At 36.6% G+C, this 71,287-nt stretch overlaps 5 protein-coding genes and 1 pseudogene across 12 annotated transcripts; 2 read left to right on the plus strand and 4 right to left on the minus strand.

Moving 5' to 3' along the window:
* Window positions 1-3,736: 3,736 nt before the first annotated feature.
* Window positions 3,737-6,758, minus strand: LOC122046074 (cyanidin 3-O-glucoside 7-O-glucosyltransferase (acyl-glucose)-like). Its single transcript, XM_042606581.1, has 13 exons — window positions 6,493-6,758; window positions 6,162-6,225; window positions 5,936-5,994; window positions 5,785-5,860; window positions 5,634-5,705; window positions 5,484-5,571; window positions 5,119-5,377; window positions 4,923-5,038; window positions 4,623-4,843; window positions 4,509-4,537; window positions 4,310-4,412; window positions 4,147-4,237; window positions 3,737-4,067 (listed from the first exon to the last, which is right to left on the minus strand). The coding sequence occupies exons 1-13, from the start codon at window positions 6,706-6,708 to the stop codon at window positions 3,857-3,859; spliced, it is 1,605 nt and encodes a 534-aa protein (XP_042462515.1). The 5' UTR covers window positions 6,709-6,758; the 3' UTR covers window positions 3,737-3,856.
* A 1,702-nt stretch (window positions 6,759-8,460) lies between these two features.
* LOC122046075 lies at window positions 8,461-12,440 on the minus strand (annotated as a pseudogene).
* A 226-nt stretch (window positions 12,441-12,666) lies between these two features.
* LOC122046076 (lysine-specific demethylase JMJ25-like) lies at window positions 12,667-21,951 on the plus strand. Of its 2 annotated transcripts, none has more exons than XM_042606582.1 (14): window positions 12,667-12,982; window positions 13,397-13,915; window positions 14,013-14,155; window positions 14,240-14,339; window positions 14,453-14,585; window positions 14,697-14,751; window positions 14,852-15,581; window positions 16,405-16,731; window positions 19,579-19,983; window positions 20,061-20,130; window positions 20,276-20,361; window positions 20,896-21,015; window positions 21,108-21,178; window positions 21,694-21,951. In XM_042606582.1, exons 2-14 carry the CDS (start codon window positions 13,418-13,420, stop codon window positions 21,791-21,793), a joined length of 2,838 nt encoding a protein of 945 aa, XP_042462516.1. In that variant the 5' UTR covers window positions 12,667-12,982; window positions 13,397-13,417; the 3' UTR covers window positions 21,794-21,951. The 2 variants fall into 2 exon arrangements, with proteins under 2 accessions (XP_042462516.1, XP_042462517.1); XM_042606583.1 differs by having other exon boundaries at window positions 13,402-13,915.
* LOC122046077 lies at window positions 21,694-28,032 on the plus strand. 2 transcript variants are annotated; one of them, XM_042606585.1, is made up of 11 exons: window positions 21,694-21,826; window positions 22,168-22,474; window positions 23,812-24,292; window positions 25,163-25,313; window positions 25,535-25,642; window positions 25,725-26,145; window positions 26,425-26,670; window positions 26,738-26,807; window positions 27,103-27,266; window positions 27,375-27,453; window positions 27,622-28,032. In XM_042606585.1, the coding sequence occupies exons 1-11, from the start codon at window positions 21,822-21,824 to the stop codon at window positions 27,774-27,776; spliced, it is 2,187 nt and encodes a 728-aa protein (XP_042462519.1). In that variant the 5' UTR covers window positions 21,694-21,821; the 3' UTR covers window positions 27,777-28,032. The 2 variants fall into 2 exon arrangements, with proteins under 2 accessions (XP_042462519.1, XP_042462518.1); XM_042606584.1 differs by having other exon boundaries at window positions 27,372-27,453; window positions 27,622-27,944.
* A 495-nt stretch (window positions 28,033-28,527) lies between these two features.
* Window positions 28,528-30,283, minus strand: LOC122046078 (flocculation protein FLO11-like). The gene is made up of 2 exons (XM_042606586.1): window positions 28,955-30,283; window positions 28,528-28,872 (listed from the first exon to the last, which is right to left on the minus strand). The coding sequence occupies exons 1-2, from the start codon at window positions 30,194-30,196 to the stop codon at window positions 28,699-28,701; spliced, it is 1,416 nt and encodes a 471-aa protein (XP_042462520.1). The 5' UTR covers window positions 30,197-30,283; the 3' UTR covers window positions 28,528-28,698.
* A 10,326-nt stretch (window positions 30,284-40,609) lies between these two features.
* Window positions 40,610-43,584, minus strand: LOC122046079. Of its 6 annotated transcripts, XM_042606588.1 has the most exons (5): window positions 43,011-43,584; window positions 42,202-42,297; window positions 41,326-41,432; window positions 41,079-41,183; window positions 40,610-40,895 (listed from the first exon to the last, which is right to left on the minus strand). In XM_042606588.1, exons 2-5 carry the CDS (start codon window positions 42,271-42,273, stop codon window positions 40,814-40,816), a joined length of 366 nt encoding a protein of 121 aa, XP_042462522.1. In that variant the 5' UTR covers window positions 42,274-42,297; window positions 43,011-43,584; the 3' UTR covers window positions 40,610-40,813. The 6 variants fall into 6 exon arrangements, 3 of the variants coding, with proteins under 3 accessions (XP_042462522.1, XP_042462521.1, XP_042462523.1); XM_042606587.1 differs by having other exon boundaries at window positions 42,202-43,584; XM_042606589.1 differs by having other exon boundaries at window positions 42,092-43,584.
* Window positions 43,585-71,287: the final 27,703 nt, after the last annotated feature.

The following is a 71,287-nucleotide window of genomic DNA, read 5'->3' on the forward strand; positions in this document are numbered from 1 at the left end:
GTTTAGTTACCTTGTCATTTGCTTCGCACCTTTGGACTTGCTCCGGGCTCCATTTGCTTTTCTTGAGGACTTTGCCCTTGGAGTTTGTTGGAGCTTCGAAGCATTCCATAAGAGCAAACCATTGCTCTATCTCCACTATCAAGAAATTCTCGATCCTTGATTTCCAAAGATCGAAGCTTGTAGATGTGTATGGTGGAGCCACCCTTGTGTCAAATCCAAGTCCATCTTGGAATTGCATCTTGAAGTTGAGCTTCTTGAATTCTTTGACTTTGATAATTTTGCTCCAACTTCTTCACCCTCTAACTTTGCTTATTTTGTTTGCCCCTTCCGGCGATGACTCTGGTGAAGAGCGACCTCACTCTGATACCACTTGTTGGGACCAAAATATAGCTAGAGGGGGGGTGAATAGCTCGGCGCGTGCTAGGTGCTTGACGTTGCTTGTTTCTTCAAAGATGTGCAGCAGAAATATAAGAAACAACTACAACAACGCTAACAAATGGATTTTACTTGGTATCCACCTCACAAGAGGTGACTAATCCAAGGATCCACACACTCACACACCCTACACTATAAATAACACTCCTTTATGGTAACTACCAAAGACGGAGAAACCCTGCAGTCTCTCAATACAAGAAGAAAGCAAAGGGAAACACAAATACAAGAAATCTTACAGGTTTTACAACCGAAAACCCTAACCCTAGCTTCTCCTTCTTGTTGTGTTCTCGCCTCTTGACTTGGATGTCTCTCCAAGATCCTTCAAGAACTGGCGATCTGAACCTCAAGAGATGCTGTAGAGTCGCTGGTGAAGATCTGAGATGAATCGGTGAAGTTCTACCGAAGAAGACGCACGCCAACGACCTTTATCTGCACCAACGGTCGGATCCCGATCGATTGAATTGCTCCCAATCGATCGGGGAGACTTTTGATCGATCAGCTGATCGATCCAGAGCGCCTCTGTGCTCTTAGGAATTGCCTGGATTGATCCGCTGATCGATTCAGGGCTTATCGCGCAACATCGCTATCTCTCAATCGATCCACTGATCGATTGGGAGCTCTGGATCGATCCACTGATCGATCCAGAGGCGTTCTGTGCGCTCTGCGACTTGCCCACTCGAGGCTTGTCGCGGGGACCTTCCCAATCGATCGGCCGATCGATTGGGCATCAGCCAATCGATCGGTTGATCGATCCAGATGTTGGTTTTTGCCCAAAACCAAGTCCCAAGCCCCCAAACCAACATCCGGTCTATCCATGACCTGTTGGTTCATCATGCCTAGCATCCGATCACCCTTGACCTGCTAGAACTTCCTCACCAAGTGTCTGGTCAATCCCTTTGACCCACTTGGACTTTTCTCCTTTTGCCAAGTATCCGGTCAATCCCTTTGACCTACTTGGACTTTTCTCCTTTTGCCAAGTATCCGGTCAATCCCTTTGACCTACTTGGATTTTTCTCCTCGTGCCAAGTATCCGGTCAATTCCTTTGACCTACTTGGACTTTCTAACACCAGATGTCTGATCAACCTTGATTCATCTGGATTTCTCCCGTGCTTGGCTTCACTCACCAGGACTTTCACCTAGCTTCACTCAGTAGGATTTCCTCACTGCCTAGCTTCACTCACTAGGTCTTTCACCTGGCTTCACTCACCAGGATTTTCCTTCTGTCTGACTTCACTCACTAGGACTTTCAAGCTGCCTAGCTTCACTCACTAGGTCTTTCATCTGGCTTCACTCACCAGGATTTTCCTTCTGACTGACTTCACTCACCAGGACTTTCAAGCTGCTTAGCTTCACTCACTAGGTCTTTCACCTGGCTTCACTCACTAGGATTTTCCTTCTGCCTAACATCCCAGTTAGGACTTCCCAGTCAAGTATATGGTCAACCTTGACCTACTTGACTCTTCTTCAACCAACCTGATCAGAGGGGAATTGCACCAAACAATCTCCCCAAATGAACAACTGCACATGCACTTGTCCATATTATCGAAGTCTTGTATTGTTAAACATCGAAACCCAAACAAAGACTCAAGCTTGGTCAACCAGGTCAACCTTGACCTGAGGGATATTGCACCAACACATACATGGAGAGATGATAATAAGATTTAATAACTACCAACTTTCTACCTTACAAAATACAAATGAGGAGGAAGAAGAAAACTTTAACTTGATGAATATTGAAAATATATCTACTAACAAAGAACAAGAAGCTCAATGATTTAGATAAATACATATATAACCTAACTGACCTCACAACCTATTAAATTAATGGAATTTTAACATCTTGAAAAACAACAACAAACACTAAATCAAGACTGAGAATTTTATTATGATGATGAGCAAAATATCATTGTCAAAAAATAACTCCAACAAATAAATCTTATGAATATGCCAGAATCCACTGTGACCTCTAGGACATTCTTAAATGTACCTCGTGTAGCAGTATAATATCATGAAAATTTCACGGAACAAGAGATTATGGTCAAAGTCATCCACCTAAAATAGGAATTGCTCCATACACAAACAACAATCTATTACTTAGAACTATAGGAAAAAAAATCATTAGAAATTATTTATTTTATAAAACTTTTAGAGCTATTAAATATAACTGAATGTGATGACTCCCAAGTGTATAACACATATTTAGAACAATGCATTGTATCAATTTAAAGAGATTATCAAATTAAACATTGAATCAAGAGAAACACACAAGAGAAAATTATTATTATTTAGGAGATATACCTAGAGTAGCATGAGAAGCTTATTAAAAATAAATTTTATGAAGAAATTGCTAAAATGGCAGTCCAAAAAGATAACATCCTAAAGTTTTACTATACAATCTATAAATTATTAATAACAAAAGATGCTAATACCTATATAGATGAAAATTCATTTTCTTTTATTACGTATTTACATCATTTTCTTTTAATGCAAAAAAGAGAGGGAATTTAAATTTAAAAATTTACTTTTTATTAAAAATACAGCACACCAAATCGCGCAAATTAGCAAAATGACACCCTTTAAAAAAAAATAAAAAAGACTTTCAATCGAAATTTTATTCCTAGAATACTTTTATCCAACACTATCATATTAGCTATCCGAAGCTACCTAATACTTATCATTAATGTTTATAGGTGATTTTAGAATTTAAAATTTTATGATTTAGGGGTTGGGATTTAACTATAATTATTTAAAAATAATTTTAATAATTTTTATTTAAGTTGTTGAAGAAAATTTTGATATAATAGTATTTTGCATAGTAATTTTGATTAAAATAAATAATTGATCCTAAATTTTGAATTTTTATTGAAGATCAGATCTTGTCCATAATTTCTGATCCTCTCTTAGTCTCTTCTATAATTTGTATGTCGAATCGTGATCAAAATCAGATCAAAATTAATTATGATCTCTCCTAGATCCATCTTCCTATTTAGATTATAGTTTAAATAAAGACAGATGACTGGAGATTGCTGGCGATGGGCAAACTATTCCTTAGTCGGCGTCATACAATCCGCTCAACCGCCGACCATCTGTTTAAACTCAAATTATAAAAAAACCAAGATACGAACGAAAGGATCTGAACTCTTTTGTATTCTCGGATCATAATTGTTTAAACTTTATAAAAATATTTTAAAATAATTATATCAGCTATTTAATATCTTCTACCACCGTTATAACAACTACAATAGCATTGGAGGTATAAAATCACGTTATAACAGCTTCAACATCATGTGACAAAGAGTATTTTTGAAATAAAATTTCTGATGGAAAGCTCTTTTAATGTCATAAAATCTTGTTAGATAAAATGTTCGTGCAGAATCATTCAAACAACTTCCTTAAGATCCGTAACAAAACGAGCTTAATCTACTGAGAAGCATGTGCTTTCCAATTCATTCTCGGGTCGGTCTTGTTCAAGAATTTGGAGTACCAAAGAGCCGAGAGTTTCGGTCGCCTCGCAAGGGTGCCCCCTACAAAGTCCACATGATAAAGGCCGTATCGAAGCTGATACCCTGCCAAAAACTCGAACACATCCATAAAAGACCACACGAAGTACCCCTTCACGTTCGCTCCATTCCTACAAACACCATTCACAAACACTATCCACTATTAGTCGACTAGGAAATGTTAACTCATTCGGAAACATAAATGTAAACCTGATCGCATCGCGCAGGCTCCCAATGTAAGCGCTCAAGTAGTCGATCCTTTCGACGTCGTGAATTGTCTCATTTGTTAAGAGAGCATAGCCTGTCGACATTCGAGCACCACTGTCATTTGCTTTGAAACAGACTAGATTAAACGATCAAGTTGTAATCTAACCGTTTTCTTCGATGTAGACCGGAGGATTCCCATAAGCATCCCTGATGTACTCCAAGCAGTGTTGTAGACCTGCAGAGTCTACCGGCATGCCAATAGGAAGTATCTGGTTCCAACAAATTCGAAGTTTTACAAATATCAGCCACACCTACACAGACCGATGCTCAAAACATTGAAACAGCTATCACACTTTAACGCATACCTGACTGATCGGCGGCAAATCTTTTGAAACTGCATTGTGGCATTGGAGTGACAAGAATTGGTTAGCATATGATTGGTAGAGTTAGGCCACTTAAGAAGGAAGAACGAACTTTACATGAAAATTTGGCGAGGAAATCCGCACTGAAGTCGCGTAGAGGAGTCTCGAAAGCCTTCGAGTTATCCTGAACCCACATTGAGCTATAATGGTTTATGCCAATGAAGTCGAATGAACCTTTCACTAGCTTCGATTGTTCTTTGGTAAAGGAAGGGAGTCTCGAACCGACGATCTTCTTCATCACCTTCGGGTAGTCTCCGAACACTAAGGGATTCAATATACTGTATATACGTATGTGATGTATTGCATAAATAGTCGATGCACAATGTAAGTTGGTTTAACTTGAGTCGATGTACTTACCATCCTAAGAGGAAATCCAATGTTCTTTGAGTCGCTTGAACATCCAATGTAGAGTTCGTATAGGGATAGCACCAATAAGTGTACAAGTTCAACCCTATAACCCCATTTTGTCTGGCCTAAATTTTTGCCGTGCACAATTAGCAAAAGAGAAGATGATAGATTAGTTCGAAGACGATGAGCAAGGATGTTGCCTCACTTGGTATTTGGTTTTGTAAAGCTTGACGACCGAAGCATGTGCCAACAAGAGGTTGTGAAGCGCAATGTATGGTTCGGTGGTGGAATTACCAACGGTGCAATTGAATAGGCCGAAAGGGTTGGAACATCTATTGGGGGGAAGCACTGCATTGTCGTACGCTGCCATTGCTATTATGTTTGGTTCAACGATAGTGGTCCATTGAGATACTCTATCCCCGAATTCGCGAAAGCATACATTGGCATAAGCCGTGAAGTCCTCCCTAATTTAGAACACACTTTAGGGATTAGAAACAAAATTGTCATTTGGTTTAGGATTTAGCATTGAGTTGAACAATGAAATATCTTTTCTTTTAACATATAACTTACAGTATTTTAGGACTTAGCCATCCTGCATACTCATCTTCGAGCACTTGAGGCAGATCGAGATGGTAGAGTGTGATGTGCGGTTTGATGCCTGATAAGCGAAAAACCATAAGAAACTCGATCATAGTCGTCGTAGCTAGCAATCGAACTAACCATATTTCAGAAGCTCATTGATGAGATTGTTGTAATATTCCACCCCCTTTGGATTAACCATTCCTCTTCCATCTGATTCAAAGTAAAAAAAACATATTATTGTTGGAAAACATAATTAATATATATTTTTAATTTTAAAAAATATACACACTTGGTAGAAGCCTTGGCCAAGAGATGGAGAATCTGTAGGAGTCAAGTCCCATATCAGCAGCCAACTTGGCATCTTCCTATAAAAATTTAAAAATTCAAACGTTGCGGTAACAAAGTAGGGTTATCGATACTCGATTGAGCTTCGTTCGTACCTTATATCTATGATACCCGTCGCATGCTACATCCCCGGTGCTTTTGTCGAACATTTTTCCTGTAAAATATCGAAAACAAACAAGGCATATAATAGACAGTTTTCATCACTCAAGATTCTCTATTCTAAAGCTCTTGCCTATCTAAAAATTTACAACATTTTCTTTAAAATAAATTAATTTTAAAAAATAATTAAAAAATTCAATAAACCAAAGTGTTCTTACTCACCTGAATGAGTGAACGTATCCCATACACTTGGATTTCTACCATCCTCTGCTACTGCACCTTCCATCTGTATTTGTGTGTGTATATATATATATATATATATATATATATATATATATATAACATAAAAATAAATTAAAATTATTAAAAAATGATAATAATATTCACGGACGCATTCAAAGCATAGCTATAATAATTATAAATGACCATTTTTTTTCATACACTGTTTTCCCCTTTTAGTAAACTAAACTAAACTAAATGATCAGAAACTGAATTGGCCTAAGAAGTTCTCTTGCCAATAAAAAAAAGCTGTGATTTCGATCGAGTTCCTGACCTGATAAGCAGAGGTTCCTGCTCCGAAGATGAAGTCGGCCGGGAAGTCCTCCCTGGTGAACTCTGGCTCGGGCACCTGCCCTGAACAAAAGCAACCTTGCTCGCTAATTCCCAAGAGCAAGAGCAGAGACAAAGTGGCGAGGAAATTGGCATGTTGTTTCAGCGAGTGGAAACAAGGAACGAAGTAACTCGATAAGCTTTCTTCCTTCCTCATCATCTTCCTCTCGAAATCTGTCTACTGTTTCCTTTCGATGATCGGTTAGATGCGTCTATATATAGACAGACGAGAAGCTTCACTAGACAATGAAAAGGTATAGTGAAAATTTTCATTCAAGTCCTTGTATTTTATTTTAACTATTTTCTTAAGAAAACATGTGTCGACTTTTAGGATAATTGTTGAAAAAAAGGGTTTTGTCCCGTTCGTCGAATGGAGTGATGACGTTAATGACAACAACTTTAATAAAAAAATTACGCAATTAAATAATCAAAGAGGACGCAAAAATTAAATTATGAAAGGCAGACTTAGTAATTATCAAACGATTTGGTGGCCCTTGCAATTTTTTAATGTGCGTATGGACGTATGGTCGTCATCAGCTTTGGATGGACAAACCAAAGATCTAAAGGTCAATTTCCTTAAGATTTTCCTTATCAACCGAACACTTGCAACCACAACGATTGGACCTTAATACGTCTAAAAATTGAAAATTTTATTCCGATGACAAATGAAATTTTTTCATAAGACTCACTTAATTACTTCTATGATTAAGTTATTCGGAAAATTAAATGTTTAAATTATCAAAAAAATATTATTCGACTCATGCTTTCGGATTTACAAGTGATCGGTCTGTGGAGCTAGACCGTCCACCTCCCCGACTAGAATATATTATTTAATTTAAATCTCCAGAGTCATGATGCAACAATATGATGCAACAATAAGATACCCATGTAATTTTTCAAACTCTAGCTAATTGAACTAAACCTTGACACCAGCATTATTAAAAAAAAAGTGTTATTCAATTTCCTCACAATAATTTCTCGTGTCGTTTTTCGTGGTGATCGTGACTAGCGAGATTTTGATTCTACTATGTATTTATTTAATAATTCTTTTGTCTTTTAACTTATGGAATATATAAGTTCAACATTTTATGGTGGCTAAGTCAAAACCCGAACAAACTCAAACCGAGAAAACTCCGCAAGTGACCGAGCAATCGATTGACCGACTCATCGAATGTTGTCCCTATATGGGCAATGGGTGGAAAATGTGCAACTTGTTGTCACATGAAACCGATTGAGGTAAGCAGTGAGATCATATGATAACTCAATTGCAAGGTGACAAAGTTGAATTTAAAAGAAGAAAGGTTTTCGACGTAAGCGGGTAAGTATAGTTTGGATATGTGATGGAAGAGATTTTTATATCAAGAAGCAAGAATTTTTTTTTTTTAATAATTTAAGTGCAACTAATTTTGAAGAAAAATAACTCCCCCCTAGTTGGCCTACTAGGTGAATATGAAGTTGTGCTTATGCACAAACACTTATTTAGTTAGTTCCAACTCGTAAAATGGCAAGCATTATTAGGTCGATGGGACTGTGTGAAAGACCAAATGGATCGAACAAATTGAAATGGAACATCTTGATTTGGCAACTTGAATGCCCAATTTTGAACTTACCTATTGTCATTAATAATTTTAGACATTTGAATAGCTACGAAAAGAAAATGTAAGGTTTTTTTTTGTGGGGAACTAAGGAAGGAAAAGATAACCTTACATTACAAAGCATTAAACATTTGAAGGGGGGGAGTCAAAATGCGTCTACAGGAAAGATGAGGCCAGTCGATGGAAGATGAGGTTGTCGGACCATAGCTGATAGAATGAATGCGCATCATCGGATTAATGGCAGGAAAGAAAAGGAGAAAATCAAGTGGAATGGACATTTTGCCAAATATAATGAAACAGAGTGAAACTTACTTTTGAGTATGTATGGGGCATTGTGAATCGTCTACCTTTCTTTCCTGCTGCAAGAATTAGACAGGCATGACCTATTGCAGCTCCCACAGCTACTGTCTCATTCTGTAATGGCAACAAAATAACTTAGTGGCAAATAATAAAAGAACAGACTATTTGTGCTATTGGAGATGATGCATCAAGCACTGCTGATCAAATTGCCATGACCGATTGACGATGGGTAAACACCTTGATGGAAAGGCATGGACAATAAAAATACCTCATTTTACATGCATCATGACATCATAAATAGCAAAACCCTCTGTTTCCAATTCTACCTGCAAAAATTGAAGATATTGAACACTTTTTTTTTAAGGTATTGAAGCTGTTCATACACTTAATTAAAATTAGCCAATCAGAATATCAAACTTTTCTCCTTTCTAATGGTTAAAACATACCCTCTTTACATAGGAACACAGCAATCACAACCAACCAAACCTGAATCTGATTGCAACTACTAAGTGCCGCAAACAAACAATGGAAGAAAAATAATGAATTTGAATTTATAATCGATGTTAGTAATTGTCCTACACTAAGTGTTGGTGTCTTTAATTTGATATGGGTCGTTATTTTGGTAAGAGTTTAATGGGATTAGTCTTTCCTAATTGGCATTTTATTTTGTTTTCTAATTTGGTTAAAATTGATTCTATAAAAGAGTGTGTGTGAGGTTGTTTTCTCTGTGTGAAGTAGTCTTCCCCTTTGCATCAATTTCGACCCAAGTTTTTTTGTCAGTTTTGAGGGTTCAATTTTAGTGTTCCATCACCAAGTCTCTAGTATATTTCCATAGACAACTTTAGACAATCCACTCATATATCTAAACTTTGTGGCAAACAAGTAGTTCATCAAACAATCAAACATTATATTTTCTGCAGAAAACCAAGGCTTAATGCAAAAGGAGATTAGAAACACCAAACTCAGAGCTAGCATAGAGAAACTTATTCTTAAGGACCGTGTACGGAGGAATAGCCAATATAACTTTCAGTAATTGAGTCTGAAGCAAAAGAATAAACTGAAATACCATTTTTCTGTTGAGCATTGGTTTCAATTTCTAATTCTATAAATACAAGGGAAACGAAATTTCCCATGTTTATTTGCTTTTCAAAATGCTGGCGGAGTTTCATGATCATCAAAATACCCACATCATTACCAGAATGATGATGTGGCAAGCATGCGATCTCATTTCATTGGAGTTGCCACCTCATCATTCTGTTAAGTATTAACAGTCTAAGTGGCTGGGGGTAATGTGAAAATTTCTCAAACTCTGAAAAGCGCTTTGAAGATTTTAGAGGCATTTAAAAAAAAACAGTAAAACATGAGGGGAAAAATGGAACCTTCCCATAATGAAAACAAATCAAACTAAGAGCATCTATGGGTCTATCTTATGTAAAACATAAACAGCTAAATGACCTCAATTTTAAGCATGTCACTTCTCCCTGATTTAGGTAAAAGGAAAAGAAATGGAAAAATGGTTTCGCACAGTTTCATCATCATCACGTGTTGTTCCAGTCGATTGATGTAGATAAAAATAGGTTTTTTGAATCAATCCGTTGCAAGTAAAGCAATTGAGCAGTCACAAGCTCTGTAACAACTAGCATCAACTGTTCATAGAAGGGTAACTGTTAGTTCAACAGGAATCATGTCTAACATACACACGAGAAGAGAAAGAGAAGATAGAAACTAGAAGAAATGGAATGACAAAGATGTTGTAGCACATCCATCATCTGTAACACAGCAGTTTCTGTTGCATTTCAATATTCTCATTGTAATTATCAAGCTTCTTCATTAGTATACTTATATCACAAAATAATCCGAAGAGAATAACTAAAACTTGTGCCTTTTCTACTACAATTCATAAATCTAAAACCAAATTACAAAAATTAAACAATCTAATTACAATTATGATATATCTTATAATTGAGTTCTTCATCGTAATAGTCAAGAGCCTAAATTTGAGATTAAACACACAGAAACAACAATACCGATATCACTCTAATAAAACTACAAGAAGTTTTCTCTTATATCCCTTTACTCTATCTCTTCTATCGCTTCATGAGATATACCACAACCAATTAGAATCCTCCGATGTTTTTTGACGTTATATCTCCCAGTTTTACACATGGTGGTAATCTATCATTCTGATTCGGGTATGACTATTTGACACAACAATGGATCTAAGTGTTTGCCATCTCATTTTCTATAAGTTTTTGTCCACTAGTCAACAAGGCTGTTGATATTCAACTCGGAGTGTTAATGTCTAATTTCAAACAATGGTACAGGTGGGTAGACAACAAGTATTAGAGGTAGATATAGCCGTGAAATTCATAATATTTTTCCTGCTTACACTTAGTACATTAAACTCACCATACTCATTAGCAATACCATTTTATAGGCCACCTTCAGTCCATGGAAATTGTAATTTTTGAGAATTTTTCTTTCTATTTGAACTTTGTAAAAGAAACAGTAATATTGGCAAGAAAGATCTCAATAAACTTCTCAGTGGAAAAACATTTCAGACAGTAAAACCCATTAGGTGATGATATGAATATAGCTATCGATCTCATGGAACCGAAACTTATATTCAGACTTAATGGCATGCCAATGTAGACAATTCGTCCATGAAGAAGTAATGAAGGCAAACCTGGGGAGGCCTCCTTGGTTGGCGCTCATTATAAGAAACAGAACGTTCTACCTAATCAAAGTTCACAATAAAAAAATAGATAAATGAAAGAAAAACTATAGCATATAGGAAAACATAAACTTAGATTTTCTAAGTAACAATATAAAATGGAAATAAAACAACCTCGCATTAAGAAAAATATGAGAAAAACAGTAGCCTAGTGTTGTACATGAAAGTCATTATGCATTTCCATTGACAAATAAACAATATACCAAAAACTTGTAAACAATTCTAATTTACAAACCAATGCTCTCAACTAACATTAAGACACTAAATTTTATACAAAAGAATAAAAAGGCCTTTTATTTTCCCTTATATTGGCAGTTAATTCACACACTAGAAGGATACAGATTTTTTGTTGCAAGAGGTGGCATTGCAACTAACTTTTCCCCTTGCCATAACCATTTCCAATCTCAGTTCAATCCCCTTTCTGATTCCACCGAACCAATTGCTACAATTATTGAATAAATAAAAAAAAACAAAACTTTTTTGAAGATTTTTTTTCTTACTAAGATACCCCATTTTCATCTTATCAGATAAAGCCTTTCCTTTTTCTGAGGAGAAAATCCTTTCAAGTTAAGCGCTTTTGTCATCACCTACAAGTTAATCTCTACTCAGTATCAGATGCCGGCTCAAAACCCCTCTTTTGGTTAATATTTTGGAAGCATGTCAGCAAACTACAATTTAAGCGAATTATAAGATCTAGAAATTCGGACCTCCCATAAGATTCAATTCTGATCCCAGCACAGATACCCCTTTTTTGACACAAATCCATCGGTATACGAATTAATATTTTGAAATTATGCTAGAAAACAACAATTTAACTAACAGTAGGAGAGAATAACAGAATTATACGATCTAGCGATCACCTGCGCTGGACTATCCATTAGCGTCGGTGAGGCGAAGAGGTCGAGGTAGGGCGGCGGGTCGCGGTTGCCCGACGACGCCAAAGCCAGGGGGTCGGTAACTGCGGCGGCCGCGGCAGCCAACTAGGAGAGTAAGGGGTCGCGGTTATTGATGGGAGGCATCGGAGGAGCTGACCCCGCTGCCCTTATCTCGAGAGCAGCAGCGGCTTCTGCCGACGAGGAGGAGGAGGAAGAAGAAGGGAAGGATGAAGAAGGAGAAGAAGAAGAAGACAAATTGAAGGGAACGAACGCCATGGGCATTCGAGGCGACAGGAAATGAAAGCTCAGAGCGCCGCACGCCATCGCCGCCTTCGTCGCCCTTCTTCGCTTCCACTTCCACAGTTCTACTTCGTCGACTGCAGCAGGCCCGTTCGAAGGCGCCTGGAAAAACAATAATATATATTATTCCTCAAAAAATATATATTATTTTTTATAAAATAATCTCTTTTTTTTTCCATAATCGAAAATATAATTAAAAAATAATGATTTTTTTTAGATTAATTTGACATTTTACTCGATAATTTTCATAGCATAAGATAAATAAATATATACGACACGATGCCACATGGATAAATAAGATGTGAAATGTGCGGAGGGTTGTTCGGGGATTTTATGCGCACGCCTGCTGCCTCTTCTTTCTTCTTTCTCTGCTGCATCTGCTGCTGCCGCTGCATCAATCCATTCCCCACAGCGACATCCTTTTCAATTTTTGGGCTTTGACCCCTCAAACTTCACCAAATTCTCCGGGGGCTCCTCTCCTCTCACTCTGATCCAAACTACGCAGGTCGCTCTCTTCGTCTTCTACCCCACTCCTATTCCCTTCTATTTATACCCTCCCGATGTCGTCATTCCTCTTCTCGCCATCGCTCGCCCGAGGAGGTCGACGAGGCCCGCGGTCCAGATCCAAAGGCGAGTTTCGAATCCTTTCATTTTCTTTAAAATTTTAATTTTTTTATGTTTGCTTATCGGCTTGCGGGTTGATTCCCATGGATCTATATTCGTCTTCACCTGTTGCTGTAAAATTTGCTTTAAATTTAGGGTTTTGTTGCTTTGATCTACATCTGATTTGTCTTTTTGTTTTTTTTGGGGGGTAAATTTTGATTTTGATTTTGTCTGAAGATTTGCGATCGGAATTAAGTGAAATATTAGTCATGATTGTTGTTTGATTCTATGGATCTATCTCCTTGTTCTGTTTGTTGCCTTTGTTTCCGTGCTACTTTTTGGGATTTGTTGCATTGATCTAGATTGGAAGTTTCTTTTCAGAAGGGAAATTTTGTTCTAATTGGAATTAGTAAAATTTTTAGTTTTGGGGTTGAATTGTAGGTTAGAGGGTGCGCCGGAGGCATGGATGACTATGTGGGGATACCTGAGGACTTAAGGTGCAAGAGATCGGACGGGAAGCAGTGGAGGTGCAGCGCGCTGTCGATGCCAGATAAGACTGTCTGTGAGAAGCACTACATCCAGGCGAAGAGGCGGGCAGCAAACTCGGCACAGCGAGCTAGTGAGCGGAAAGCAAGGAGGAAGTCAATGGACGACGGTGATATCTACTTGGAGAGCAGAAGTAAGGAGGTTGAGAGGTCCAGGTCTGTGTCTCCAATGAATAATGTAGGTGGCGCAGAGTGGGCGTCCAGGGGCAGGTACAAGGAGAAGGTGTCTAGAAGTCAGGGACAGGGCTTGTACTCGCGCGAGATGGCTAGGGGGGTTTCAGCCCATGGTGATTTTGGCAGACCTACTCAGGACGCTGAGCAAGATGCAGATTACATGGAGGAGGATCAAATTAGATCAGGATACAAAACTCCACCATTTGGCAGGGAAGCAAAGAATTATGGAAGTGGTCCAGCCGTGAGTCTAATGTTCTGTTTTTTTTTCATGAATATAAATGTTTCTTTGCAATTATCTTTGCTTTTAAGAATTATGGATCTTCTATCTGGTCTTATAGGATTATTCAGGCAAAACTTCGGGTTCATCTGATGAGGTGGAAGGATTAACTTGTCATCACTGTCAGAGGAATGATCTAGCAAGTGTTGTATGGTGTATTAGTTGTGACAGCAGAGGCTATTGTAGCAATTGCATATCAAGATGGTATTGGCGTATCTACCATATGCTAAGATTTGAGTTCCTTATTGACAGAAAGTTAAATGCTTGATGATGTATGGCATCTGTTAGGTATGCTGACATTCCAGTGGAGGATATCCGTCAGGTTTGCCCAGCTTGTCGTGGTATTTGCAACTGTAGAATATGCTTGCAAGCTGACAACTTAGTTAAGGTAGTGCTCACTTTTTCTTCTCTCATATTAACAATTGCAGTCATATATATCCTTCAGCTCTTTTTCTCATTGATGTATGTGTTTTTGTTAACTCATGCTTTTCTTTGTTTTAGGCTAAGATACATGAGATGCCTGCCATAGATAAATTGAGATATCTTCATAGCCTTTTGAAATTCATCCTCCCTATCCTGAAGAATATATATAGGGATCAATGCTTCGAAATTGGAGTTGAAACAAGGGCGTATGGTATTTCATCTTGTTGTTCTTTTTTTTTTAATGCACCGATCTAGAGTTTTCACTACTGTTTGCCTTTTTCCTTTTATGTTTCTCATATTTATGTTAGTTATCATGTCCCAGGGCCTAAATCTGATATTCCTAGGGCAAAGATAGATGCTGATGAACAGATGTGCTGGTACTTCCCCATCTGATGCATAATTTTCCCCCCTAAGTGATTACACTTACTCAGTTATGTTACTATAGGCATTAAGCAATGTTATCATTACTATGTACAGTGACTTGTGCAAGGTGCCAATACTTGATTATCATCGGCATTGCACCAAGTGCTCATATGATTTATGCCTCAACTGCTGTCGTGATATTCGACGGGCATCTTCAGTTAATCTGCCCATCGATGGTTGGTCATCTGATAGAAGCAAAGATGTCACTGCTGAAACCGCATGTCCAGAATCATCTGGAAAAACTGAGACTGATGAATGCTCAATTAACTTTGCCCATCAATTTCCCAAGTGGAAAGCAAACAGAGATGGCACAATCCCATGTTGCCCTGTTGAGGCAGGTGGTTGTGGCTCCTCAGAATTAGTTTTAAGACGGCTTTTCAAAATAAATTGGGTTGCAAAACTGGTTAAAAGTGCTGAGGAAATGGTCAATGGATGCATAACTCGAGATCCAGATACTTTGCCAGTCTGCCCTTGTCAAAATAATATTGTTTCTGAATTGAATGGGTTAAGTGCATTCACTTGTCGCCAATGCTCCAATAGAGATAGTAGCATTGATAATTTCTTGTACTCTCCAGTAGCACAAGACATAAAACTTAATGGTATAAGTCATTTTCATCAGCATTGGTCTAGGGGTGAACCAGTTGTTGTAAGACACACATTTGAGTGCCCATTGGCTTCAAGTTGGGATCCAACTATTATCTGGAGAGGCATTCAAGAAATGATAGACAAGAAAACTGACGATAGTATAAAGGTGAAAGCCTTCAGCTGTAATGATCAGTCAGAGGTATGCTACTTCTTGGCGATTTTTTATTTGATGTGAAATAATGCTGGTCACAAGGTTATTATGACAACTTTAATGTCATTGAGGCATGTTATTACCATTATATTTCACTCTTTTGGAACTTTGATAATTATTGTGATACTTTATTTTTGATGTTAAGTGTCACTTTATTCCGATAATCTTTTGACTATGGGAAATCATTTTCTCTTAGAACCGGTCATTATCACAGGTATTTTTCATCCATCATATTTTTATTTATACTTTGATTTGTATTTTATATTTTTGAAATACAGCCAGTATCAGGCTTCGTAAGGGAGGTTTTTATGTTGGAAAATTTTGGGAAAGTCAGTGACCAACCACTTACTGCCACCCATCTTGTTTCTTGGAGAGAATCAGAAGGATGAATTTAAACGTTGTATTATAGACCAACACTGCTTTTCCCTTGACTTCCATCTGATTTTGGAGGAAATGAAAGGGATCGGACATAATTAAATTCCTTCTTTCTTCCTTCTTGGCAAACAACAGAAATTGACAAATTTATTCCTTTACCTCTCTTTTTCCTCCTTTTTTGTCTTAGTAAATAATTCCATAAATAAACATCATCTACAGTTGATTATATTTTACTTTTAATGGATTAATAGTAGTCTAAAATCTTCAAGTCAAGGATCATCAGATACGGTCCTTGTTATGAACTGATTATATCTAATCAAGGTTGTTTGTTCATTGTAATCAGCAAATGATTGAATTTTCTAATATCTCAGTTTAAGAAACTGTCTTACAGTCATCATGGTGCCATTGGTTTGACCTACAAACTATACTTTGGCAGGTTGAACTTCAACTAGGTCAGTTCATTAAAGGATATTCAGAGTGTACATGCGAAGATGGCTTGCCAGCAATGTTAAGAATAAAGGATTGGCCAACTCCAAGTGTAGTGGACGAGTTTATATTATGTCAAAGACCAGAATTTCTTGTTAATTTCCCTTTGATTGAATTTCTTCATTACAAGTGGGGTATTCTGAATCTTGTTTCCAAGTTGCCACATGATACAATGCAAAATGAAATAGGCCCTAGACTTGTTATTTCTTATGGCACGCACAAAGAGCTCAGTAAAGGTGCTCCTGTTGCCAACCTTCAAGTTAATATGGGTGATATGGTAGGTTAGTCAATTTGCCATTGTCAATTCCTGTCAGTCAGTTTCTTTTTTGGAGATTGTGACGTAATGCAGTCTGGGAATGCTGTCTTGTTCTTTGTTATTATTGATTATATGCCCAGCCCACATGTTAGAGCCTGTTCAACAGATTATTTTTACATCTAATGCTGTGTTACATATAAATTCTTAGAGTTGCAACGGTCTTTTCAATTCCTTGTGATTTGCAAAGGTGTTGTTATCAAGGAACTATGCCTTGCCAAGTATGTTGAATGGAAATTGATATGTGATGCTTACTTGTTCTTTGGGATTTGCTAGTTATCCATATTGATTATAAAACAACATGAAAAACCCAGGGGTGACCAGCCCAGTCCCACGGAATTTTCCACTGGTCAGGATAAATCGGGAAGCTCTCGCGGCGGGCGGCCCAGAAGTCTAAAGGGTTGCGTGCCCCATTTGGAGGAAAAATTCCTGCAAACTCGCCATAGCTGGGGATCGAACTGCGGATGCCTGGGTGACAACTTGGATACCCTACTGCTACACCATAGCCTTAGGGGCCATCCATATTAATTATAACACATTGCTTGAGGTGATAATTTAAAGCATGTGGTAATCATGCTAGCTAGTTTTGTTGGTGCAATTGTCCATGGGTCAAAGTTGACTAGTTTAGCTCAAGCTTAAGTTTTGATATTTGACAATATATGGAGATTGCAGATGCAATTGTCCATTAGGGAGAATGTTGATGCAAGTCTCCTCTGGTCAAAGGTTGACCAGTTTGAAGTGAGAGAGTAGTCAAGTAGGTCAAGGTTGACCGGATATTTAAATAGGAAAGTGCTAACTGGAGATTAGACAAGGACAAAACTAACGGGATGGTTGGCAGAAGAAGAACTAAGTGGGTCAATGTTAACCGGATACTTGATGTGAAAAGTCCCGGTGAATGAAGCTGGGCACTGAGGAAGTCCTGGTGAGTGAAGTCAAGCCGTCCTAGTGAAGCTGGACAATGAGGAATTCCTGGTAAGTAAAGTCAGGTAGTTAGAAAGCTCTGGTGAGTGAAGCCGGGAAGTGAGGAAAGTCCTGGTGAGTGAAGCCGGGCGAGGAAAGTCATGGTGAGTGAAGCCCGGCAGATGGAAAGTCTTGGTGAGTGAAGTCAGGCAATTGGAAAGCCCCGGTGAGTGAAGCCGAGCAGTAGAAAGTTTCGATGAGTGAAGTCGGACAATGAGAAAATCCTAGTGAATGAAGTTAGGTTGTGAAAAGTCCTCGTGAGTGAAGCTAGACATTGGAAAATCCAGGTGGATCAAAGATTGATTAGACACTTGGTGGAGAAGTCTTAGCAGTTCAAGAGTAACCGGATGCTAGGCAATGAGGAGTCCCAATAGATCACGGTTGACCGGATGTTGGGCAGAGAACCCTAGAACTCGGGTTTAGGAGCTAGGGTTGCCAACAATTGATTTGGCAAAGCTTAAGTGATTAAGCTCCAGCTTAATTGCTTAATGCTCAAAATCGCGATTACAGAAGCGACTTGAATCGCTTAAGCTAAGCGATTTAGGATGGCTTAAGCAATCATCCTGATCGCTTAAGGCCTTTTTATAAGGAAACAAAAGGGTGATAAGCGATTAAGCAGGTAGCTTAATCACTTATGGCCTTTCTCGCGATCAAGTAGAAGGGAGCATAATCAATCAGGCTAATTAATTCCGCCCCTCTTAAGCGATTGGGGTAATCACTTAGGTTAAAAAATAATGCGGTTTTGAGCAAGATGCAGAGGTAGTAATTGCTTAAGGAGAATCTTAAGCGATTCAAGGCGGTCGAAGAGCCCTAGAAAAGGGTTGACGCAAGCACTGTTTCTTATCTCTCTTGCTCACAGTTTCTTAACGACACTCGGCCAGTTCTTGGAGACTTAGAGTGAAGTGCTATTGCATTTCCAAGTTGATCAAGAGGTGTCTCCAAGCCAGAAGAGAGCAAGCTAGGATTTCATTGTTGTAAGCTTGTAAGATTTCATTTGTATTAGCTTCTCATCTTCTTGTATTTCTTCGTGTGTGAGTTTGTACGAGGCTTCTCCGCCTTCGGATTGTTTCCAAGAAGGAGCTCTTTCATAGTGTATGTGTTAGAAAGGGACGGATCTTTGGATTAGTCACCTAAAGGAGGTGGATGTCAAGTAAACACAAGGAGTTAGCATTGATTCTAAGTTTCCATGTGCAATCAAGAAGATCAAGAAATTGAAGTGATTAGTGAACTATCCCCCCTCTAGCTCAACCAGTCCTAACAAGTTTAAGATCATAGAGTGGACGAGACATTGCTTTTAAACATCTTCCTCTCTTGTTTAGGTTTAGACTTTAATAATTGCGTGCTTTAGCATCATGGTAAGGTTAAAAACCTCTCAGCTTAGTTTATATCTAGTTTGGTTCTGCTCAAGATTCCACATTAGATCATGCTTTATTTCAGTTTTAGACTTTTAAGGAGTCATTTCATTATCCACATGCATATGTTCTTGGATTACTATTGTATGATATTTGTCTCAAATGAGAAGTTCAGCTGTTGGATTTCATATAACCGAGTTTAAATTCAATTGTCTGATTTTCCAAAACACATGGAGGCAGATAAAGCAATCAACTACTGGGAACTTACTGACTTAAGTTTATGAACATGATGGTGGCACTGACATTTCAGAAACTCAATTCTAATATGATAATACAAAAATGGAACTTCAATTATTTAATTCACATCTTCACAGGCAGTATTGATAATTTTTTCCTTAAACAATGAATCTTTGCAGGCAGTATTATAGACTTTATTTACTATCTCAGTAATGTGGTTGTCATTTTAATGATACAGTCTGATGCCTTTGTCCTTGTTTAGGTTTCCCTATTAATGCACACACCAGAGGCAGCTATGATGAGATCTGAATTTGATAGGAACTTCAATAAGTTTAAACCTGAAAATCCGCTCGAGGATGACTACCTTACATATTCTAATATGCCTTCCAATGGGATTACACGGCAACCTGCTCTTGAATCTCAAGAACATTGTAAAGAAAATGAGTTTTCCTCGGGTCTCAAAGTGACCGAGGATAATCCTATGGATTTTCATGAATTCAATAGCAACGGTTCAAGTGGCCATGAAAAGAGGGATTCTTCTTGTCCCGACCCTTCTGAAAGAACATGCCCTGGAGTTGTATGGGATGTTTTCCGCCGACAAGACATTCCTAAGCTCAATGAGTTCTTGAAGACACATTGGAAACACCTCACAGATACTACAGATTCAGTAAACCAACATTTTGCAACTACTTTGTGTCGCTTATCTACCATTTTATGTAATTTTTACATGTCTGAGTTTGGCAGGTCTTGCCTGTTTATGATCAAGCAGTGTATCTAAGTAAAGATCAGAAGCAAATGCTAAAGGAAGAATTTAGTAAGTTTATGTGCTTGTTAGCTTCTCTTTATTCTATGCTCAAGATGTGTGACTAAGTTTCTCATCTTGATGATGACTCCGAGATTCATTTTGCTATCGTAGTGGACTTCTCTTTATTCAGTAAATTTGCTCATCTGCTTGACAGGAATCGAGCCATGGTCTTTCGTGCAACATGTCGGTGAGGCTGTTTTTATTCCTTCTGGATGCGCTTTTCAGCTTAGGTATCTCCAGGTGAGATTCAGTTTCAGATAAAGTCAAAGCATCTCAAGTGCCAAATAATTTCTACAAATCTAGGTACAACAAATAATTTCTAGTTATTGATGAGGTACAATAACGAGTTGGAACAAACACCTACACAGAATCATAGGGGTGAAAGTAGTAACTTCTGATTATGAACTGATTTGTTTTACCTGAGTATTTTCATGCTATTGGTGGACTTAGGATATGTAAAGAGAATTTTTATTTTTTGTGGTTATGTTGGCCTTTTTAGTACCTTTTGTTAGGTCTCCAACAATATTGCTTAGGAGTTTGCTCGTGAAATTTATATGGTGCGTTAGCTTGGCGCTATTTGTCATGACCTGCCACTCAAATCGGAGAACTGATACATTAACTTGTGAAGCTCAATCTGATATTTTTCACCAAGTGGCACTAAACTTGGCTCCACACTACCAGCCTTACCTTTATCTCCATTTTAATGACATTTTCTAAGAAAGATTGTTTTCTCAGGAAACAAAATTAGCATTTTACTTTCTTTCAATCTTGCAGTCATCAGTGCAGCTGGTCCTCAACTTCTTATCTCCAGAGAGCTTAAGGGTGTCATCTCTTATGGCCGAAGAGATTCGCTGCCTTCCGAATAATCATGAAGCAAAGATTAAGATGCTGGAGGTGCTCATATATTATTATGTGACTTTTCTTGTAAATTCTTTTCCATGTCTTTAGTTTGTCTCAAATCTAAGTTTTTTTTTTTTTCCCTTCAGGTGGGAAAGATGGCCTTGTATGCCGCTAGTTCAGCCGTCAAAGAAATTCAAAAAATAACACTTGATCCCAAGTAAGCACAACTCATTACCTTTCGATTTAGTGTCCACTTTTATGCAGTGTGTAACTTTAGGGGAAGAGAGCCCAGGTAGAGGGAAAGGGCAGATAGAAACTAGTCAATTTCCTTGTCTATTTTGGTGAAAGAATAAAAAAGAAATGAACGTAAAAGTAGTCATTAGTTTCTCTAAATCAGATTAATCAGAGGGAAAATAATTTTAAGAATTTCTTAAGTAATAAACACAAGTTAAAACGAACTGGTGCAACTGTTCAAGTTAAGAAAAAGAATATAATTAATTGGAAAATAGATGTTACGATTCAATTATTTTCTCTTTTTCATTTTCTAATGAAATGATTGATGTTTATGATATGTATAAATTTCATTTTCGTCCATTAATTTCGGACAGAAATAAATAAGTGAAGGATGAAATAAATTTATAATCTCTCTTTCCTCTCCTATTCCCATGCAAGGAAACACCACAGTAGGAAATCCTGTTTGTTTTCATCAATGACATAAATCCTTTCTTGCAGGTTTAGTTCAGACATCAAATTTGAGAACCAAAACCTGACTGCATTAGTCTCTGAAAACTTGGAAAAGGTCATAAAGCGAAGACGACCCATTTGCGGTTGAATCGTCTCGTCGGGTCGAGCCTCATTCGATGATGTAAAGATTGTTTTGTGATTAATTTTATGTACATAATTGGTAATTTCAAAAATTGTTCCTTCAGTAAATGTTCGAAGTGAAGCCAAATATCTAATTATGTTTAGAGATGCCCTTTCATCACTTAACCGATTTGTCTGTTTTGTGATATCGTTTTGGATTAGCATGCTGAGGTTTAGTTTGTCAGCCTGATTGATGGCTTAATTGGCTTATTAAGCTTGTTTGGCCTAAATGACACTCAAATCAAACTTGGCGGGACATTAAAATACAAATAAATATGAATTTATATAAAAATATATATATATTTTATATATATAAATAACAATTTCCAATTCACACTTCAGGCCTTTGCCGTACTCGCCGTGTCTCCAAAAGTGGAAGCGGCTTCTTCTACTTCTCCAATATCGAGCACCAACTCTCAACCCTGGGCTCGGCGATCCGCTCTCTCTCCTCCGAGCCATGTCTGCTTCCTCCCATCCCCTTGCCCTCACGGCGAAACGAGGAGCTCCGGAGCCACCGGCCGCTGTCGCGGTGCCGATGGAGGACACCGTGCAAGCCCTAATAGACTACCTCGTCCAGCCTCTCCTCCCCGCGAGGGCTTTCCCGCAGGCCTCGCCCTCGCAGGAGAAGCAAGAATCCGTCGCCAGACAAGTACGCCATTCCCCCTCCCTATTTTCACATCTTTACACTATTCAACGAAGATCTTGAATTGTGCCTATTTTGTTTATTGGGGGTTTTGGAAGAGCGAGGCAGCATGACCATGTTGGGGTTGCTGGAGAACATCCTCACTATGGCAACCTGATGTCTCGAAGTACTAGATGAAAGTATGAGTAGGAGGACAGTATTACAGGATAGGGCATTTGGATGACAATCCAACAAAATATGACCTGTTAGTGTTGGTGGTATTTGGCAAGATTAGAAAAAGTTAAATGATTTACTAAAATTATTCAAAGCGAAAGAGTGTTTTTTTTTTCTTGTCGAACATAGCTGACTTCTCAAAATTAATGAAACAGAATTATAAGGAAGAAACATACTGGCTGATCTTTCAGTTTAGTAGATTTGTGTCCTTTTTGGGAACTGAATGTGTATAGATGACTGAAAAGTTTGGTGAATAGTGAGTATACCTGCAAATGCAAAGTGCTTAGCAAGGTACAAAAACATAAATAAGTTTACACATATCAATTGCTAACAAGGCAAATTTAACATGGTTTGGAATCCTTGTTCCTACATCACGGTCTATGGTTGGAATTTGGAAAGCACACTATCTTTCTTTTTTGTGGTTAACTATGGGAGGTGGATAAACCTCTTACAACATGAATAGTTACATCATGCAAGGTGTATATTAAACCCTTTGTACAAACATCAAAATCTAAGATCAAACCTGATCACTTAGGGCATGATTGCGCCAACACTTACTCCTTTCAATATGCTACCGATTGAACTTTCTACTTAGTTGAGATATTAGCAAAATTCCAGTTTTGTTTGAGAATTTTTTTATATGAAAAAGGATCTTGTTCACTTTTCAATGAAAACTGGTCTATTTTTTACTTTTTATTTTTTTCGCCTTTTTTTTTTATTGTTGGTCAATTATCGAGGCTTTAAACATAGAAGACTGATATATTTGTTTCAAGATATTGAAAGTTCTAGTAAATTTCATACTAGAGAATTTTATGTGCATCATATCTATAGATAAAATCTCTTCATTTCACAATCATATTTCACTAAAAAGGATAAACAGGTTGAGCAGTATTCTTTTAATATTCATTGACTACCCATCTGTATGTGAAGAAACTCACGCGAAAAATTTACCATCTAAGTAACAATGTTTTGTGGACCGTCTGATTTTAACAAATATTTTGCATATGGAACATTTTTTTGAGTCGTCTCATCAGTTTCCTATCTTATTATACCTAGTTATTAGTTAGTACCATAGCTTGCCACCTTAAAGTTGTCTTGATTACTTTGCTCTTTTGTACATAATAATGCAGATGCACTCTGTTGTCCTTCTCTACAACTATTACCATAGGAAGCAATTTCCGCATCTTGTGTTTCTTGATTTTAGATCATTCTGCAAACAAGCAACTATAAGCAAACCAAGTCTTCTTAGTTTTATGAAATTCATGCACAAAAATGTGGAATATTCACTAGATTTGGACAAAGAGCTCTCTATCATGGAAAAGGAGATTATGAGTGCATGCAATATTGCCACAACTTTAGATGCATTGAAGAATTCTACAAGTATGAATGGATGGCCAGTTTCAAAGGTTGCTGTACTTCTTGTAGATGTTGACCAAGAAAAATGCTATCTTGAGTGTAGTTCTATAACTCAGAGAATATGGTCTTTGCCAGAACAAAAATTAGACGAACCAATTGCTAGTGTTATCAAATCTTTTTCTTATTCCTATCCCAACAAATCATTGAAAAGCTCACTTCAGCAGCTTGCAATATCTGCTGTGCAGCAAAAAACAGGTGTTAGTGTTTCCTTAATTCTCTCTTAGATTGTAACATTATCTATTCTCTTTTAATTGCATTAAAGACCTAGAATTCAGAATATGTCGATAAATAGTTTTTTTTCCAGGCTATTGAATTTTACATCTTGTTATACTTGTATAATTCTCCATATTTTGCACAAGATATGAAGTTGCTCGATTTGACGTCTTATCGTATATTCTTCTCATGCAAAAGATATGAAGTTGATCGTGAGATTTTTATAGGAACGTATAAAACTTGTTCTTTATTTCAAGAATTTTCTATATTTCTGCAAGGGTATGAAGTTGATTGTGTGCCTTCATTTGTGACTCTGTTCCTTAATGTGATGCTCTTCATTTATCGAAATGCCTAGAGGGCTAATAAGGCCTATTTTGAAGTGATCAATCACCTTCCTCTCCAGACACATAATGGATGGATAGATCATGCTTCTTGACACTAGATCACTATTAATTTGTTGATCACGGCTGCCAATACTAGTCCAGTACTAATTTTGATGATATTCAATATTATTCAATTTAGATTGAATTGGCATGAAAAGTTTTTCTGACTATTTACATTGATGTTTGAGCTTGCCCTTATGTTTCAAATCACTTAGCCTAGTTTTTTTTCACTTTCAAACAAAAAAGGAGTGATCTATGTTGGCTGTTATTATTATCTTACTATCTTCATTCAACTTGGCTGATTTAACAAATTTCTTGCAGCATTTGCTAATTTGTATGGATAACTTTTATGTCCATCTGATATCTCTACTATACTATTGTTGCCTCAACTGTCAAAGAAATTTAATTACAACGTTTGTAATTTATTTACAGTGTCATTTTGAAAGTAATTTTTCCTACTATGGAACAGGTAATTGCTCCTCAAAATTCTGTGTTCTGGAAGATCATAGGGTATACTCATTTAATGATGAAAAGACAGCAACTATGCTGTATATAATGAAATCTCTGGACACTGTTAATGGTGCACTCATTGGATTTTCTATTAAAGAAGTACTAAGCAGGTCTGTTACCACAATAACAATGAAAGTTTATATCTATTGATAGTTTGGTTTTGTGTTTTTTTTCCCTTTTTCACTAGAAAAAAAATGTCATTTTGAATGTTCTGAATCTAGCTTTAATTGTTTTTAATGGTATTTTCGAACCCTAAGAACGATATTGTTTGAGTTGATTGAACTACTTTTTGTTATCCAATTTTTATGATAGTATCAACTGCATTTTACAGTTTGAGAGGGCCTCTCGTCAAAGCTGGCTTAACTCCTGAAGTCACTAAAGTGGTTGAGTACTACCATTTGTTGCCATATGTTGATATATTGTCTGATTGGCTGTCGAGGTAAGTAAATGTGTATATTCAGGCCATCATGAACATGGAATTGTTGCTTAACTTTTCCTATAATATCGTGTTTTTATAACAGAGTAGCACCACATTCTCCTTATTTGAATTCCCCGCCAAGGCATCCAATAGACGTGCATAATTTATCGGAGGTAGGTGGACAATCTACTATGGTAGATCATGGGCTAAACAAGTCTTACATGTTGCCGACATTGAGAGATGAGGCTGTAGAAGACAATTCTACCATAAATGTGAACACCAACGAGATAGGAAAACCAGATGTGAACAGCGCTACAATTAGCAAATCACTAAATGAACCATCATTTGCTGTTTCCAATTGTTGCAAGATCAAGAACAACACATCTTCTGATCAGTTGCAACAATCATCATTGAGAAAGGAGGCTGCTGGAAGCAGGAAAAGTGTTATTGCAAGCCCATGTTTGAATAAGTGCGGAAGTGATATCTACTGTTCTTCAGATGGCGGTAATGGTTGCACTGACAAGGTATTATACATGAATTATCTATTTTCATTTTTTTATTAAAATTGGTTTCTACATCTTCAATTTGAAACTCAAGCAAGTGTTTCTTTCGAATGAATACTGTCATCGAGTGCTGTTATACCAACATAGCAAAGTTGGTTATTACTCCAGTTGTAAAATTTGTAACAACTGACACAGGTATTAACTTTTTGTCGGATGGATATTGATACGAAGTAGAACTGCATCTGACATTTTAGAACTCATATTATCTTCCTATTGTTGGAATTTTCCTCTCATTTATAGGTAGATAGAACGGATATAATAAAGAGACGGCGTCCAGAAGAAGTCAATGCAGGAGAGATCGTTGGCAGGAAAGACACTTCGAGACCTTGTCAAGATGCCATCGATTCCTATCATCTGCCTCTTGAGCTAGTTGGAGAAAACCTTACATCTGAAAATATTGATGAACTTGATCTTGCTGTGCCTTCCAAGAAACATGAAGTGGTGCTTGCTTCCTTGAGAATTCTTCAGAAGAGACGAGATGATTTGGTAGAGGCGTTTTGGTATTCTTATGTTTTTTCCCCCAATTTTTATTAATAAATTCCCTTGTTGATAGGTTCGAAGACACCGACATTTGGGTGATGAACTTGCTCAAGACGAGATGAAAATACAAGCAATTCTATCAGGTAATTCTTTTTTTGTATCAGATATACCCATCGTGTGAGCAAATTATGTTAACCATTTCCATCAATTGAAAAATGTATCGGTCAGCAAATTCATTGAGCGACTGGAACTGGATTATTCTTTTTAAAACTCTAACCATAAACTCTCTGATTCATATCATGTTTGTGTCATTTGCTGATACAAATTTATGCCACAACCATTTACTCTGCCATCGGTGTTTATCGCAAAGTTGTTAAAAAATGCAAGCAGTTGTTGCATAGATAGTACTCTAATGTGCGTTTAATCTTTTTCTCGAAGGGAAATTGGATGTTGAATCAGGGATTCAAACCTGTAATGCTTTATCCTCGAGCCAAACGCATACATGCACATCTAGGTCCTTACCTTCTGAGATTCAGAGCCAACAAGAGATCAGAGTTAGGAGATTTTCGGAAGCAATTCTCAGATCGAATAGTCCTTGCCAGGCAAGAAGAAAATAACAAAAGCTTTGCATAATATCGAGCTTTGCTTATGTATTTTATTATGTTTTTGTAATGTATTGTTGAAGAAACAACATTTTTCAACTTTAGCAGGAATTGGACAACATTTGTGTCCAGAATGGCTGGATAATACCTAGATACTGTGTGTTCCCATCCATTGCCAATGCCAATGGTAAAATTAAGCCTCTTTGATCTGTTCTCTTCCGTTGCAGAATTTACTACTCTCCTGTCGATTTTCTTTCTATGTTTCCTGTTGTGCAGCTCTTTGTTTGAAGCATTGCTTCATTTCTGGTTGTAGACAGTCATCGCTCATGAGCAACTTTTGTTTCTCTTTTCGCAGAATGTTTTCAGGCTAGTGTATCAGTCAGAGGGATTGACTTCGAAGCTAGTGTCGTCGGCAACTTTAGGAGCACTCCTTGTGAAGCACGATTATCTGCAGCTACTAACATGATAAACAAACTTCATGCTATGTCAGATCAGCAAGCCCTGGCATGAATACAATAGTTTGGTTTGTTTTCCTCATCTCTTTCGGCAGACCGAAGACTGTTCCATTATACTTCCCCTATCTTGTTCTTAACATTGTTGCCCCTGAAGTACCACCTTGGATGCATCACTAACATTTCTTATCAGGTTTAGTAGAAGTGTGGGACTTTTTTTTTTGGAGTTCTGTGTGATAGCTGTTCCTCAGCATGTTCCTCACCTCGTCACATATTCCATTATCAAGTTCCGAGTATTTATAGCGGTTTTAAAATTTTACAAGGCATCATGGAAAAAAAAAAGAAATGAAATCTTCATTTCACATGATCAGTTAAGCACAGGAGATGAACAATATCTTGACTCAATGCACATGCTTTTTGTTCGATCGATAAAAGTATAGTTCAAACTAAGTTTTAATGCACATTTATATAGACAACTGACATCATTTGGGCTGCCATGTAATGTTATAAGTTGAGTTGATGCTGTGCCTAAGTTAATAGTCATGATTCAAAGAAAAAAAAACCTGTATTAGTTAGTGGCTAGCTAAATCTATTACCATGTAAGCAGATAAAATTGTATGAAATCTAGCTCATGATATCCTATGATAAAATTGTGTCCCCCCATTATAAATCGTCAGAACAATCTTTCAATCACATGATGTTTGAAACATATAGCCACTGTTTCACTTGATAATAATGAAGTCAATAGCAATCAGGTGAAAAAGTTTAGCATAGCAAACACAATAATGAGAAACAACAAGGACAACGAATGCAGAATGTTTCAAATTTCAAATTGGTTGTATACCATAACACCATTTGCAAGGATCAGAGGCAATTATTCCAAAACCATGTCACTGATAGAAACACAAAGAAGAAAATTTTACAACTTTATAAGTCTCACAGTATGAAAGAAGCAGGGGGGCAAAGGTCCATCTGGATCCCTATTCAGCAAATTTATTCAGGCGATGGATTGTGCTTCTTGCAACCCTGTTACCAGGATCAATTTTCAGAACCATCCTCAAGTCCTCAGCACCAAGCTTGTATTTTTCCATGCTCTCGTATAAAAGTGCGCGTTGCACTAGCATTGAGATGTTTTCAGAATCTTTCTCCAAGACCTGAATGGGGAGGTAATATTTAGATATCTTAGCTATGAATGATAAAGATCTTTCAAAAAACAATATAGCATTAAGTAGACACCTTTGAGCAATCAGCCACCGCCTTCTTATACTCGCCGACTTCTTTGTAGCATGAAGCTCTGCAAGACAACACCTCCGCCATTGAATTGTTATCCCCAGACTTCTCCGAAAGCACGACGGCCCATGAAAGCCACTTAATCGCGTCGGCATACTGCCCCTGTTTGTAATTATCCTGTCCTTTGGACTTTGCAGCAGGAGCAGTGACACCTGAGGGTGGTGGTGGCAGCCCTTCAAGCTCTGTTGTCGGTCCACCATTGTCATGACCCCCGAATTCAGAACCCATGTCCCAATCAGTCATCTCGGAGAATTGCTGACTTACAGGTGCCTCAGAAGCTGGGGCACTTGCTGCAGATGAAGAAAAGAATGAATCCAATGGATCCATGCTATCCTTAGGGGGATTCAGTGGTGGTGGTTGCAGGGGAGATGAAAAACTACCACTGCTATTTCCACTGTTACCTATCTTTGTTGAATTGGCATTCTGAAATGCACCAAAAGAGAAGTCGCCGCTGTTCATACCGGAAGAGTTCACCGATTGGGCTGGTGATTTCACAAAGGAGTTTGATCCAAAGCCGCCCAATGAACCAAAAGGATCTGGTTTAGGCATTCCCCCCATTGATTTCATCGGCTGCCCACCAGTACTCATTGGAGCACCAATCTTTGGACCAGGCTGGCTAAAAGAGGAGAGATTTCCAACTTGATCGGCAGATCCCCAGCCGTTGGGCCTTATCGGGGCACTACTTGCCGCAGATGTGGCGTTAGCAGTCGGTCTGGGGAGTGAATCAGACAAATTACCCATTCCGAAGGCATTCTTCGGCGGCGCTGACTTCAAAGGAACATTTCCAGATCCGCCACGACCCTGGCCGAGGGCGGATCCAACGAGATCGCCAAAAAGATTAGAGTCCGACTTGGGGATCCCGATCCCAGCAGCCGGCGTCGTAGACCCCCAACTCTTACCAAAGATATCGCCGACCATGGAAGCGGGGCCGTTGAGATTGCCAGATCTGGTGGCTGAGGGCGCCGCGGCAGGCGTCCACGAGGGCCGAGAGGGCTGGTGCGACCAAGAAGGCGCCGGCGCGGGGGACGGCGCACCGTAGGAAGCGGTGGGCTTCTGGTCTTTAAGGGGGCGGGAGGCGGAGCCGCGGCCGGATCCAGCGATGCCGAAGTCGAACTGGTAGGAGTCGAAGGAGGCGCCGGAGGCCGATGATCGGGCGCCGCGGTTGGAGCTGCTGCCAGATGAGTTCATGGTGGCGACGCCGGCGAGAATCGGAGGTATCTCAACGGAGATGGAAAAGGGAAAAGAAAGACGAGAAGAAGGGAAGGTTCGAGATCAGAGGCGACTTTTAAGGCGGTGACTCCGGTCCGGTCTAATTCGATTTGACTCGGTCCGGTTTTTTTCCCCAATCATTTAAAGACTTCCAAACGTCTTCCAAACATCTTTAACTATAATAACGGTATGAAAGAACAAATAGTTGGACTTTGGAACATACACGACTAATCTTGAGCACCTCAACGGCCTTCTGTATCTCCATCATCATACTGCTATCAACACTCCTAGCATTCTATCCGCAGATCAGGCTCGCCTTCTTCACCGGCCTCTTGCGCTGCCAATTGTGTCGCGAAGCTTTCCAAATTTGTGAAAGCCGCGAAGCTCTTCACTTCCTCCAATTCTCCCTTGACATTGGAGAAACAGATTCAGGACTTCCTCTTGAGCTTTTACTAATTCTGGTAGAGCATAAGGAGAAATACATATACACGGAGACTCTCAAGATCCCTGAGAGTTGCTCGAAATCCTCCTCGAAACTCATGAGCGAATACTTGTCTGCATCATCAAGGGAAGAACATGTATCATTTTGTGAACTGCCGATCTACCACCAGATAGCTCGTGTAACGGGTCAGAGGAGTACTCAAAATTGTCATGTAGCAACTCAACGAGTTTCGGGTATCATTCTCGACACCAGAGTCAATGGCCACAACATTGAATTCACCCATTTCCTTCAATCTTTTGCTCAGTTCATTAACTTCATCGAAGCTCTGATAAGAAGGCTCAGAAATTTCAGGGCCTAATATTCCACTTGTTGACTTAGATCTTCTTTCTCGCTGTCAAAACTTTGTTATCGTGATCGAGTGAGAGGTTCGTCTAAGTGCAAGAGAGAACGCAAGAGACGAAGGAACATCCAAGCAAGGGATTTGGTTTGTGAAATCTGGAGGGTTTTTTGTTCGTAATTGCTCTTCCGACAATAAGTAAAAAGAACCACGATTTGTGAGAGATCACTGTAAGTTTTTATGGGCATTCAGTTAACAATGTTTGATGCTGGAAAAAAAAACTTTACCCCTGCATTGAATTTGCGCTTGGGCCTTTTTTTTTTTGAGGCCGAAGGAATTGCCGATGGAGTTTGCAATCTGTCATTGCAGGGCCTGTCACTGGGCACAGTCGCGTTATGCGGCCATCGCTGAACCCCGAATGCAGCAGACAGTACCCACGGAGTTTGCCTCCGTTTCTGGCCGGTGGACGATTAGAGGTCAGTCCTCTGATCTTGGCCGATGGGCGAAGGGGGTGAGGGGGACGGAGTGGATTTGGGTGACGACGGAAGAATAAAAGAACGAAGAGTTAGGTTTCGTTGTTGGCACGTTTTTTTTTTAACGTAGGTTGAAAAAAATGTTATTTTTATTTTGGCAGAATAATATATGCAAAGAAAAAAAATGTGTTAGCGTTTTTTTTTCTTTCAATTATTGCATGTTGTTAGAGTAAGTCTTCGTATTTTTAATTAATTTAATCACTGCACGTTAAATTAATTGAAATTGGGTTTAATGACTCACTTGCTTCCAGGAATTGGGGTGAGATCAAATTTGATGAAATGATCATATTTATTTTATTGGATCAAATTTAATCATGTATTAGATTTATTTTCATGGATCAAGCTTAATTTAATATGTATAAGTTTGATCGATAAATCTGAGATATTGATTTAAATGAGTTTAAATTAAATAATAATAGAACATATGTATAAAAAAAAAATCCTTGTCCAATTAGTAATGAGGATAATAGATAAAGTTCAGGATTCGATTTTCCAATCGATCGATCCAATGAGTCAATTAATGTAGACCCCTGAAAATTAAGAAAATTTATTTTTGTTGATTAATAATGTTGATTTTATACCTGTATAAATTGAACTAAGTCGGTTTTGTACTGATTAGTTAGCTTTGTACTGACTTATTTAATTTCAATTTATAGATGACACATATGATTACCACATTAACTTGTTGTGAAGTGCGATGAAACCAGCTGACGGGCGAAATTCAGAATATTGAATATAACCCAGTTTATAGAGTCAGCGGACACATTGAACGACTTGATAGATTATTTTGAAAACTCGAGAGGAAAGAGTTTCCAGTACTAGACAATTATAGAATCTAGGCTTTGATGCGTTCATTGGCAGAGTATCCCAAGATGGTAGCAGACTATGTATAAGAGCGCTGATCCTATCCGGAATCTGAGCCAGACGAAGGCCGGCTGAGGTGTTGTGGGTGTTGACGGAGAGGCGACTATGACACCTGCCCAAGAGAACGGACCCCCACGTGGTGTTGACGGATGACGGTAACTAAGCCGGTGGTACTTAAGCCCTGCGTGCACTCAAACAAGCACACAGAACGTTAGAGACCAGACACCAAGAAAAAAGCCCCCGGTGCAGGCCCTCCGACTCTCAAGTCAGGTGCTTTTTCCCAAAAGAATAGTGTACGAAGGAAAAAGAACTGTAGAAGACAAGTGCGAATGTGCGAGAGAGCGTACCTGCTCAAGGGAGAGGACCTCCCTTTTTATATGATCATGCGTACCTCTGGAGAATGACCGATATCAGAGATTGTCAGGTGTCAAGACCTGTCGGGTGATGGAGGATGCGTGGCACCCTCCCATGGACTGGAAGAAGGTTCATTCGCAGATAATCATAGACCATTGGAATATTCCCTAACATACAGCAGTTATTCTCTGACAGACGGTTAGGATTCCCTGACCTTGTTGTCTCCTAGTGCCTTTTGTCTCACCGGGGTTTGACTAGGGGCAACTTGGGATGATCTTTCAGATATAACACCGAGTTAACCTACTGAGAGCACCAGGCCTATGTAGACCGAGCTGCGAAAACCTGACCAGTCGGGGCAGGTCAGGCATTATCCAGGTTGCACATCATGTCTCGGATCTGGGATCCTGATCTATAAGCACCCGACCGGAAATCATGCGGTTGATGACGTCAGACGGTCCCACTTCTTCTTTCCCTAACTGTTGACTTCCACGTCCTGTTGAATGATGACTGTCACGCCCCCTTGACTTCTGACCGACACGCCCCCTTGACTTCTGACTACCACGCTCGCTTGACTTTTGACTGCCACGTCCCTTTGATTTCTGACTACCATGCCCCCTTGACTTTTGACCGCTTGACCTTATCGGACCCTACCGTTATGCACTGTATCAGACGTCATCTTGAGAGTTATGTATGGAACTACTTCACCATGAGGACCCTGAAGAGTCTGAAGAGGACCCTGAAGAGTTTGAGGAAAATCCAGAAGAGGATTCGATTATGGATCCAATAGAGAATCCTAAAATTGATCTACCTAAAATTGTTTTCACCAAGTCCTAGATGAATGAGATTTTATGGACCATTGCACTAGGTTAGTCTTAATAGGAGTGGTATTAGTCTATCTAGTTCATTAAAGTTATTTTGGTAATCAGTAGTAAGAATGTTATATGAGTTTGTTATATGTTAACAATATACAATATGTTTATGTTAATGATATGTTCATTCATATATTTGTTTTATGATAATTACTCCACATGATGCATAATAATACGATCAATGTAATATACTCTTTGATTAGTTCATTATGAGTATAATAATAAATGATTAGTTTATTTATTAATATTAAATGAATAATGATTAAGTTCATTAGACGATAGAATATATAATCTATCAATGCCAATCAAATTGGTAGGTACAAATGATGAGTGGAAACATAGTTATCACTTGATTTTGTAAATCAAATTAGATTTATATTGAGTTAATAAGATATTCATACATACAACATACATTGAATATCTAAATAATTTGTTTATTTATGGTAAATTAACCAATGTTGGTGTAATCGACTTCCAAGGTTTTAATGTCAGACAAATATGTTTAAGTATGCTTAAATATGTTTAAGTATGGAGTTTGATCTAGGAAAGTCCTAGTTGTAGGCTAGGTAAGGGAAGTCCTAGTTGGAGACTAGGCAAGGAGAGAAATCTCGGTATATCGTGGAAGCCAGGTGGATAAGTCTGGAGGACCTAATCCCTGGGTAGCAGAATACTGAGTCCTAGTTGTAGGCTAGGTAAGGGAAATCTCGGTATGTCATGGAAGCCAGGTGGATAGGTCTGGAGGACTTGATCCCTGGGTAGCCGAATACTGAGTCTTGGTGAGTGAAGCCAAGTGAAGAAAATCCTAGGGGATGATAATCTTAGGTAACGAGAAGTCTTGGAGGAATGAACTCCAAGCAAGGTTGATCGGATGGTTTCCGATCGACCGCGCGCGGTCGATCGGACCAGCGGATCTCGGTAAATCTAGGTTTAGGTTTACCATTGTTTTTTGTATTACTATTATTGCTGTTAGCTAATATGGTATTGCAGGAAAAGTATTAGTGGATCAGGGGATCAGACACTGAGCAGACAAAAGACCAAACATGTCTGGATGATCATGTTTGGCAGGTAAGTTGAGGTATGCAACTGGAAGAACGACAATGAGGTCGGGTTTCTAAGGGAACAACCTAAGGTCGCTGATCCAACTAAAAAACCGGGAAGGTTTCCAAGTTGAGATTAAGACAGTCCTAACTGTCATACTCATGCATTATATATTACTGTGCTAACCTTTGTGTTGCAGGGATACTTTGCTTAATATTGTGTTGCAGGTTTGGTCGGATCGGTCGACCGAACCAAGATGACTCAGCACAGATCAGTTTAATCAGCAACGATCAGATGTAGAAGGAAAATACACTGATCGATCGACCGAACCATCAATATTAAAGGCACAGTAAATGTAGATCACGAGAAATCTCGACAAACAGGGAAGGAGCCTGTTCGATCGACCGAACAGAGGGATCGGTTGATCGAACCATTGAAGTCCAGTTAATGCAGAATATCGAGCCAGCATTAGACTCCAGCTGGAAGGGATCGGAGCTGGTTCGATCGACCGAACAGAGGGATCGGTCGACCGAACATCCATCATACCTATAAATTGAGGCTCGAAGTCAGAGGCCATGAACAACTTTCTGATAAAAAATTCCTGTTCTGCAAGCGACTCGTTCTCATCTGTGCAGCAAGTTACATCATCCGGATGTGCCGACCTAAGCTGTATCTTCATTTTAGTTGTCGGTAAAATTTATTTTAAGCTTGCATTTGTAATTCATTTAAGCAAGGTAGTAGGGTGTTACTATCTTGCTCCATTGTACGATTTGCTTCTTTCTGAAGAATTTCGGAAAGAAGAGTTATAGTAGTTTGCTCACTGGTGCGGTCAAGGACCGCGAGCCTTCGAGTAGGAGTCGAGCTAGGCTCCGAACGAAGTAAACAAACTGTCTCTATTTACTTTCCGTTGTGCATGACTTTGATTTGAAAGAAAAGAATAGTTTTAAAAAGCGCGATATTCACCCCCCCTCTATCGCTCCAAACGATCTATCAATTGGTATCAGAGTCTCGTTAGCTCTGAAATAACTTAACCATTTTTCAAAGCATTTTAAAATTTTTTTCTTTTCTTTAAGTATATTCTTTTTTCTTCTTATCTTTATCTTTCAAGCACTACTAATCCCAAGGCGAAAGTCTTGGAAATATTTTTCTTTTAAATCTTTTCTTGCAAGAATGTCGATATCATATCAAGAAGGACGAAGTATCTACGACCCTCCACCGTACGATCAAGTCTACTTCAATTCCTGGAGGCAAATGATGGAATGCTTCGTTGGAAGCAACAATTTCGACAACCAGATTGCACTAAGAAAACCTTCTCGAAACTCAGAATCGAACACAAAGGTAATGAATATGTTGATAGATATTTTGCGTAATGAAGTCTTGTGTCAATTAGAAGGTTACAAGAATGCATTCGAGATGTGGACCAAATTGATCAAGCTTCACGAGACTCCGTCGAGGCTAGAAGATGAAGACGAAAGTGAGTTCAAATCCGAGTCTGAATCTGCAGAGCTATCCTCAGAGCCAGATCTAGAAGAACAAGACCAAATCAACTTCATCGTACTAGTGGCTGAGGAGGAGGCTAATCGATCTGAACTCGAGTCAGAACAAGTGTCCAAACTTGAACCTAAGCTCAACCAAATGTTCAAGCCTAAATCCGAAGTGGCAATGATCAAGGGGGAGAATCCTAATGAGGATTCAAATGGTAATATTTTAAATTCTAAATTTAAAGAACACATAACATGTTTTAGTTGCAGAGAAAAAGGACATTACAAAAATAAATGCCCGATGAACCAATCCGCACAACCGGAGGCAAAGGAGGAGCCTAAGCCTAGAGTCCAGAAAAGGAAGGACCACATCGAATGTTTCAAGTGCAAAAAGATGGGACACTACAAATCTCAATGCCCGAAGAGAAGACCCAAGGATTCAGGGGGAGCTAGTATGGTAAATAAATTTAAATTATATGAAAATTTGCATGTTTTAGATCCTTCTTGTTTGAATTGTAATATGAAATTAAAAATGCATGAAAATCCAACATTAAAATTACTTAACAAAAATAATCTAGCTAATAAAAACTTAATTAATTCAAATATAACTAAAATTGACCAAATCAACCAAAAACTTAATCAAGACCCGATTCAGTTAATCAAAGTTTATTTATTCAAGATAATTTGAATTTAAATCAAAATAATAATTATCTAGAATTAAATAACAATAAACATAATTTAACAAAAAAATTTAAATAAAAATAAGAAACTAAACTATAAATCAAAGTTTAGAAAATTAGAAAAACAAAATAATGTTTTGAAAAAAAAAATAATGTTTTGAAAAACAAAATTAATATATTAGAAAACATTATTAATAATCTAGATTTAAGTTATAAATCAAAACTAAATCTAAAACAAAATCTCCACAAACCTAATTATAATCATGTACCTTTTAATTATGGAACATCATAATAATAATAATAATAATAATAATAATAATAATAATAATAATAAGAATAACAATAATAATAATAATAATAATAATAACAATAATAATAACAATAATAAAAATAATAATAATAACAATAATAAAAAAAACAACAACAACATCAACAATAATAATAACAATAACAATAACAATAACTTAATAAAAATAATAATATACAATAACAACATCAACAACACAAACAATTTGTATTATGCTTGACTTGTTTGAATTGTCATGATCATGCATACTTAACTGTTATATAACATGTTACTCATCTTTTCTTAATTTAGAACGGTTAGATGAAAAAGGTTTACCAAACCCTAACAACATAGCATCGGAATGGATTGGGATGATAGTACGTCAAGGAAACTTTGTCGAAGGCATGTCTAGGCTGAATATGGAATTCTACCTGGTGCACTAGACTTAGTGGATCTGACCGAAGCTACCCCAGTCAAACATGGGCTAGTTAGACCAAAATTTAGTATTAAGTTTTTTGGGCAGGAACAGTTTGGAAAGTCTTCAGCAAGTGGTCTAATGATATTCAAGTAGGCCATATGCTTCGCCATTGAACTGAAACTTATCCTTAGGATGCCTGCTTGATTAACCCAAAGCTAAGTTTGAATCTAACATGGGTTCAATAACCTCTTTCAATAAATTCAAATTAATTCAAACTTAACTCAATTAATTCAAACTTAACTCAAACCTAATTAAATTCAAACTTAATTCAAATATAATTAAATTCAAACTTAAATTCAAATCTAATTCAAACCTAATTAAATTCAAACTTAATTCAAATCTAACTCAAACCTAATTAAATTCAAATTCAAACTAAATCAATTCAAACTTAACTCAATTAAATTTAAACTTAATTAATTCAAATTCAAACTTAATTAATTCAAATTCAAACTTAATTCAAATCTAACTCAAACCTAATTAAATTCAAATTCAAACTAAATCAATTCAAACTTAACTCAATTAAATTCAAACTTAATTAATTCAAATTCAAATTCAAACTTAACTCAATTATTTTAAAATTTAATTAAAAATATTTTAAAACTTAATCAAAATTATTTTAAAACTTAATCAAAATTATTTTAAAACTTAATCAAAATTATTTTAAAATTTAATTAAAAGTATTTTAAAACTTAATTAAAATTATTTTAAAACTTAATCAAAATTATTTTAAAACTTAATCAAAATTATTTAAAACAACTTTAAAATAAAACTAAATTAATTAACCCTAATCAATGACTAATAGACATAATCTTTAATGACTATAATCAATAAATTAATTTATCTTTAATATTAAATCAATGATTAATAACACTAACTTAATTAAATTAACTTAACTTAATTCTTATTGAATTTCAACTTTAAATCTTAACCTTAATCATCAAAAGTACTTTAAACTTAAACAAAATTTAATTATGAAATTTATAATCAAAATTTTAATCCCTAATTAATAATAGTACTAAATTCAGTTGAAACTAGCCTTTAAATTATGTTTAAATCAATCAATAATTTAGCAATTATTAAAAACAATTCTTAACCAAATCCACTTAATAACTTCACAATTTCTAAACTAAACATTAATTCAATTAATTCACAAAATAAATGTTACCATCTATTTAACTTACAATAATCAAAGTTTAACTAAAATTTAATTTAAATTGCAACAAACTCAAAATCAATAAAGTCATCTTATACAATTATAGGATTACTATACTTGAAAACTTAGAATGGGTGAGATGCTAAGAAAATTAAAATTTAAATCATTTTTAAATTATTTTGAAAACTTATAAATCTATTTTCTTAAGAAAATATTTTTCAAATCTTGATTGATGATTGATTGGGTGTATATAAATTATTATTGTTCATCGCCTAAGTCTTTAGAACCTTAAGTCAATCATCATCCTTAGATACACATAGAAATGACTTCCTTGTGGGTAATAAGGATATCTAAAAGGAGTGTCTGATTAAGGGGGAGAGACTTGACTGAAGGAAATTTTTTTTTTTCAAAATCTTGCTTTTGAAACATTAAAAAATTGCTTGATAAAACTTCTTTACAAATATTTTTGAAAATTATCTTTAAAATCTCTTAATCAAATACTTTTTGAAAATTATATTTACATACTTATTTAAAGAAATCTGGTTTTGAAATTAACTTAAAAATATTTTTGAAAAATTGTTTACAAAACTCAAAATACTATCTTTTAAACATAGCTCAAGCATTATCTTTTCAAAATCATATTCTTCAAACTTTTTGACAACTTTATGAAAAATCATAATTTCTAAAATACTTTGAATATTCCTTGAAAATAAAATTTTACTTAGAGAATTCCTTTGAGAATTTCCTTGAAAATTACTTAAAAATATTTTTTGACCTCAGCTTTAACAAGGATGCTTGATGAAAACTCTTTTCAAATATTTTTGAAAAATATTCTTGAAAGAAATTCTAAGAAATTTTTGCAAGCATTAAAACTTCTATATCATGGTTTTGCAAAAATGCTTTAAGTCTTGAAATACTTTTTGAGAGATTTTACTTAGTGCATTCTTTAAAATTATTTTGAAAAAGATACTGCAAATTTACTCAATTTTTTAATGGAATAAGGCTTTTTCAAAATCTCTATAACTCGTTTTTGAACACTCTATTATACATCAAATGGGTGAGGGAATACCTTAGGCATATCTTGAAAATATTTACAAGTATTCCATCATTGTTGGTGCAAAACTTAGGGATCCTTAGCAATTAAAGCCATTTATGGAGAGTTCTTTTTGTTGTATGACAAAAGGGGGAGAAGAAGGGTTTAAGTTAGAAATCTAAATCTTTTTGAATTGACCTAACTTAAACATATTTGTCAAACATCAAAAAGGGAGAGATTGTTGGTGCAATCGACCTCCAAGGTTTTAATGTCAGACAAATATGTTTAAGTATGCTTAAGTATGTTTAAGTATGGAGTTTGATCTAGGAAAGTCCTAGTTGTAGGCTAGGCAACACTACAACAAAAATAGCTTTTCGCAGTGCGTAAATTTGCTTTCCGCAGCGCGCATTGCGTGCTGCACAATTAAAAGCTGTTAAAAGTCCTAAATTATTGACAGCATGCTTTGCGCGCTGCGGATAATACTATCCGCGGCGTACTTTGCGCGCCGCGGATAATACTTTCCGCGGCATGCTTTGCGCGCTGCAGATAACATTATCCGCAGGGCACAAAGCATGCTACAAATAATAGTTTCCGCGGCGTGCTTTGCGCGCTGCGGATAATATTATCCGTAGCGCGCAAAGCACGCCGTGGAAAGTATTTTTATACGCTAAGGATAATAATCTACAGCTTATAAATGTACGTTGTTGATAGTCTTAACTATATTAAAAAAATATTAATTTGATGAAAATAATAAACCAAAATTTTACAACAAATTTAGTGCAAATAAATCCACAAAATTAACAAAAGTCATAATTTTTCATTATACCAAAAAAATTTAAAGATCTTAAACAAGATACAAAATCTCTATCAAACTAGTTATTATATAACAACAATTAAACTTACAATCCACACAAATTAGTATATTATGTATCAATCACACAATACTATAAATTTCGATAACCATGCAACCGTGCTTCTTATTGCATCATCAAGAAACTGCATTTCATCATTTGGTCGAATTAGGTCTACCTTTTCCACCAAAACTTTATCAACCCAAACTTTCCAACATGATCCACCAAGAATAACGTGATACACTTTTGTGTTTGGATTTGTGGATGCAATTTGACCTTCTGCAACAACTAATTCATTAGCAGACCAATAAAGCAGCTTACATTTAGTATTAGCACAGATATCTCCACGACTCACATTTCTCAAATTTGACTGTAAATAAACGATACAAAGTTATTAATTCAATCATATATATTTTTATAACAATTTTGTGATTCAGAAATACATAATTTTATGATAATCACCTGAAAAACATGACCAAAATCACCACTTTTTTTTGCACCAATATTGATATCGCTATTGCTACCAAATTCATTCCCAATACTGCTGCAAATATCACCACTAGTAATCTAATTTTATAACCAAATCATGTCAAGGCTAATACAATATTAGAAATTTGATCTATTAAGAATTTGAACATTTCTTAATGCAAATTAAGCCTTCAACAAGATAGCTAATACCATTCATGGTTTAGTCAAAAGCCAAGGATACCCAATTCTTTCGAAGAATATTTTATCATAAACAACATAATCAATCCATCTAGTAACGTTGTCTTCATTAACCATTACAAGCATCTCTATGCTTACTTCTAGGACAACCTGCACATAATAAAGCAAACAAAATGTCATCAAAATCTTGTAGCAGGAAACATGATTTACACTAGTCGGTAACGAATAGTGGATACAAATTGAAGATGACCACATAGAAAACATAAATCCTTAATTATGATTATATAAAGCATCAAGATTTTGCAAATACAAACTTCATTCTCCTATTAGGAGACCGACTCTGTGCACCATTACTCCAAATATCTCTAATGCCAGCATGCATCTATGTTTTTATGTTCCATGCATCAAAAGAAATGAAATGTTTTACAATCAGTATTAGTAGAAGTAGAATATATGCATATGATAGAATATTTCATGAAGCAAATCATTATAATAAGAACCACATCATAAGATGCATTTGCCTGTGATGCATCAAATAGGTTCAACTCTTCATGTGAAAAGTCATCATCAGATAAACATATCACAACAAAAGATAATGAAAGATGAAACTATCAAATGCTCCACATATTTTATGTCAAGTACAAACTTGAATATTATATAACAACTACCAAGAAATTCTAACGCAAAATATTAAGAAAATATTCTTACAGACAAAAAACAAACCTTCATTAGATTTAATGTGGCATCAATAATTAGACAATGTAAAAAATATTTAAAAAATGTGAATGACATTCAAATTAATGTAACACCATTTTCATGAATCCATTCAGAATATCTTGGAACAATCATTGCACCGGGTCAAAGTGCCCTTGGAATATCAAGGCCAAAGGTGGAGTATATAATGAAGCAAGATTGGTACAATTTGATGTTGACACAGCGCTCTCGCTTGATTCCCAAATAGTAGAATGTCTTGATATGCCGAAGGGAACATTTGAACTTGGTCAAGAGTTGAGATCTGTGGTGTTTTGTATTAAATAAAATTCAATGGCAATAAAGGAACCATCAAATAATTGAACTTTGAAATGTATTAGTACGCAACAATAGATAGAATTATGAAAATTAAGTTAATAGAAGTACAGAAATTTTGAAAATGTTAAGGCAATTAAGAATATTTTCCTCATTGAAGAAATAGAAATTTCAAAGAAAAAAAAGTGATCGCAAACTATATCCAATAAAAACACACTCTAATTTTCATAGGTTTAGTCGAAGACCACCTAGTAATTCCATTGATCCATCAAGTTAAGAAAGATGACTCCACCCCACCACTTTCATTGCTGACATAGAAGAGTTATACAGCTTCATCAAGATTCTAACCTATAGCCTGTAAAATACATCTGCAATTAAGGACTTACTATTACAGCACGAGTAAGTGAAAATCTCCATTTGGTGAGTACATAGATCTATCAGGATTTCAAGATTTAGATGCTAGCGGTAGATAAATTTATAGATCTAACAAAATTCTTAGGGCCTAAATAAGAGGTATGGTGGAAGCAAATCCCCATACTAATTACTCCAAAGCACCTCTTTTGTCCAAAGTCAAACGAGAGGTGAAGGCTACACTTACTGGAAAAACGTTCATCAAACAAAAGCAAGATATCTAACTTTACAATCACTGACCACACACACACACACACAAATCTGAAATCAATAAAGGAAGGAATAGGTCACCGTAGTTGAGATGATCCTTTATGGCGATGACATCGCCTTCTGCCTCTAATCGATGGAATCAGGCAGATCGTCCCCTTCTCTCAGCCGGTACTAATTGCTGATGTTCTGAGAGGTGGATCTGAAGTCCGTGAAGAACCTGACAAGTACTCCTCGTTGGTGAGGTCAGCGAACTAGTTCATCGTGAGGCAGTAGGTGTGCTCCCCGTGGTCGGCCATCGAATTGTGCTCTTCGACAATCCGGAGGTTCTCCTTGAAGACCTTGAGTTGATATTCGTCTAGATATTGGTCATTTTCGGCAGGGCGATGCTTGGCCCTCCACTCCAGGTAGAGCATTCTCACTTCCTCGTCGATACAGACAGGGATGACCCTATCTTGCTTGGAGAGGGTGAGGAAGTCCTGACAGGAAACAAAGGAGATGACAACAAGGGCGGAGGACGAGAAGAGAATGAGGAGGACAATGACGAAGGTGGAAACCATGAGCTAAAAAGAGGGAAGAGAGAGGGCTCACGAGGGGCGGCGAGGGTTTCGGCGATGGAGAAGGGTTTTCGATCGGGTGAGATGATACAGGGAATGATTCGGGGCGGGCGAGATAAAAAATATGTCTAAAATTTTTAATAGTGTATTTCGGTGCACCGTTAAAATTTTAATTTTTAAAATTATATAATATTTTTAACAGTGTATTTTATATGCTGTTAAAATTTTAATTTTTTAAATTTATAATATTTTTAACAACGCGTTAAAAGTGTGCTGTTAATATTAATTTTAATAGCATACAATGTTTTGCACGCTGTTATTTGTATAAGTATAATACTATCTACAGCGTACTTAATTGGGTGTGTCGTAAAAAGTATTATTAACAGCGTACCCTAAAAGTGCGCCGTTAATGACGTGCTGCGGAAAGTCATATTTGTTGTAGTGCAAGGGAAGTCCTAGTTGGAGGCTAGGCAAGGAGAGAAATCTCAGTATATCGTGGAAGCCAGGTGGATAGGTCTGGAGGACCTAATCCCTGGGTAGTCGAATACTGAGTCCTAGTTGTAGGCTAGGTAAGGGAAATCTCGGTATGTCGTGGAAGCCAGGTGGATAGGTCTGGAGGACTTGATCCCTGGGTAGTCGAATACTGAGTCTTGATGAGTGAAGCCAAGTGGAGAAAATCCTAGGGGATGATAATCTTAGGTAACGAGAAGTCTTGGAGGAATGAACTCCAAGCAAGGTTGATCGGATGGTTTCCGGTCGACCGTGCGCGGTCGACCGGACCAGCGGATCTCGATAAATCTAGGTTTAGGTTTACCATTGTTTTCTGTATTACTATTATTGCTGTTGGCTAATATGGTATTGCAGGAAAAGTCTTAGTGGATCAGGTGATCAGACACTGAGCAAACAAAAGACCAAACATGTCTAGAGGATCATGTTTGGCAGGTAAGTTGAGGTATGCAACTGGAAGAGCGACAGTGAGGTCAGGTTCCTAAAGGACAACCTAAGGTCGCTGATCCAACTAAAGAAACCGGGAATGTTTCCAAGTTGAGATTAAGACAGTCCTAACTGTCATACTCATGCATTATATATTACCGTGCTAACCTTTGTGTTGCATGAATACTTTGCTTAATACTGTGTTGCAGGTTTGGCCGGATCGGTCGATCGAACCAGAGGATCGGTCGACCGAACCAAGATGACTCAGTACAGATCAGTTTAATCAGCAACGATCAGATGCAGAAGAAAAATACACTGATCGGTCGACTGAACCTGAGGATCGGTCGACCGAACATCAATATTAAAGGCACAGTAAATGTAGATCACGGGAAATCTCGACGAACAGGGAAGGAGCCTGTTCGATCGACCGAACAGAGGGATCAGTCAACCGAACCATTAAAGTCCAGTTAATGCAGAATATTGAGCCAGCATCAGACTCCAGCTGGAAGGGATCGGAGCTGGTTCAGTCGACCGAACAGAGGGATCGGTCGACCAAACATCCATCATACCTGTAAATTGAGGCTCGAAGTCAGAGGCCATGAACAACTTTCTGATAAAAAATTCCTGTTCTGCAAGTGGCTCGTTCTCATCTGTGCAGCAAGCTACATCATCCGAATGTGCCGACCTAAGCTATATCTTCATTTTAGTTGTCGATAAAATTTATTTTAAGCTTGCATTTGTAATTCATTAAAGTAAGGTAGTAGGGTGTTACTATCTTGCTTCATTGTACGATCTGCTTCTTTCTGAAGAATTTCAGAAAGAAGAGTTATAGTGATTTGCTTACCGGTGCGGTACCAAGGACCGCGAGCCTTCGAGTAGGAGTCGAGCTAGGCTCCGAACGAAGTAAACAAACTGTCTCTATTTACTTTCCGTTGTGCATGACTTTGATTTGAAAGAAAAGAATAGTTTTAAAAAGCGCTATATTCACTTCCCCCCTCTATCGCTCCAAACGATCTATCAACCAAGAACATTATAGCTGAACTCAACAAGGGAAAAAAACTTAATGGGGAAAACTATAAAATCTGGCGCATCAAGATATAGTATGTACTTGAGGAACAAGAAGTTCCGAAAGCTATAAATAAGGTTATGGTAGAACTTGTAAATGGTTCCACTGTACAAAACAGACGAGATACAGTATGTACTTGAGGAACAAGAAGTTCCGGAAGCTGTAAATCAGATTATGGTAGAACCTGTAGATGGTCCCGCTGTATAAAATAGACGAGATCTTGATACCTATAAGGCATGAAAGAAAAAGGACTTCACTGCAAAGGGCATATTGATTAGTTCAATGGTTGATAACCTAGCTTCTGAATACGAGTTGTATCTTTCGGTTTATGCAGTCTGGGTAGCCCTTAAGGATAAATACAATGGAGTAAGTCTGAGCAAACTTTGACAGCTGATTATCAAGTTTGATAACTACAAGAAGCGTTCAAATATTTTCATGGTTCAATACCTTAGAGAGATGCCGAACATGATTCAAGAGCTTAAAACTGCTGGTCATGAGTTGCCCGATGAACAAAAGGTTTAAGTAGTTATTCATTCCCTTCCAAATTCTTGGGAGACCATGAAACAAACCCTAACTAACAATGAGAGTATCAAGACTTTCACTAATATCTCGTGTCATGTAAAATTAGAGGTAGAGAGAGTATAATCCGCAAGGATTTCTAGACTGGCCTATGTGGATGTCGGTTCTGTTAGATCATCTAGATTCAAGAAAAAAAATGGTTCAAGAAGGGGAAGGGAAAGAAGTTGTTGCTATGGAACAAAGCCAAATCAAAAAGAAAGGAAAGAAGGCTAGTGAGAAACTTAAAAGCAAAATTACTTGCTATAACTGTGGTAAGAAGGGTCACTTCTCACAGGAGTGCGCTTAGCCGAAAAAGATAAATCTGAGTATGTCTTTTTTTTCTGAGTATTGTGTTGCTATTTCAGTGTTATTAATTGATTCTTATCCTTTGTGGATTATAAATTCGAGAGCAACCAACCATGTAGCTCAGGAGCGAGTTATATTTGTAGAGTACCGTTGGGTACTAGCTAGCAATAAATGGATCTATATAGGAAACAATACAAGCATTAATGTCAAAGGGGTCGACACTTGCAAACTCATCCTCCATGGTGGTAGTGTTTTGTTTCTACATGATATCCTGAATGCTCCTGAAATTCGACGGAATCTGGTTTTCATTACATATCTTCTTGATTTAGGCTATTATATTAATTTTTACAGCTGATGTGTTGAACTTAAGATTGACTTAGTGTCAATTGGATATGATTTTTAACAAATGGTTTTATGGTTCTAGATATAAAATCAGATGTCAATTGTGCTATTGAGGGTTGTTTTTTGAACATTTCTCTAACTAGTGATGCATGTATAACTGATGAAGTTTGACATGCTAGATTAGGACACATATGACAAGAGCGTATAAATGGATTAGCTAAAGAGGGTCTATTAGGCGCTCATACTAAGATTAACTTGTTAGTGCAGTATGCACTAATAATTAGATTTTGATGTATGAAAAAAGGTTAAAGTTAGTTGTTATGTGATTTGATGCTTTTACCAAGTGTACAGGAATTGATGGGTCTAGTGGATCTGACACTAGGTTGAAGCCCAGTTAGGTTTAAGGACTTGATAACTAGCACGAAGTCTAGATAGTTCAATAAATAGCCTAATATTTGGCAAGAAATCCAGTTAGGTCCGCGGGACCTGACATCTAGGTAAAGTCTAGTTGGGTCTGAGAACCTGACAACTGGCAGGAAGACTTGGTGGGTCAAGAGGTAAGTTAAGTGACTGCAAATGGTAAGTGAAGTAAGTCACTAGAGGAGAGAGATCTAGCGAGGACGAGTCACAGTTGGGGCAGTAGGCGCTGGTCCAACTTAGATCTATATTGGAAGTCTAAGTTGAGACCAAGACTAGATCCTGGTCTTGAGAAGACATGATCTAATAAATATATAAACTAATCATGCATATATTTTTATAACTCCATGAGATCTTTGAATTCTACACACATGGCAACTGATAATGTTGGAGTGTATACTAAAAGCCTAGCTTTTGGTATAAACATTTATCTAGAAATAAGAATCACATTGGTCGAATGTCTACATTTATGATAAATGTAGTTGTTCAATTAATTTATATTGTAGATGACATGGTGTGTGGTGTCACACACAGAAGATCATGTTATCAGTAGCTTATAAATTATAAACAGTAGCTCACGACCATGATGGAAAGGAACAAACCATTGGAAGGTCGTAGTGTAATTAGGTATTAGTTTATCTTGACTATATAATTACACTAGTACACTCAGAGTGTATTGAGTAGGACCATTTGAGGTCGTTTCTTTTATACTGACTTTATAAAGAAACAAAGACCTCGGTTATTATGGAAGTGTGTGCTCTTAATCCTAATGTAATAACAAGCACATATATTTGATATTTATTTCTTTAATTTATCAATGGGTGAGATTTAGTTCGTTGAATCAATAAACCCGATAAGTTGGGAAATGGTATCACTTATAGTGTGTGTTGTTGATTATAGAAGGAAACTGTGTCCTAGAGATACTAGGTTGATAATGTCCTCAAGAGGAGCTCATAAAGATTGTCATGTTAAACCCTGCAGGTGGACTTAGTCCGACATGATAATAAGGTTGAGTGGTACTACTCTTGGACTTAGATATTAATTAAATGAGTTGTCAGTAACTCACTTAATTAGTGGACATTTGATATCTTAAACACAGGAAGACTAACACACTCATAATAAGAAGGAGCCCAAAAATGTAATTTGGGATTGGTGCGGTAGTTCAATGATAATTCTCAAGTGGAATGAATTATCATTGATAAAATTAAGTTGTGTGTTCGGGGCGAACACGGGATGCTTAATTTTATTGGGAGACCAAAACCAATTCCTCCTCTCGGTCCCTATCGTAGCCTCTTATTTGTAGAAGTTTTATACCCACCTATACCCACTAATAAGGGGTCGGCCAAGCTAGGGCCAGCCTAGGTATATTATTGGGTGGCCGGCCCTAGCTTGAACCCAAGCTAGTGGGGCCGGCCAAATTAAATTAAAAAGGGATTTTAATTTTAGTTTTTATTATGTGGAAGAAATAATTTTTTAAAGAGAATTAAAATTAAAATATCTCTCTTGTAAAAGATCTACAAAAGATTAAAGAAAGAGATTAGATCTCTTTCCTTATTTGTAGATTGATGAGTTATTTTATTTTCTCTTTAAAAATTATCCACATGTTGATAAAATTAAAATTATAGAAATTTCCTTTATCAACCATGAAGAGATTTTTAAAGAGAAATTTTATTTTTAAAATTTCCAGAAACAAATTAGGAAGTTTTAATTTGTTGATTAAAACTTGTCTAATTTATTTCCTCTAGAAGTGGCCGGCCATTAGAGATTAAATTGGGAAATTTTATTTAATTTTTCTCAATTAAATCATGTCAAGGAAATTAAGAAAATTTTATTGTAATTAAATTTCCTAATTTGCCTAGGCCAAGGAATATAAAAGAAGGGGTGAGGGTGTCTTCACAAGACACAACATCTATTATTCCTCTCCCTCTTTTGTTCCTTGGTGTGGCCGGCCAACCTCTCCCTCTCTTCCTCTTGTGGTGGCCGAACCCTACCCTTCTATTGGAGCTCTTGTGGTGGCTGGATACTACTCGGAGAAGAAGAAGAAGAAGGAGAGAAAGCTAGCATCTCTTGGAGCTTGGTTAGTATTTTGTTTTTCTTCCTTGGTGAAGCTTCCTCTTTGTTGGCCGAACCTAGCTAGGAGGAGAAGAAGGTGATTGGTGGTTTCTCGTCTCGGAAGATCGTTGCCCACACAACGTCCGAGGTTAGAAGAGGAATACGGTAGAAGATCAAGAGGTTTTTCTATAAGGTATAACTAGTAAATTTTATTTCCGCATCATGCTAGTTATTTATGGAAATAATACCAAATACAAGAGGCTTACGTTCTAGAATTTCGAATATGTTTTTCGAAGTTGTGTTCTTTTGTTTCTTTCTTTTCCTTGTGATTTGATTATTCTCTTTGGTTAACCTAAAGTTATTTTAGGAAATTAAATATTAGCTTTCTATTAAAGGTTTTGTCTAGTCGGTGGTGGTTGCTCCCATATCCAAGAAGGCCATGTGCCTCGCCATGACTGGGAACCTTTATGGAAATTAATATTTAATGGAATTAATAACTTAAGGAGACTTGGGTCGAACGTGTTAAGTTCCGCAGAGATCCAAGTCAAAACCTAAAAGAACAAATAGATTAAGTTTTGGATCAAACGTGTTAAGTTCATGCGATCCAAAATTTAATTTAAAAGAACACATGGTAGCTAGGAAAGGTTCGACCTTTGTACAAAATTTTTACAATGGAACCTATAGGTTTTCCGAGTAGCAACCAACAATTGGTATCGAGCTAGGGTTTTGCCTCTGTATTTTGTATTAGTTTAATTATGCACATGTCATACATAATTTTGGCGGGTTAATAGTAGGATGTGCTAACTTTGTGGATGCAGGATCCAACTATTATGGCTTTTAGTTATTATGTGTGTGATTGGACCCTTGGACATGTCAAGGGCATTTATCCGTGTGTGCATGATTGTATTAAAATACAGGAGTCGTATTTAGTTTTATTAGGATTTTATTTTGATCTAGATACATGTACATTCCTTTTATGGAATATAGGATCAAAATGTAAAATTCTATGTATGTCGCGGATCGAATCTTGCAAAGCGTGGAACCTTCTAAGGACCAGGTGCAATGGAACTAGTAGCAAGATGGATGCGACAGCTAGACCCGATGGCGGTGGCCAAATATGGCAGCAGCTTGGGATGACAACACACGGAGGATAACTAGAGATAAAAGCCATAATAGTTGAAAATTAGATTTTCTATTTATTGCTTTTATATTGTGTGTGTGCATGTTAGTATACATGACTAGTAGGCTAGCATAGTTAAAATTCCTCGCTTATAAATAACTAAGTGGGAGAGGGATTTTAAATAAATCCCATGGTCTCCATTATCTGGTTTGTAAGTGATGCAAACAAGCTTGCGCGTTGGCTCGAGTGCCTTCCTCCATAACGGATGAGCTTGTTTGTGGATCACTAGAACAGACTTCCATTTTTGGATGACTATAGGAAGTTAATTAAGAGCGTGTGATCTTCCCCAACGGAAGGGGCATAATCTTATTAATGGACTTAGTGTCAAGTAATGGTATACACTTAGACACATCTAATAGTATCCTCCCCATCGAGTCACCGCTATTATTTGTGTGACCAAATGAAACCAACTATTAATTTGTCATAAAACTAGGTTGACAAGATAATAAAATTAAAGGGTTAAAACCCTCTTACAAATGATTGATTTTGTATACGTCCACACTAACGTGGCATACAAAATTAACGGTGTTTGAGATAATTTTATTTGTCATAAAGATACGTTGACAAGATAGTTAATGGGTAAAACCCTCCTTTTACAAATGTTGAATTTGTATACGTCCACACTAACGTGGCATGCAAAATTCACGGTGTTTGAGGTGTTGGTGAATTTAAATAATATTATTTGAGGAATCAATATTTTTTTTAAATTCAAAAGTTTTTGACCAAATATTTGATCAAAGACAGATCAACTATTAATTTTATTCGTCATAAAGTAAAGTTGACGAGATAATAAAATTAATGAATAAAATCTCCTCTTCGATTTTGTATACACAAAATTCATGGAGATTTTAAGGAGTTGATCTTGACCAAATATTTTTATGATTCTTAGGATGTTTGTCAATCCCTAGTAGTCATACTATAGAACAAGACTTATTAGTCCCAATTGTAATGATTGAAAATAGGACTTGGACATTAAGGTAGACTGTCTTCTTAGAACTAAGAACAATTTAGATGTATTTAATTCATTAGTTGAAACATGTTTAGTGGTGTTATCTACCAAAACCTGGAGTGTAGATACAGATGCCATTAATCATGTCCGCAATTCATTGCAGGGTTCCAGGAAATCCGGCAACTAAATGAAAATTAAAACACCGTCCACATGGGTAAAAGTGGTAGCTGTTGCAATGGGAGATGTTTATCCTTTGATAAGAATAAAATATGGATTTTAAGTAATTGTCTTTACGTACCAAGTTTAGAAAGAACCTGATTTCAGTTTCTAAACTATTATAGATATTGTGTCTATTTTGATAACAAAGTTGTTATCAAGAAAAATAGGGAAGTTATCTATTCTGGTATGATGGTTGACAATTTATAATCCAATAACTCTCACGATGCAATAAATGGAAATTAGTAACACATCTTCTAATTTTAAGAGAAAGCAACCTTTGGAAATGAACCAATTATATCTTTGGCATCTAAAGCTAGGTTATACTTGAGTAGGATTCATTGGTAGCTGATGAACTTTTGGGTTCATTGGTAGTGGAAATCTTTCCAACCTGCGAGTCTTACTTGGAAGGAAAATAACCAAGAAGCTTTTAAGTCCAAGGGGTATGGAGTCAAAGATATGTTGAAATCGGTTCATTCTGATTTGTGTGATCCTATGACTATCCAGACAAGAGGTAGTATTGAATATTTTGTCTAATTTATAGACAACTATTCAAGATACAAATAAATTTACTTAATGTACCGCAAGACTAAGTACTTTGATTAGTTCAAAGAGTACAAGGTTGATGTGGAGGAATAAAGTAAAAGTCACTATAGAAGATCGTAGTGGCAAGTACCTCTTGAGAGATTTTAGGAGTCACTTATCAGAAGTTGGATTTCAATCCCAACTAACTGCATCTGGTACACCCCAACAGAATGGTGTAGTAGAAAGAAGGTAAAGAACTCTTATGGAATAATTAGATAGATGATGAGTTATTCAGAAAATTACCAAATTTGTTTTAAGGATAAACTCTGAAAATGAAAGTGAACATAGTGTCTTCCAAGTCATAACTCTCTACTCATATAGAGTTGCTGAATAGGCGTAAGCCTATTTTGAAGCATATTCGGATTCAGGTAATCCAACATATATGTTAAAGAGAGATAATGATAAGTTAGATAGGAGTTCACTTGTTTGTAAGTTATCCTAGATAAACAAAAGTAGGTTTATAGTCTTAAAAATCAGAAGGTCATTGATAACATCAATGACTGATTTTTAGAAAAGGACTATATAATGAACCACGTGCTCATAAGTAAATTTGTTCTTAAGAAAATAATAAAAGACATGTCTAATCTAGTACCAACTGTACAAGATGAGATACCACAAGAAAACTGCAACACGTATCACAAATGATACACAATTACAGAAAATGCCTTGTCGTAGTGGGAGGGTTGTTAAGCAACCTTAAAAGATTCATGTTTTGGGAGAGTTTTTGAACTCGATCCCTGAAGGACATGAACCTGATCTCCGGACATATGACAAAGCACTCCAAGATAAATATGAAGCATCTTGGCAAAGAGTAATGAATAATAGAATTAGAATATATTATTCTAATAAAATATGGAAGCTTGTAGAACTACTAAGTGGTGTAAAAGCCTTTGGGTGTAAAAGGTCTATAATAGAAAAAGAGGGATAGACAGGAAGGTAGAAACCTTCAAAGCAAGGCTTGAAGAAAAAGGAAACCTTTTTCACTGGTAGCCATGCTTAAGTCTATCCGGATTCTTTTATCTATTTGGCAAGTGGATGTCAAGACAGCATTCCTTAATGGAAGTCTTGAAGAAAACATCCATATAAAGCAACCAGAAGGGTTCATTGCAAAGTGCTAAGAGCATCTTGTGTGCAAGCTCAATCAGTCTATGGACTGATACAAAGCTTCAAGTTCTTGGAACATCCAGTTTATCAAAGTAATCCAGACCTATGGATTTATTGAGTAAACGGATAAAGTCTTGTGTATACAAAATATGTGATGGAAACGTGGTGGTATTTCTTGTACTATACGTAGATAACATTTTTGGTAGTTGGAAACAATATCAAAATGTTGTCAGAAGTAAGGGTATGGTTGTCCAAATAATTCCATATAAAGGACTTGGGAGAATGTATATATTTTTGAGATCAAAGTAATAAGGGATCGCAAGAAAAAATATATTTATCCCAAGCTTGATACATCGGAAAAATCCTTGCTCGTTTTAAGCATGCAAAACTCCTCAAAAGTTTTCTTACCTTGTAAGCATGGAGTGTCTTTATCTAAAAAGATTTCTCTGAGGACATTAAAGGAGATTGAGTACATATAGTCAGGTCGTTATGCTTCTGCACCTAATGTATGCTATGCACGAGATCGAAATCTATTTTGCTAAGAGCATAGTTAGCAGATATCAAAGTAACCCTAGACAAGGACATTGGACTGCAGTAAAGCATATATTAAAGTACCTTAGAGGCACTAAAGATTATATGCTAGCTTACAAGGCAGTTAATTTGGTTCCTATGGGTTGTATGGATTTTGACCTCCAATCGGATAGGGACAATAATAAGTCAATCTCGGGGTTTTGTGTTTATTTTAGGAGGTAAAGTCATAACTATGGAAGAGTGATAAGCATAGGTGTTTTTCTGGACTCCACCATAGAAGCTTAGTATATGGCAAGCCTCTGAGGTAGCCATTAAAAGTTGTATGACTCAATAACCTCAAGATAGACTTAGATATGATTTCTGGTTTGTCCAAAGATTATTACAATTTATTGTAATAATGTTGGTGCAGTAGCAAACTCGAAGAAACCATAAGTCTATAAGGCAAGTAAACACAATAGAGCGCAAGTACCACCCAATACGAGAAATCGTATAAACGAGGAGAAGTTGTTGCAGCCTAGATTGTATCAGGTGATGACCTATAGATCCTTCCACTAAGGTCCTTAAGGCAAGAGCTTTTGATGGACATGTTGAAGGGTTAGGAATCAGATGTATGGCAGCAGATATAGCAACTTAGTCTTTTAGTATAAGTGGGAGATTGTTGGAGTGTATACTAAAAGCCTAGCTTTTGGTATAAACATTTATCTAGAAATAAGAATCACATTGGTCGAATGTCTACATTTATGATAAATGTAGTTGTTCAATTAATTTATATTGTAGATGACATGGTGTGTGGTGTCACACACAGAAGATCATGTTATCAGTACCTTATAAATTATAAACAGTAGCTCACGACCATGATGGAAAGGAACAAACCATTGGAAGGTCGTAGTGTAATTAGGTATTAGTTTATCTTGACTATATAATTACACTAGTACACTCAGAGTGTATTGAGTAGGACCATTTGAGGTCGTTTTTTTATACTGACTTTATAAAGAAACAAAGACCTCGGTTATTATGGAAGTGTGTGCTCTTAATCCTAATGTAATAACAAGCACATATATTTGATATTTATTTCTTTAATTTATCAATGGGTGAGATTTAGTTCGTTGAATCAATAAACCCGATAAGTTGGGAAATGGTATCACTTATAGTGTGTGTTGTTGATTATAGAAGGAAACTGTGTCCTAGAGATACTAGGTTGATAATGTCCTCAAGAGGAGCTCATAAAGATTGTCATGTTAAACCCTGCAGTGGACTTAGTCCGACATGATAATAAGGTTGAGTGGTACTACTCTTGGACTTAGATATTAATTAAATGAGTTGTCGAGAACTCACTTAATTAGTGGACATTTGATATCTTAAACACAGGAGACTAACACACTCATAATAAGAAGGAGCCCAAAATGTAATTTGGGATTGGTGCGGTAGTTCAATGATAGTTCTCTAGTGGAATGAATTATCATTGATAAAATTAAGTTGTGTGTTCAACGAACACGGATGCTTAATTTTATCGGAGACCAAAACCAATTCCTCCTCTCGGTCCCTATCGTAGCCTCTTATTTGTAGAAGTTTTATACCCACCTATACCCACCTTCTATACCCACTAATAAGGGGCCGGCCAAGCTAGCTTGGGAACCAAGCTAGGGCCGGCCTAGGTATATTATTGGGAGGCCTAGCTTGAACCCAAGCTAGTGGGGCCAAATTAAATTAAAAAGAGATTTTAATTTTAGTTTTTATTATGTGGAAGAAATAATTTTTTAAAGAGAATTAAAATTAAAATATCTCTCTTGTAAAAGATCTACAAAAGATTAAAGAAAGAGATTAGATCTCTTTCCTTATTTGTAGATTGATGAGTTATTTTATTTTCTTTTTAAAAATTATCCACATGTTGATAAAATTAAAATTATAGAAATTTCCTTTATCAACCATGAAGAGATTTTTAAAGAGAAATTTTATTTTTAAAATTTCCGGAAACAAATTAGGAAGTTTTAATTTGTTGATTAAAACTTGTCTAATTTATTTCCTCTAGAAGTGGCCGGCCATTAGAGATTAAATTGGGAAATTTTATTTAATTTTTCTCAATTAAATCATGTCAAGGAAATTAAGGAAATTTTATTGTAATTAAATTTCCTAATTTGCCTAGGCCAAGAAATATAAAAGAAGGGGTGAGGGTGCCTTCACAAGACACAACATCTATTATTCCTCTCCCTCTTTTGTTTCTTGGTGTGACCGGCCAACCTCTCCCTCTCTTCCTCTTGTGGTGGCCGAACCCTACCCTTCTATTGGAGCTCTTGTGGTGGCCGGATACTACTCGGAGAAGAAGAAGAAGAAGGAGAGAAAGCTAGCATCTCTTGGAGCTTGGTTAGTATTTTGTTTTTCTTCCTTGGTGAAGCTTCCTCTTTGTTGGCCGAACCTAGCTAGGAGGAGAAGAAGGTGATTGGTGGTTTCTCGTCTCGGAAGATCGTTGCCCACACAACGTCCGAGGTTAGAAGAGGAATACGGTAGAAGATCAAGAGGTTTTTCTATAAGGTATAACTAGTAAATTTTATTTCCGCATCATGCTAGTTATTTATGGAAATAATACCAAATACAAGAGGCTTACGTTCTAGAATTTCGAATATGTTTTTTCGAAGTTGTGTTCTTTTGTTTCTTTCTTTTCCTTGTGATTTGATTATTCTCTTTGGTTAACCTAAAGTTATTTTAGGAAATTAAATATTAGCTTTCTATTAAAGGTTTTGTCTAGTCGGTGGTGGTTGCTCCCATATCCAAGAAGGCCATGTGCCTCGCCACGTCAGTACTGGGAACCTTTTATGGAAATTAATATTTAATGGAATTAATAACTTAAGGAGACTTGGGTCGAACGTGTTAAGTTCCGCAGGAGATCCAAGTCAAAACCTAAAAGAACAAATAGATTAAGTTTTGGATCAAACGTGTTAAGTTCCGCAGGCGATCCAAAATTTAATTTAAAAGAACACATGGTAGCTAGGAAAAGGTTCAGACCTTTGTACAAAATTTTTGTACAGTGGAACCTATAGGTTTTCCGAGTAGCAACCAACCGATAAAGCATGATTCCAAGTTTGGAGTCAAAAGATATGAGTTTCAGAAAATTGTTGCGTCGAACCAACTGAGGGGAGGCGCCTTGGAGCTCAATGAGAGCGCCCTTGAGCCAATAAAGCAGAAGGCTTCATCAAGAATGAGGAGTCGCTTCTTCGGGGATGAGTTTTGGGGTTGAAGGAGCCTCCAGTGGCATTGGAGGTGCCTCCAATACCTTATAAAAGGGGTTTTCGACCAGCAGAAGACACAGAAATTCCATACAAGCTTGGATGATCCTTCTGCTACTTCGACTGTGTCAAATTTGCTGTGCTACTGCCACACTACCACTCTGCTACTTTCGATCGCTACTGGCAGATCGACACCAACACCCGAACTATCGACTTTGACAAACCTTGTGTTGGTAACAATTTTGTTTAAGTTGTTTATTTTTGTTGCTAGGACAGTGTAGCTGGTTACACTATCCTTTATATCATTCTTGTATTCAATTCTTGCTCTGGTAGTTCCTGTTGGTTATTCCTAGGAAGATCGTACCGATTCCACTGTATAAAAATTTTGTACAAGTGTCGAACCTATCCTAATAACCTATTGTGTTCTTTAGAAATTAAATTCGGAATCGCAAACGGAACTTAACATTATTGATTCCAAATTTAACTTATTTGTTCTTAATGGTTTAGACTTGGATCACAAACGATGCTTAACATTATTGATCCAAATCCACCTATGTTATAAATTTAATTAAATATTAATTTCAGAAATCGGCTTCCAGGTTAAACATGGCGAGGCACTAGGCCTTCTTGGATATGAGAGCAACCACCACTTCCTAGACAAAGCCTTTCAATGAGATCTAATATCTAATTTCCTTATATAACCCTAGGTTTAACCAAAAGGAACAATTGAATCACAAATTCGAAAAACAAAAAACACAAAATCGAATCGCAAATTCGAAACCTAGAATTATATGCCTCTTGTGTTTGGAATTCATACAAAAAAAACTAGTATAATGCGGAAAACAATTACTAGTTATACCTTTCTTTGTAAGTAACAACCTCTTGATCTTTTACCGTATTCCTCTTCTTATCTCGGACGTTGTGTGGACAACAATCTACCGAGATGAGAACCACCCAAACCCTTCTTCTTCCTCCTTGCAAGTTTCGGCCAAGCACTCCTCCTTGAGATGAAGAATTTCGGCCACCACCAACAAGCTCCAAGGGATGCTAGAAACAAAGCCTCCTTTCTCTCCTTCTTCTCCAAGCTAGAACCGACCACCAACAAGAGCTCCAAGAGAAGGATGAAACCGGCCGCTAAAGAAGAAGAGAAGAGGAGAAGAGCAAGGTCTAGGGCCGACCACCACCAAGGAAGAGAGAGAGGAAAATAGAATAGAGATATTATCCATGAAGGCACCCCTATCCCCTCTTTTATAATCCTTGGTCTTGGCAAATAAAGAAAATTTAAATAAAAACTTCCTTATTTTTTTTGCCATGAAAAGGAAAATTTAATTAATTAAAACCAATTTCCTTTTCTTAAATCCACATGGCTGGCCACCTCATAGCTCCAAGCAAGAAAAGTTTTAACACAAGAATTAAAACTTCCTAATTTATTTCTGGAAATTTTAATAAAAATTTCTCAAATAATTTTTTCCTTCATGGTTGGTTATAAAAGGAAATTTTATAAATTAAAATCTCTCTATTAAAACATGTGGATGATTTCTAAAAAGGAAAGTTTTCTCTAAAATTAAAATCATCGTTTCAATCTACAAATAAGGAAAGATATCAAATCTTTTCTTAATCTTTTGTAGAAACTTATAAAAGGAAATATTTAATTTTAAAACTCTCTTTTTAAATTATGAACATGGTTACAAAAAAGGAAAGTTTTATCAAAAATTAAAATTTTCCTTTTAACTACAAATAAGGAAAGATATCAAATCTTTCACTTAATCTTTTGTAAAAAGCTATAAAAGGAAAGATTTAAACTTTTCTCTTTTAAAACCATGCTTCCACATAAGAAAATATTTTAAAATAAAAATCATTTTAATTTGATTAGGGTTGACCACACCATGCTTGGGCTCCAAGCATTGGCCGACCACCTACTTGACTCAACCTTTTGGTCTTGGCTGGCCCTAGCTTGGGCTCCAAGCTAACTTGGTCGACCACCTAAGGGTGGGTATAATTTTCTATATATAAGAGGCTACGATAGGGACCGAGAGGAGAAATTAGTTTTGGTCTCCCGATGAAATTAAGCTTCCCGTGTTCATCCCGAACACCCAACTTAATTTCATCAATAATAATTCATACTACTAAAGAATTATTATTGAACTACCGCACCAATCCCAAATTACATTTTGGGCTCCTTCTTATTATAAGTGTGTTAGTCTCCCTGTGTTTAAGATGTCGAATGTCTACTAATTAAATGAGTTACTGACAACTCTATTTAATTAATATCTTAGTCCAAGAGTAGTACCACTCAACCTTATTGTCATGTTTGACTAAGTCCACCTGCAGGGTTTAACATAACAAACCTTATGAGCTCCTTTTGGGGACATTATCAACCTAGATTACTAGGACATAGATTCCTTCTATAATCAACAACACACATTATAAATAATATCATTTCCCAATTTATCGGGCCTATTAATTTATCGAGTTAAATCTCACCCTTTGATAAGTCAAAGAAATAAATACTAAGTATACGTGCTTGTTATTATATCGGGATTAAGAACACACACTTCCATAATAACAAAGGTCTTGTTCTTTTAATAAGTCAGTATAAAAAGAACTTACCTTAAATGGTCCTGCTCAATACATTTAGAGTGTACTAGTGTAATTTATCAGTCAAGATAAACTAATACCTAATTACACTACGACTAATCTAATGGTATGTTCCTTTCCTTTTCAATCGTGAGCTACTGTTTATAATTTATAAGGAATTGATAATATTATCTTCTGTGTGTGACACCACACACCATGTTATCTACAATATAAATTAATCGAACAACTACACTTAACTTATAAATGTAGACAATTGACCAATGTGATTATTTATTTCTAAATGAATGTTTTATACAAAAAAACTAGGCTTTTAGTATACACTCTAACAGTTCCAGAAAGGCTTTATAGTGGATTATCCATCGGTAGGGTCTGAGGGATCATGGGTCTTGGAGTAGGAGTCGTAGAAGGCTCTAAACCAAGTAACTGATCACGTACTTGTTTTTATTTTTGTTTATTTCCACTGTGTACTCATTTTATAAAACTAAAAAAGATAAATTTTTAAAATCACGTGATTCACCCCCCCCTCAAGTGTGTAACGTTCCTACAAGTAATATCATAGCTCTGTTCGCTTCAAATTAGTACAACCACCAATTGAGTAGAGGATTATTTTTACTTTCTTTCATTTCATTTTTGTTTTGATTTTAAGTTTTTTTTGCCGTGATTTCTTCAAATTGCTCGAAATTGGTGCAACACCACTCGAGTCTTATTTCTTTATCTGCCACACTACTTACCCCAAGACATAGTCTTAGAATCTTTGTGAGTTTTTTTTTAGTGTTGAAAAATGGTGAACAAAGAAATGCTTAGGCGAAATGTCGACGAATCACCACAATGCGATCAAGAAAATTTCAACTACTGGAGGCGATCAATGAAATGCTTCTTAGGAAGTGTAAATATTGATGATTTGTTGATATTAAAAAAAAGCTTCTCGGGACGCAGAGTTGAACAAAAAGATAACCAAGCTAATTTGTACTATTTTACCTAATAATGTAATATGTAGATTAGAAAAGTTGGAGAATACATACGAGCTTTGGACCCAGTTGATCAAGCTTCACAAGGAGTCGTTGAAACTAGAGGATCAAGTCAAAAGTGAATCGAGACTCGAGTTAAACTCAACGGAGAAACCTACTGAATTAAGGGTTGAACTTAAGGTTAGTATACCCCTATTAGTAGTGGTTTAAATAATCTGTATGATAATTTAAATAATTATGAAATTACCCTTAGTATGATGCATAATAATCTAAATTTTAATCAAGTCAATCAAGACCTTGATCAGATTGGCATCAACCTTGACTTAGTCAAATAAAATATTAACCAAATCAATTCAAAAAAATTAATTAATTAAAAAAACCTGAAATTATCTAAAAATTAAAATTTAATTAATTCAATAAATTTAAATAAATTAGTTGATAAAAATCTTAAAAATTCAAAAATAACTAATAATTCAAATATTGAGATAAATTCTAACACGAGATAAAATCAAAAGCAAATCTTATAAATTCAAAATTAAAAATTAATAAAAATTTAAACATTAAAAGATAAACATTTAAACCAAGATAGTTCAAACAACTTAACAAATTTAAAATTAAAAATTACTAAAAATTAAATATTAAAGATAATCTTTTGAACAGAGATAATTTAATAAATTTAAATGTTAAATATATATATTTTTAAAGAAGGATAATTTAATCAATTTAATTAATTTAAAATTAAAAATTTAAACTTAAAATAATTAAAACATTAATTAAACCATAACTAAATTAAACTTAATAAAACATTGTTTAATGATATGATTCGGGAGAGGAACTAAATTAGTTGGCACTTCTAAAACATAATTTACAGAGCTGGATAAGTAGGACTAGACAAAAAAGATAATTTGACTCTTGCCCAACTTAGTACTAGGGTGGGATGAGATGATAGTATGTTAGGAAAACTTAGTCTTGGGCAGGGGCGTAGTCAGGATTTTTGATTAGGAGGGACAATTTTCAAAAATTCATGAAACGATAAAGGAATAACTTACAACTCTTGGAAAATCATTGTTTTTGAGAAAAATAGAGAAGATAAAATAGAGAGGAAGAAGTACAAAAATTGAGAACTTTATTTTTTTCGTTAGCAACCTTGACTAGTTTTGATGAGCTCGGCAACAACACAAAGAAAGTAAGGTAAGACAAAACATGACTATTTTATTGAGCCAATAAAATACTAAAAAAATACCAAAAGAGGAAGAAGATATGGGGGTTGATGACTACTTGATCTTGGTACTAGAAGAGGGTAGCAACTAGTGACAAGTGTTGTATTTCTTGCTTGCTGAAGAAGTGAAATGAGAAGAAAAAAGCTCTTGTGCTTCAGAAGAGGAGAGGAAAAAATTGTAGGTTTACCAACATTGGAGAAGAGAAGGAGAAGAAGCAAATGAGGAAGAAGAGGAAGAAAAAAAATAAAAAAGAGGAATGGGTGAAGGGGTTGCATATGGTACGACGGAGATGTAACATGCATAGGGAGAAGAGGGAGAGAAAAAAATGAAAGGTTTTGTAAAAAATATCTTAATTCAAATCAATTAAACTTGGTTAAATATTAAATTTGGTTCGATCATAACTCAACTTCAAATCAATTTCAATTTGAACCAACATAATTTTTATCTCCATATCTACCCGTTGAATTTAGTTCAAACTCGATTCAATTTTAATTTAGCTTCCTTACTTTGCGCCCTACGATTTAGTTCATCCGTTTATTATTATATATTTTATTTTTAAAATTCAATACTTAACATTTCAAATTGTGATATTTCCTGGTAGAAGTGGTACCAATAGATAACTTAGGTCATGAACTTTCCAAATATGTGATCAGTTTCAGTTTTCGACATTGAATGGTGATGAATCAACTACTCAAAGTGACGATAAGGACATTTAAATAAATAAATATTTTTTTTAATAAATTTGAGAGGGGGTGGTCGCACCCCCTCTCCCTAAGGTGGCTACGCCCCACTCTTGGGAGTCAAGTAAGGTAAGGCGTATCCTATTTGGTCTACTTAGTTAAGTGGAATCAATCGAAACTACCTCGCAACATCCTAGATTAGGTAGACTAAAGTTTATCAATAAGAAAATTAAATGCCCAATTTCTTAAAAAGACTTTGTCTAAAAGTGATCGTTGTACCTCGCTATAGTATGAGCCTGATTTTTGAAATGTACATTTAATTTACTGATGGTTAAATCTACATCTAACTCAAAGGTCAAACTATTTTCAAGATAAAATTTTGAAATAAATCATCTCATAAAATTATTAAAAACTGTTAATTGAAAATATAAATCAGGTGAGATGAATAAGGATATCTTCAAATTTAACTAACTTAATTTTTTTAATTAAATTAATATTAATTCAATTATAAATATTAATTAAATGTTAATTAAATTACACTTTAAAAATTAATTTAATTAAACCTTAAATGTTAATTCAATTAAATTTTAAAATGAATTCAATTAACTGTTAAAAAATAAATTAAAAACTAAAATTAAAATTAAACATAAACCTAATTAATGTATAAATTAAAATATTTTTTTTAAAAAAATAATTAAACCATTTTAAAATTTTCTTTTAAAAACCTTTAAAAATTATTTTAAAATTTTGTTTAATAAATTATTTTAAAATATTTTAAAAAAAAATATTTTAAAAATTTCTTTTAACTTTAAAATTTATTTTAAAAATTTGTTTAAAAAATTATTTTAATAATTTGTTTAAAAAATTATTTTAAAATCTTTAAAAAATATATTTTAAAAATTTATTTTAAACCCCTTTTTAAATTATTTTAAAAATTTGTTTAAAAAATTATTTTAAAATCCTTTTGAAAATCTTTTAAAAATTCTTTTAAAGTTCTTTTAAAATTATTTTAAAAAATATTTTAAATCCTTAAAAAAATATTTTAAAAATTATTTTAAAAACTCCATTAATATTATTTTAAAAATCATTATAAAAGTTCTTTTAAAATTATTTTACAATATTTTTATGGTAATTTTTAAAAATGATTTTTAAAAGAAATTTTAAAGATTTTTTAAATAATGTTTAAAAGAGTTTTTAAAAGATTTTTTTTAAAATGATTTTTGCAATAATTTTTTAAAAAATAATTTTTAAAGGATTATTAAAATATTTTTTTAAAAAATAATTTATAAAGGATTTCAAATATGATTTTTAGTTTAAAATATTTTTAAAGAACTTTTAGAAAGATTTTTTTTTTTAAAAAGAATTTAAAAAAAAAATAAAAAAAACTTAAAAATTACTTATCTTCTTTATCTATACTCGCGAAGCCCATCACTAATGAGCCATTCTGGATATACTTATCCTCCATCGAGCGGATCGTCGGATTGGCGTTGGTAAGATAAGACGACAATAAACAATAGTCAGTGTATTTTCTAAGTCATTTGTTGAAAGATATTGAATGCTACTACACTGCTCTTGAGAAGTTGTCATACGGGCTGATACTAGCTGCTTGGAGGTTGCGTCCTTATTTTTTAACTCATCCAATAATCGTTTTAACTAACAGTATACTAGGCCGAGTTCTCCTTAACCTTGAGGTGTTTGGATGATTAATCAAATGGATCATAGAGTTAAGTGAGTACGATATTCAGTATCAACCTTGATCGACATCAAAGCGCAAGCCTTGGCTAATTTTAAGATAGAGATACAAAATTTTGAGTCAGAGAAAACCTGGAAAGTCTTCGTGGACGGATAGTCTACTTGATAGGGCAGTGGAGTCGAGATCCTCTTGATATCACCGCACGAAGATAGGATGCAAATATCCATTCAGTTGGACTATCAGGCTACTAATAATGAAGCGAAATATATGAAGCTTTGATCACTGGCCTATAGACAGCTAGCTAAACATGTGGGGGTTGCCCGAATTCTCATTTACTCTAATTCCCAACTTGCGGCCCAACAACTCTCAGATAATTTTGAAATAAATAAAGAATAATTGAAAATATATGACGAGGCCTTTGAAAGGTTGAAGTTGGGATTCCAAGAGGTGGTAATACAAAAAATTCTCCCAGCAGATAATCAATATGCGGATGAGCAGGCCAAGTTAGCTAGTTCTTTGAGCCCTATGTGGTTGAACAAGCCGGTCAAGCATACACTATTGGTGGCTCATGATTAAAGCATATACCACTCTGTACTCTGCACATCCCGGAAGCACGAAGATGTACAAGGATATGCAGTTACTGTATTGGTGGTCAGGCATGAAGAAAGACATAGTCAAAGTGGTGCACGAGTGCCTTATATGTCAGCAAGTAAAGACCGAACATCAGAAGCCAGCAGGACTACTGGAACCACTCCCGATTCCCGTCTGGAAGTGGGAAGAGATCTCCATGGACTTTGTGGTGGGACTACCAACCTCCCCTAGGAGATCAAATGTTGTGTGGGTTACTGTGAATCGATTGACAAAATCGGTACACTTTCTACCAGTAAAAACTACCTTCACGATGACACAGTATGCAGAACTATACATACAAGAGGTAGTACGGTTACATGAAATTCCAGCTCAGATTGTGTCAGACAGAGATCTAAAATTTACCTCCAGATTTTGGGAGAGTCTACACCACGGATTAGGTACAAGGCTCACCTTTAGTACCGCTTTTCATCCACAAACGGATGCCCAGTCCAAACAGGTGATTCAAATTTTGGAGGATTTGCTGCGAGCATGTATGATTGACTTCAAAGGAAGTTGGGAGTCAAAACTGCCCCTGGTGGAGTTTACCTATAATAACAGTTACCAGACCACCATAAGTATGGCTCCGTATGAAGCATTGTATGGAAGGAAGTGCAGAACACCATTGCATTGGGATGAGGTCGGAGAGAGGGCAGTTCTAGGCCCAGACATAGTGACCCATATAGTGGATCTGGTGACTAAGATACGGGACAAAATACAAGCAGTGCAAAGTCGCCAGAAGAGTTATGCTGATCAACGATGAAGAGATTTGGAATTTGCTGTAGAGGACCATGTATTTCTCAAGGTGTCACCAATGAAGGGGGTGCTGAGGTTCGCAAAAGAAGGGGAAGCTCAGTCCAAGGTATATATTGGACCATTCGAGGTTTTGGAGTGGATTGGAACCTGAGCATACCGGATTGCCCTACCACCCGAGCTGTCAGGAGTCCATAATATATTCCATGTATCTATCCTTAGAAGGTACATTTCTAATCCTACTCATATAATTGGTCATGAGTCCGTGCAGTGGAGGCCAGACCTGTCTTACGAGGAGAGGCCGAAACAAATCTTGGATCGCCAAATCCGGAAACTGCGGAACAAGGAGATTAGAATGGTAAAGATTTTATAGGAAGGCCAACCAATGGAGGAAGCTACCTGGGAAGCCGAACAAGATATGCACAACCGTTACCCGAAATTATTTGATAAGTCAAATTTCGAGGATGGAATTTTTATAAGAGGGGAGAATTATAAGGTCTCACAAGCGTAAGTAAAGAATTTATTTACAAAATTCACTAAAGTCACACGAGCGCTAATTAAGGGAAATAAATTATGAAATTTTCTAGTGATTTTGAGATTTTTTTTGGAAATTTAAATGAACTTGTACAACACGATCTAAGGGGAGAGAAATATGAAGTTTAGGGAAACATGTGATATCCTAATTAAATTAGGAGTTGATGGAACTAATTACACTAATTTGGGATAGGTATAAAAGCGGTGCCGAAAACCCTCATCGCATGCTCCTCACTCAAACGCCGACACCTCCACATCCCATCACCCACACCAGTGGCGATGGAGCTCAGCGCCGGTGTCTGAGCTCCGATCAGGCATCATTCCACGGGCGATCACTTGGAGAGCTTTGTGATTGAGCGCGGTGACCTCCAGCCATCTCGTCGATAGCACAAAACAGTGGGCGAGGGTTTCCGCCAGAGGAACGAGGAGGAAAAGGCAAGTTCATTTCCTTATGAAAGTGTGAGATCTGTGAGGTAACGGGGTAGGAACCTGGGAGACAATGATGTGCTTGTCTACTACCCGATTGATTGACGGTGTCGTGATTCGAGTTTTCTTTGTTGTCATTGCTCTGCTTTGTGTTCATTCCAAGATTTACAGTGGATTTTGATGTTTGAAAAATTGGGAAGGGATTGGTTTGGCTTCATCTTGATGATTTGAGTTGGGGATCATGTTCTTGGTAGTCTTTGCAAGTAGATTCTCCTCATGTAGGAATGGATGTGTGCTTTCTTCGGTAGCTTGGCGTAAGGATTTAGATGGTGTTTCTAATTTCCACAAGAGCTTGCCTGACTTTCGGTTTTTGTTGCAAGAGATTGTATCAGTATCGGTGATTGCATTGTTTCCATGTGGTGGTTTTGGATTTACTGGAACGGATTTGGGAGTTGGATAACCGGTTTTGCTTTCTTGCTCTACCTTTCGAATGGGTTTCAAATAAGGAGGAGCTTCAGACGAGTGCTACGAATGCATTGGAGTTCTGTTTCTTTTCTTGCTCTTCTGCGATGGATTTAACGTGATGGATCAGATTTGTGGGTTAAGCGACAGGTTTTGGTGCCCTTGTGTTACTCGACAGAATGTTTCCTCAAATGTTAGATTGATTTGGTGAGTAGGGGATTCGATTCGATGTCGTTTTGTGTTTTCTTTGGGCTGGAATATCGGAGTACCGATTCGTAGTCGAGTTATGGTGGCTTTGAGGTTGTGTGAATCCATTTTAAGATGGTGGTTGCTTCCGGATGAGTATTTCCTTTCTTAGTGTGATAGCTGCAGAGGAATTTCTAGATGGAGTTGAAGGTGAAATGAGTTCGCTTAATTGTGCTTGTGATTTTAGTGTTGGTTGAGGTATTCTGGACAGAATTGCAGCGTTTAAATGATTTATCGTTGTGTTTATTTCTTCATGTTCTAGCTGCGGTACTTCGGGACAGAATTGAAGTGTTTTAAAATGGTTTCTCGTCGTGTTTTCATTTCTGGTGTTGTTGTGAAAAATATGGATAGATTTGGAGTGGAGTTTTGATTTCGTTCCATGTTCTTGCTTTTGAGTTAGTTTTCAGATTTGGACGGATTTAAAATGGTGTTTAACATGGCTTTCCATTGCCTTGTTGCTACGTGCACTGGATGAGGAATCCTGGATAGATAGGTAGTGCTATTTCTGTTCATGATGCTTTCCATTTGGTGTCAACCTTGGAAGTTTTGGGATAGAATTGTTCTAATATTTGCTGTGTTTTGCTTTTCATGATGGGTTGGTTCATTGTGAATGGGAAATCTTGAGACGAGACGAGATTCTTCAGATTCGTTAAATAGGGAAAGTTGTGTTGTTAAATACTAGTGCTAACTTCATTTTCTTTATGATCCCAGATTGTGTATATCTTGCATGGAAATTTTTCTTCAGATCATGAATGAGAGATAACTATTCTTTCATGCCATCTTATGATCCATAACTTGTTGAGCCTATAGATCATGTATGAATGTCATTAACATGAACTAGGCATGTTTAACTATCTCAATCGGAATAATGAAGGAAATGGAAATGGGTGGAATGTGCTATTGATATAGGTATAATGTGAATAGATTATGTTTCTTATATAGTTAATTGGATGAGTATGAGCAAATATAGTAACAGTAAAGGATGGGTGCCCCGGGATGAGCTCCGGGGAGGGCCCTTCCAAACATGACTGATATTGTAGTTTATGACTGATATTGAAATTTATGACTGATATTGTAATTTATGTTAGCTTCGACTATATGACTGCATGTTCTCCTTGGAGGTACCTCTAGGGTCATGAGACTATTTCACTGGCTCTATTAGTGGTTATCGGATATGCGACATATTCACCCATATTAGCCATGTAGGATCTTTTACCTATCGTATTGTTCTTCGCTATACTATATGTGAGTTATATTTTATGTCTACTAGTTGTTGTTCTTGCTACTTTATAGATGTCATATTATTCATAATGGATTGTATTTGCTGGGTCCATAGACTTATGATGCCTACGTTATAGGTGAGGATATTTCCCAGGATATGACGGAAGGCTAACAAACGGCGTAGACGAGGAGGTGGGATGGACGCATGGCACTATCCGGACACTTTAGGAGTACAGAGCATACTGGTTCTATTGCGAGAGGTCTTTCATTGTATAGGGTGATGTTTGAGGGTTTATTGTCCCTATTCATTAAACTCTTGTTTGAGATGCTGACATTTACATTGGATAAGATGGTTCATTTCGTTGGAATTGTACTACGGTTATCTACCTAGTAGATGTCGGGAGGGTTGTTAAAAAAAACTTGAAGGGTAATCTAAGGATGTTTCAGTTGGTATCAGAGCACACTCCTAAGGGACAACATGTGCACGCCATCTCGTCAGGAACTTGACTACTTCTGCCAACAAATTTGTAAGATTTACATTTTTATAGTCCTTAATTTAATGGGATAACTTAGCGATACTATGATTGACACATTGATATGTATATATGAGACAACGATGAGAATATGTTGGAAACGTACAGGTTATGGCTGGTCGAAGGAACAATGGTAAGATAAGCGGCCAAAACAATCAATTCCTAGCAGAACTTACTGCACTTCTACAGGAGCAGAACCGTATTCATGGAGAGCAGATCCAGCAATTATTGCAAGCTAGGGAACAAAAGAGTGCACCTAGACTTCCTACAACCAGTGCACACCCGGTCTACAAATAGTTTCGAGAGCTCGGACTGACAGAGTTTAAAGGCACCACAAATCCGATCGCTGCAGAAGGATGGATTTGATCCCTAGAAATGATATACGACTTCATGCAGCTTACAGATGCGGACAAGGTCAGGTGCGCGATATTCATGCTGTGGGACAATGCACGAGTATGGTGAGGGTGCACGATTGACAGTGGATCTGGCTACATTGACTTGGGCTGATTTCAAGGAAGTATTCTATGGGATATATTTCACAGCCGACAACAAAACTCGACTGGCGAGGGAATTCTTGGAGCTTCGCCAAGGAGATCTGACGGTGGCTGAGTATGTCCGGAAGTTTGAGAGGGGTCGCTACTTTGTACCCATGATTGTCAACCAATCAATCGAGGAGCTGAAGCATTTTATTGAGGGATTGAGAGCTGTCATTCGCCATGATGTCAAATTAAGTCAGGTCACCACATTCAGAGAGGCAGTAGACCAGGCATTGATGTCTGAAAGGGACAAGAACAACATGATCAAGGAAGCACAAAACAAGAGATTGAATTATCAAGGAAGGGATCAACAAGAACCGGACAAGAAGTCTGTTCCTAGTCAGTTCCAAGGCAAGTAGCTGTCGAAATAAGCACAACCATGTCAACGATTTCAGAAATCACAACCAGCTGAAGGTATTGCCTCCAATGTTGAGAATAAAGTTTGGTGCCTCAGGTGCAAGAAGATTCATGTTGGACAGTGTCTGACGGGTACAGACGTTTGTTATATGTGCATGAAGACAGAGCATTTTGCTAGAGACTGCCCTCAGCTCAAGGAGCTAACCAAAGGAAGGGTATTTGCTATAACATAGGAGCAGGTGGATCTAGACACGACTATCATCACAGGTATGATTTTTGTTGTCAACATACTCGCTCATACATTAATAGACTCTGGAGCTACCCATTCTTTTATATCTGTTGCTTACATCGCAAAATTGGGCATTACACCTGAACGAATGGTTAAGGGATATAGCGTTTCTCTACCTTCCAGAGAGGAACTATGTAGTAACAGGATGGTAAGGAGCTGTCAGATGATGATGCAAAACCATATAGTGGGTGCAGAACTCATCGTACTAGAAATGATAGAATTTGATGTGATTCTCGGAATGAATTGGCTGACTCAGCATGAGGCAGTCATCGACTGCAAGCAATGGACAGTTAAGTTAAAGATACCAAATGAAGAATTCTTCATTTTTTATGCAGTCCCAAGACCGACCTTCTCTCACATGATTTCAATGTGTAAAGCTTGAGGAATGCTAAGTAAGGGGTGTGAGGGCCTGCTAGTCAATATTACAATTAATGGAGAGACTCGTCGACTGCAGTTGGTAAGTGGAGGTAAGTAATTGGAGGAGAGATCCAGTGAGGACGTGTTTCCCGTTGAGGGAACTGTAGGCGTCGATCCAGCTTAGGTCCATTAGAGAAATCTAAGCTGAGACTGACTAGATCCTGGTCTCGGGGAGACAAGATCTAGTTACTATTACTTTATTGTATTGTGCTAACTTTGTTTTATACGGTAAATATATTTTCTGTTGCCTGGATTAACCTTTTCTGTAGGGAAGAAATTGTTGAAGAAAATGGGAGTCTGGGCGCCCAGACTAGTCTCGCCCGGGCAGATGTTGCGTGCACTTGAGCGGTCCGAGCGCCCGGAGTTGGTCCAGGCATCGAACCCGAAATCTCATTAAGAAGCTTATGTGGAGCACGTCGATTGGTCGAGCCACATGGTCCAGGCGCCCGAAGGGGTTTTAGGCATTCGAAATGGGCCTATATAAAGGACTTTGACCGGGAGCTTAAAAATAATAACTGATACTACTTTCACTCTTGCTCGGTGCTCCGAAAAAACTCCTACGATGCTGTAAAGTTTCTCCGACAACCGATGATCAAGACTCTCTTATTTTCTTTATTGTTAGAAAATTGTTTTTAGTTCTTGTACTTAACTTGTGTAATCGTTCTAGCTATTTGTGGATTGCCAAACGAAAGCACTCGACGAGTGCGGACATTGGAGTAGGAGTCGTCGAAGGTTCTGAACTAAGTAAAATTAACTTATATTAGCACTTGGTTTCTCTGTTTCT

This window comes from Zingiber officinale, chromosome 2B (genome assembly GCF_018446385.1).
Source record: "Zingiber officinale cultivar Zhangliang chromosome 2B, Zo_v1.1, whole genome shotgun sequence".
Lineage (NCBI taxonomy): Eukaryota > Viridiplantae > Streptophyta > Magnoliopsida > Zingiberales > Zingiberaceae > Zingiber > Zingiber officinale.

Bases quoted from the DNA above. Each gene is read 5' to 3' on its own strand.
- LOC122046074 (XM_042606581.1), bottom strand. From the start codon at position 6,708: ATGATGAGGAAGGAAGAAAGCTTATCGAGTTACTTCGTTCCTTGTTTC. The intron at 5,995-6,161 runs GTGAGTAAGAAC...GATATTTTACAG, and splicing joins GGATACGTTCACTCATTCAG to GAAAAATGTTCGACAAAAGC. The intron at 5,861-5,935 runs GTACGAACGAAG...AAATTTTTATAG, and splicing joins ACGGGTATCATAGATATAAG to GAAGATGCCAAGTTGGCTGC.
- LOC122046078 (XM_042606586.1), bottom strand. From the start codon at position 30,196: ATGAACTCATCTGGCAGCAGCTCCAACCGCGGCGCCCGATCATCGGCC. The intron at 28,873-28,954 runs GTGTCTACTTAA...CTCCCCATTCAG, and splicing joins CGGTGGCTGATTGCTCAAAG to GTCTTGGAGAAAGATTCTGA.
- LOC122046079 (XM_042606588.1), bottom strand. From the start codon at position 42,273: ATGTTCCCTTCGGCATATCAAGACATTCTACTATTTGGGAATCAAGCG. The intron at 41,433-42,201 runs GTACCAATCTTG...TATTATGTGCAG, and splicing joins CGCTGTGTCAACATCAAATT to GTTGTCCTAGAAGTAAGCAT. The intron at 41,184-41,325 runs GTATCCTTGGCT...TTATAAAATTAG, and splicing joins ATATTCTTCGAAAGAATTGG to ATTACTAGTGGTGATATTTG.
- LOC122046076 (XM_042606582.1), top strand. From the start codon at position 13,418: ATGGATGACTATGTGGGGATACCTGAGGACTTAAGGTGCAAGAGATCG. The intron at 16,732-19,578 runs GTAGGTTAGTCA...GTCCTTGTTTAG, and splicing joins AAGTTAATATGGGTGATATG to GTTTCCCTATTAATGCACAC. The intron at 21,179-21,693 runs GTAAGCACAACT...CCTTTCTTGCAG, and splicing joins AAAATAACACTTGATCCCAA to GTTTAGTTCAGACATCAAAT.
- LOC122046077 (XM_042606584.1), top strand. The intron at 22,475-23,811 runs GTACGCCATTCC...ATAATAATGCAG, and splicing joins AAGAATCCGTCGCCAGACAA to ATGCACTCTGTTGTCCTTCT. The intron at 26,671-26,737 runs GTAGAGGCGTTT...CCTTGTTGATAG, and splicing joins AGAAGAGACGAGATGATTTG to GTTCGAAGACACCGACATTT.